General features: G+C 45.2%; 2 protein-coding genes across 2 annotated transcripts; one reads left to right on the forward strand and one right to left on the reverse strand.

Moving 5' to 3' along the window:
* Positions 1–1,731: 1,731 nt before the first annotated feature.
* Positions 1,732–44,374, reverse strand: LOC130068975 (deoxynucleoside triphosphate triphosphohydrolase SAMHD1-like). Its single transcript, XM_056232633.1, has 17 exons — positions 44,263–44,374; positions 39,483–39,556; positions 36,140–36,300; positions 32,338–32,453; positions 31,596–31,652; positions 19,988–20,001; positions 17,947–18,090; positions 17,765–17,865; positions 17,420–17,528; positions 16,408–16,499; positions 16,198–16,295; positions 15,468–15,607; positions 13,847–13,909; positions 4,128–4,202; positions 3,922–4,026; positions 1,887–2,025; positions 1,732–1,745 (listed from the first exon to the last, which is right to left on the reverse strand). The coding sequence occupies exons 1-17, from the start codon at positions 44,372–44,374 to the stop codon at positions 1,732–1,734; spliced, it is 1,614 nt and encodes a 537-aa protein (XP_056088608.1).
* Positions 44,375–59,927: 15,553 nt separating this feature from the next.
* LOC130068976 (uncharacterized) lies at positions 59,928–65,827 on the forward strand. The gene is made up of 2 exons (XM_056232634.1): positions 59,928–60,092; positions 64,866–65,827. The coding sequence occupies exons 1-2, from the start codon at positions 59,928–59,930 to the stop codon at positions 65,610–65,612; spliced, it is 912 nt and encodes a 303-aa protein (XP_056088609.1). The 3' UTR covers positions 65,613–65,827.
* The last annotated feature ends 6,262 nt before the right edge of the window (positions 65,828–72,089 follow it).

Below are 72,089 nucleotides of genomic sequence, written 5' to 3' on the forward strand. Positions count from 1 at the left end.
GACAGGGCATGGTGAAATGAAACGTCACGTTTTAATTTAACATGATACATTTATTCTATATTTAACTTGTGAACGATCGACCTGCTGCTGTACATAGGCCTATAGATGGCTGCCTGGAGTGCCTGCGCCTTATTAGAATATAGCTACGCATCAACCAATAAATCGCCTCCACCCTTCACTCTAAAGTCTAGACTATTTTTTAAAACACAGCGTCATCGTCGACCCCACAAATTTTCGGTAAGTTTGATTATTAACTTGATGGATGTTTGATATTGCTTTTTGTGTTTGATCAAACTCTATATTCGCCTAAAGGGCTGGCGATAATATATCCGGTAGAAATATGTAAATTTTGCTGAGACATCATGATGTAAGTTTATAAATTAAACGCGTTTTTAATCATTGTGGTTTGACTTTGGATACAAATTATTTTAAATGATGGTGAACTTGAGATGGTTTTGCACAGCGCACTTGAGTTCCGACTCTGAGGTCTTAAAGTGACAGTAGCTGCTAATAAAGCTGCTGTCGCCATTTGTGTCCATAATGTTAATCAAACATCAGAAAGAAAGTAATTTACTGCCCTTGAATGAATCACTTTTGTAAAAATTAATAAGAATGAATGTTGAATTTATAGTGAAAACTATGTATTGTATATTTGATTACTTTATACAATATAATATTATTCAGTGCTTTAAGTTTTTCAAGGTCGATTTATTATGTGCCTTTGTTCTATTGTTATTTGTGACTCTTGTCATCGGTAAGCTTGAGATTCTTTTCTTAAGTTACTATTATTTTTTGTGATATTGAAATTAGTCACAAGAATTATGAAATGTTAGTGGCATTAAATTTTGATATGATAAAAAATCGTTTTAAAAGTAATATAACTTAACTGTGAAGTATATCATAGATGGATAAAATGACTCGTATAATGATAGAACATTTAGCTCATGTAGTTGGTGACCTGTAGTGGTGGGGGGCCCTGCAGTAACTCATAGCCCCGGGGCCCAGTGAGCTCTTAATGCGGCCCTGAGCATACACATTTTAAAAAATAGGACTAAAGCATGCCACAGAATACAAATTTAACAGTGAAAAATCCATTTCCAAAACAAATTATTATGAATTGTACAACAAGTTTACCACAGTGAAACGTGATGAATTGTAGTAGTAGTTTGAGTACTTTAAAAAGTCTTCTAATTAATGATTATTAACTTTGTTCAGAGCACCTTTAACATCTTTCTTGATAGAATTTAAATGGGTCACACATTTTATCATCGACGTCACAATAGGAGTGGTTCACGTTAAAACAAGAAGACATCAATAAACATTGAGTTAAGCAAACTGGGCTTCAGTCATGCCGTGCAGATATTCGGTCCCAGTTGCAAGTTTCAGACGGGAATCTTGATGCTTACCATATAAAACCGCAGAATGTGCAACGTAGATATAATTAATTAATCATTCTACATGGGTTTCCAATTCAGTTCTTGAGCTCTATGATGGTGTTTAGTGCCATGAGCAATCATCATGTATAGAGAATAATGTGAAAATAGGCCAAAATGGCACAAGTAAAAAAATAAGCATAATGTTGTAGCATTATGTGATTGAAGTCTTAAGGAAAGCAAAGATGGTTCTAATGAGGCCACAGTGACATCTGGTTGATACTTGATGCTCTTGACAGTTTCGGCTAGTTAGGACAAAAACCTTTAACTTCTATGGATTGATTCTATGATTTATTGCTTATGACATTATGCCTGGTTAAGACACAGCATGAGTCACTGTGGATAAAAACATCTGCTAAATATGAAATTAAATAAAAAGGCAGAAAATAAAAATTGTAGACACAAAGACAACACACAGCACATGACTACAAATGCATATAAATGCTGAGTTACCTGAATCAATGAACTCATTGTTCTTGCACCACTCATGAAAGAACTCCTCTGCTTTCTGCTGGATGTTCTGATAATCAGTGTTTTTGTAGTACACCCTCACAAGCCATTCATGAAACATCTTTGGCTTGAGACTGGACACCTGCAGGGGTGAGATAAACCAAACACATCATGTTGTCTCCAACAAGGAACATCTTTCAATTACCCAGGGATGAATTTGGAGCAATCCGAAAGCCTGAGCTCAAATCCCTTCATTTCATCAAATGTTTTCTGTATAACTAGTAGCAACTTAGTGACCGTTCGGTATTTATGGAAAGGGCCACCGGAGGAAAATAGGGGAGGGTCATGTCTTTTTATTCTTTGTTGAGGGGAGGGTCATCCAATTTTTTTTAGTCTAGGGCGAGGGTCACCCAACTTTTGTATTCATGAAAACAGCTAAATTTCAAAGTGGCTTGTTTGGTGCATATTTTTCCATGTAGCTCTCTCAGTCTCGGCCCCCATCGCTAGCAGATGGGTCAGGTGGGACATGTCAGCACCACTTCTTCTCAGGATTGATATTGTCATCCACCACTTTTTGAAACATTATGAGGCACGGATGTACCTAATACAAATAAATAAAACATCTCCAGTTAACTAGCAGAGCATTAATTTAGTTCGCTATAAAATAAGAGACGATCCAGCGCTAAAATGTGTTGTTTTTGAACTCAAGCTGAGCTCGTTGCCGCTGTGATCAGTGTCATGGATACAGAGTTCTCTTGTGGCTCGCACGCAGTCTTCACTCGGATGCGCTCTTCAATCTATCGCCGTTGCGGAGACTCACTCTTCGTTCCGGTGAGATCACAAAATGCACACAAACGTGTCCCTGCTTGATGTAGACTGTAACCACTGATGAACATATTCGGATTTGATGAGAAAAAATATATATACAATTGCGGATTAGAACCCTGAACCTCTGACACGCTTGGCAAAAGATCTACCTAGACCACTGAAGAATTCAAATGGAAATTTTAGATCTATGCATTTATTGACTTGGAAATTCTTGACACTAACAATATTAGTAGATCTCATTACAAGACTAATTAAACCCAATGTAACGTTACTATAGAATTTCTAGACATCATAATGTTTTTGTTTTTTTTCACACGTCCCACCCACTTTTTAAAACAAACTTACGCCACTGGAATGAACTGTCTCCATATGGATATCCTTCATATCCTTTTCAAATACAAGGTCAGTATTGATTTTCACTAAAGACAAAACAACAAATTATCCGTGAATTGATGGAACTAAGCTTTAAAAGCTTTCCATCTTTACTCTTCTCTCTGTTACGTTGCATTCGGAGATCGACTATTTTTGACTGACAAAATGCCGGCGGCCGGAAACAACAGCAGCTACAGTGAGTTGTTCAAAACCTTTCTTTTTAGTAAACTCTGTGTACACGAACAATGTTCTCAATGCTCGAGTTCATGTGTAGAGCCCCTGATGATACTTACAGCAAATTTTCATGTTGTGTCGAGCCCTCTTAGTGTTTTAAAAATAGCGATTTTGATGCTATCATAGTTGTGCCCCTAGCACTCCCATTCAAAAGGCAATTTGACCGAAAACGAAAATACGGTCAATCTTAAAAGTGGCGTTTCCATCCTAATTATGTTTTTAAACGAAAGTTTGACTCAGGTAGATTCACAAAAAGATCCTAGGTTGTTTTTTGGCAAGAGTTACGCTTTAAGTCATTTGTCATGGTTGTAAAAAAAACAATGGCTATCTGAACATCTTTGCCAAGCACAAACCAGTACAGAAGTAATCAATAAATTATCGGGAAAGGTCATGCCTTTTTTCACAATCATTTTGGAGGGTCATAGAAAAATGTATCGTTGCCGAAGGGAGGGTCAAGTCTATTTTGACTATAGATCTCAAAACTCCTCCGGTAGCCGAATAGTCCCTTAATTAACAGATATTATAGAGATGAATAGTCATGACAATTAATAGATCAGATTCACAACATAATCATGATGGCTCAGTAAATTTTGAGCTTTAGTACCTGGTACTTCTCCATCTTGAAGGCTTTGTTTGGCTCATTCTTGCTGTAAAAATGAACATTTTCTATGGGTTCATTACCCACTTTACCAAATCCCATGTCAAGAACCTGAGTGAGAAGAGATTTCAGACATGATCGAAAGTTAAACTGTGAAAATGAAAATGTAGAAAATGAGATGATTGTCTTATTTTTTTACTGTTGAAACATACATAGATGTCAAAGTCTTCATCCTTCAGAGTCTGATGACCTTTGATCTTTTCCCTCCAGTCTTTCCACAGTTCTTCCTAAAGGTTTGGAACGATAAATCAGTCAAATATTACATTTTTTTTTACATATTCAGTAGTATGTGATGCATGTTATAATCTGACTCTGATAAAAATCACAATTTGTGAGTGAAGCCCATATATACCGTATATATTTATATACATATATATATATATATATATATATATATATATATATATATATATATATATTGATAAATAACAGAAAAACATTTTAAATGTTAATTGAGAAATATAGAAGTACTTGTAAAAAAAAAAAAAAAACTTTCTTTGATGTTGCTTAGTAAAACCCCAAATCAGATTTTTTTGGGGACATTTTGTAAATTGCAATAAAATCAAGAATCCATGATTTGTTAATTTAACTGACTAAAGTACAAAGAAAAGATTTCCAATGTTTTCATTGGCTAACACTGTAAAACCTTACTGTAAAAAAATTTAAATGGCCAAATTCTTACAGTAACAAACCACTTTCCATTAAAATGCCATAGAAAATAAATGTGTCTTACAAACACAGTTACAGCAGCCAGAGAAGATATAATGTTAACAAATGAAGGGTCAAGAGCCCAACTGAAGCAAACGCTGATCACCATGTTGGTGATCTCAAACAAAACAATAAAACATCAATATCTAAACCTCTGTACATTTTCAATAAGCGCTTCTTTAGACATATATGACAGATAAAAAGTCAATCTGGGGTGCGTTTCCCGAAAGCATCGTTAGCCAACTATGGTCGCAAATCCCATTGAACTCTATTGGTAACGACGGAACTTGCGCTGATGACGACACAGCTGTTCCACGATTGGCCGAATCCACGAGCTCTGATGACGACACAGCTGTTCCATGATTGGCCGAATCCACGAGCTCTGATGACGGCACAGCTGTTCCATGATTGGCCGAATCCACGAGCTCTGATGACGACACAGCTGTTCCATGATTGGCCGAATCCACGAGCTCTGATGACGACACAGCTGTTCCACGATTGGCCGAATCCACGAGCTCTGATGACGACACAGCTGTTCCACGATTGGCTGAATCCACAAGCTCTGATGACGACACAGCTGTTCCACGATTGGCCGAATCCACGAGCTCTGATGACGACACAGCTGTTCCATGATTGGCCGAATCCACGAGCTCTGATGACGACACAGCTGTTCCACGATTGGCCGAATACACGAGCTCTGATGACGACACAGCTGTTCCACGATTGGCCGAATACACGAGCTCTGATGACGACACAGCTGTTCCACGATTGGCCGAATCCACGAGCTCTGATGACGACACAGCTGTTCCACGATTGGCCGAATCCACGAGCTCTGATGACGACACAGCTGTTCCACGATTGGCCGAATCCACGAGCTCTGATGACGACACAGCTGTTCCACGATTCGCCGAATCCACGAGCTCTGATGACGGCACAGCTGTTCCATGATTGGCTGAATCCACGAGCTCTGATGACGACACAGCTGTTCCACGATTGGCCGAATCCATGAGCGCTGATGACGACACAGCTGTTCCACGATTGGCTGAATCCACGAGCTCTGATGACGACACAGCTGTTCCACGATTGGCTGAATCCACGAGCTCTGATGACGACACAGCTGTTCCATGATTAGCCGAATCCACGAGCTCTGATGACGACACAGCTGTTCCATGATTGGCTGAATCCACGAGCTCTGATGACGACACAGCTGTTCCACGATTGGCTGAATCCACGAGCTCTGATGACGACACAGCTGTTTCACGATTGGCCGAATCCAGGAGCTCTGATGACAACACAACTGTTCCATGATTAGCCGAATCCACGAGCTCTGATGACGACACAACTGTTCCACGATTGGCCGAATCCACGAGCTCTGATGACGACACAGCTGTTCCACGATTGGCCGAATCCACGAGCTCTGATGACGACACAGCTGTTCCATGATTAGCCGAATCCACGAGCTCTGATGACGACACAACTGTTCCACGATTGGCTGAATCCACGAGCTCTGATGACGACACAGCTGTTCCATGATTGGCTGAATCCACGAGCTCTGATGACGACACAGCTGTTCCACGATTGGCTGAATCCAGGAGCGCTGATGACGACACAGCTGTTCCACGATTGGCTGAATCCACGAGCTCTGATGACGACACAGCTGTTCCATGATTGGCTGAATCCACGAGCTCTGATGACGACACAGCTGTTTCACGATTGGCCGAATCCAGGAGCGCTGATGACGACACAGCTGTTCCACGATTGGCCGAATCCAGGAGCGCTGATGACGACACAGCTGTTCCATGATTAGCCGAATCCACGAGCTCTGATGACGACACAGATGTTCCACGATTGGCCGAATCCACGAGCTCTGATGCCGACACAGCTGTTCCATGATTAGCCGAATCCACGAGCTCTGATGACGACACAACTGTTCCACGATTGGCCGAATCCACGAGCTCTGATGACGACACAGCTGTTCCATGATTGGCTGAATCCACGAGCTCTGATGACGACACAGCTGTTCCATGATTGGCTGAATCCACGAGCTCTGATGACGACACAGCTGTTCCACGATTGGCTGAATCCACGAGCTCTGATGACGACACAGCTGTTCCACGATTGGCTGAATCCACAAGCTCTGATGACGACACAGCTGTTCCATGATTAGCCGAATCCACGAGCTCTGATGACGACACAGCTGTTCCATGATTGGCCGAATCCACGAGCTCTGATGACGACACAGCTGTTCCATGATTGGCTGTATCCACGAGCTCTGATGACGACACATCTGTTCCATGATAGGCTGAATCCACGAGCTCTGATGACGACACAGCTGTTCCACGATTAGCCGAATCCACGAGCTCTGATGACGACACAGCTGTTCCACGATTGGCTGAATCCACGAGCTCTGATGACGACACAGCTGTTCCACGATTGGCTGAATCCACGAGCTCTGATGACGACACAGCTGTTCCACGATTGGCTGAATCCACGAGCTCTGATGACGACACAGCTGTTCCACGATTGGCCGAATCCACGAGCTCTGATGCCGACACAGCTGTTCCACGATTGGCCGAATCCACGAGCTCTGATGACGACACAGCTGTTCCACGATTGGCCGAATCCACGAGCTCTGATGACGACACAGCTGTTCCACGATTGGCCGAATCCACGAGCTCTGATGACGACACAGCTGTTCCACGATTGGCTGAATCCACGAGCTCTGATGACGGCACAGCTGTTCCATGATTGGCTGAATCCACGAGCTCTGATGACGACACAGCTGTTCCATGATTAGCCGAATCCAGGAGCGCTGATGACGACACAGCTGTTCCATGATTAGCCGAATCCAGGAGCGCTGATGACGACACAACTGTTCCACGATTGGCTGAATCCACGAGCTCTGATGACGACACAGCTGTTCCACGATTGGCCGAATCCACGAGCTCTGATGACGACACAACTGTTCCACGATTAGCCGAATCCACGAGCTCTGATGACGGCACAGCTGTTCCATGATTAGCCGAATCCAGGAGCGCTGATGACGACACAACTGTTCCACGATTAGCCGAATCCACGAGCTCTGATGACGGCACAGCTGTTCCATGATTGGCTGAATCCACGAGCTCTGATGACGACACAGCTGTTCCATGATTGGCCGAATCCACGAGCTCTGATGACGACACAGCTGTTCCATGATTAGCCGAATCCACGAGCTCTGATGACGACACAGCTGTTCCACGATTGGCTGAATCCACGAGCTCTGATGACGACACAGCTGTTCCACGATTGGCCGAATCCACGAGCTCTGATGCCGACACAGCTGTTCCACGATTGGCCGAATCCACGAGCTCTGATGACGACACAGCTGTTCCACGATTGGCTGAATCCACGAGCTCTGATGACGACACAGCTGTTCCACGATTGGCCGAATCCACGAGCTCTGATGACGACACAGCTGTTCCACGATTGGCCGAATCCACGAGCTCTGATGACGACACAGCTGTTCCATGATTAGCCGAATCCACGAGCTCTGATGACGGCACAGCTGTTCCATGATTGGCTGAATCCACGAGCTCTGATGACGACACAGCTGTTCCATGATTGGCCGAATCCACGAGCTCTGATGACGACACAGCTGTTCCATGATTAGCCGAATCCACGAGCTCTGATGACGACACAGCTGTTCCACGATTGGCCGAATCCACGAGCTCTGATGCCGACACAGCTGTTCCATGATTAGCCGAATCCACAAGCTCTGATGACGACACAGCTGTTCCATGATTAGCCGAATCCACGAGCTCTGATGACGACACAGCTGTTCCACGATTGGCCGAATCCACGAGCTCTGAAGACGACACAACTGTTCCACGATTGGCCGAATCCACGAGCTCTGATGACGACACAGCTGTTCCATGATTAGCCGAATCCACGAGCTCTGATGACGACACAGCTGTTCCATGATTGGCCGAATCCACGAGCTCTGATGACGACACAGCTGTTCCATGATTGGCCGAATCCACGAGCTCTGATGACGACACAGCTGTTCCACGATTGGCCGAATCCACGAGCTCTGATGACGACACAGCTGTTCCATGATTGGCCGAATCCAGGAGCGCTGATGACGACACAGCTGTTCCACGATTGGCCGAATCCACGAGCTCTGATGCCGACACAGCTGTTCCATGATTAGCCGAATCCACGAGCTCTGATGACGACACAGCTGTTCCATGATTAGCCGAATCCACGAGCTGTGATGCCGACACAGCTGTTCCATGATTAGCCGAATCCACGAGCTCTGATGACGACACAGCTGTTCCACGATTGGCCGAATCCACGAGCTCTGATGACGACACAGCTGTTCCACGATTGGCTGAATCCACGAGCTCTGATGCCGACACAGCTGTTCCATGATTAGCCGAATCCCGGGCTCTGGTGACGACACAGCTGTTCCACGATTGGCCGAATCCACGAGCTCTGATGACGACACAGCTGTTCCACGATTGGCCGAATCCACGACCTCTGATGAAGACACAGCTGTTCCATGATTAGCCGAATCCACGAGCTCTGATGACGACACAGCTGTTCCACGATTGGCCGAATCCACGAGCTCTGATGCCGACACAGCTGTTCCATGATTAGCCGAATCCACGAGCTCTGATGATGACACAGCTGTTCCACGATTGGCCGAATCCACGAGCTCTGATGCCGACACAGCTGTTCCATGATTAGCCGAATCCACGAGCTCTGATGAAGACACAGCTGTTCCACGATTGGCCGAATCCACGAGCTCTGATGCCGACACAGCTGTTCCACGATTGGCTGAATCCACGAGCTCTGATGACGACACAGCTGTTCCATGATTGGCCGAATCCAGGAGCGCTGATGACGACACAGCTGTTCCACGATTGGCTGAATCCACGAGCTCTGATGCCGACACAGCTGTTCCACGATTGGCCGAATCCACGAGCTCTGATGACGGCACAGCTGTTCCATGATTGGCTGAATCCACGAGCTCTGATGACGACACAGCTGTTTCATGATTGGCCGAATCCAGGAGCGCTGATGACGACACAGCTGTTCCACGATTGGCCGAATCCACGAGCTCTGATGACGGCACAGCTGTTCCATGATTGGCTGAATCCACGAGCTCTGATGACGACACATCTGTTCCATGATTAGCCGAATCCACGAGCTCTGATGACGACACAGCTGTTCCATGATTGGCTGAATCCACGAGCTCTGATGACGACACAGCTGTTCCACGATTGGCCGAATCCACGAGCTCTGATGACGACACATCTGTTCCATGATTAGCCGAATCCACGAGCTCTGATGACGACACAGCTGTTCCATGATTGGCTGAATCCACGAGCTCTGATGACGACACAGCTGTTTCATGATTGGCCGAATCCAGGAGCGCTGATGACGACACAGCTGTTCCACGATTGGCCGAATCCACGAGCTCTGATGACGGCACAGCTGTTCCATGATTGGCTGAATCCACGAGCTCTGATGACGACACAGCTGTTTCATGATTGGCCGAATCCAGGAGCGCTGATGACGACACAGCTGTTCCATGATTGGCTGAATCCACGAGCTCTGATGACGACACAGCTGTTCCACGATTGGCTGAATCCACGAGCTCTGATGACGACACAGCTGTTCCATGATTAGCCGAATCCACGAGCTCTGATGACGACACAGCTGTTCCATGATTAGCCGAATCCACGAGCTCTGATGACGGCACAGCTGTTCCACGATTGGCTGAATCCACGAGCTCTGATGACGACACAGCTGTTTCATGATTGGCCGAATCCAGGAGCGCTGATGACGACACAGCTGTTCCACGATTGGCCGAATCCACGAGCTCTGATGACGGCACAGCTGTTCCATGATTGGCTGAATCCACGAGCTCTGATGACGGCACAGCTGTTCCATGATTGGCTGAATCCACGAGCTCTGATGACGACACAGCTGTTCCATGATTAGCCGAATCCACGAGCTCTGATGACGGCACATCTGTTCCATGATTAGCCGAATCCACGAGCTCTGATGACGGCACAGCTGTTCTATGATTGGCTGAATCCACGAGCTCTGATGACGACACATCTGTTCCATGATTAGCCGAATCCACGAGCTCTGATGACGACACAGCTGTTCCACGATTGGCCGAATCCACGAGCTCTGATGACGACACAGCTGTTCCATGATTAGCCGAATCCACGAGCTCTGATGACGACACAGCTGTTCCACGATTGGCCGAATCCACGAGCTCTGATGACGACACAGCTGTTCCACGATTGGCCGAATCCACGAGCTCTGATGCCGACACAGCTGTTCCACGATTGGCTGAATCCACAAGCTCTGATGACGACACAGCTGTTCCACGATTGGCCGAATCCAGGAGCTCTGATGCCGACACAGCTGTTCCACGATTGGCCGAATCCACGAGCTCTGATGCCGACACAGCTGTTCCACGATTGGCTGAATCCACAAGCTCTGATGACGACACAGCTGTTTCATGATTGGCCGAATCCAGGAGCGCTGATGACGACACAGCTGTTCCACGATTGGCTGAATCCACGAGCTCTGATGACGACACAGCTGTTCCACGATTGGCCGAATCCACGAGCTCTGATGACGACACAGCTGTTCCACGATTGGCCGAATCCATGAGCGCTGATGACGACACAGCTGTTCCATGATTAGCCGAATCCACGAGCTCTGATGCCGACACAGCTGTTCCATGATTAGCCGAATCCACAAGCTCTGATGCCGACACAGCTGTTCCACGATTGGCTGAATCCACGAGCTCTGATGACGACACAGCTGTTCCACGATTGGCCGAATCCATGAGCGCTGATGACGACACAGCTGTTCCATGATTAGCCGAATCCACGAGCTCTGATGCCGACACAGCTGTTCCATGATTAGCCGAATCCACAAGCTCTGATGCCGACACAGCTGTTCCACGATTGGCTGAATCCACGAGCTCTGATGACGACACAGCTGTTCCACGATTGGCCGAATCCATGAGCGCTGATGCCGACACAGCTGTTCCACGATTGGCTGAATCCACAAGCTCTGATGACGACACAGCTGTTTCATGATTGGCCGAATCCAGGAGCGCTGATGACGACACAGCTGTTCCACGATTGGCTGAATCCACGAGCTCTGATGACGACACAGCTGTTCCACGATTGGCCGAATCCACGAGCTCTGATGACGACACAGCTGTTCCACGATTGGCCGAATCCATGAGCGCTGATGACGACACAGCTGTTCCACGATTGGCTGAATCCACAAGCTCTGATGACGACACAGCTGTTTCATGATTGGCCGAATCCAGGAGCGCTGATGACGACACAGCTGTTCCACGATTGGCTGAATCCACGAGCTCTGATGACGACACAGCTGTTCCACGATTGGCCGAATCCACGAGCTCTGATGACGACACAGCTGTTCCATGATTAGCCGAATCCACGAGCTCTGATGCCGACACAGCTGTTCCACGATTGGCTGAATCCACGAGCTCTGATGACGACACAGCTGTTCCACGATTGGCCGAATCCACGAGCTCTGATGCCGACACAGCTGTTCCATGATTAGCCGAATCCACGAGCTCTGATGCCGACACAGCTGTTCCACGATTGGCTGAATCCACGAGCTCTGATGACGACACAGCTGTTCCATGATTGGCCGAATCCAGGAGCGCTGATGACGACACAGCTGTTCCACGATTGGCCGAATCCACCGCATGACAAAAACCATGTGTATTTCATGTTTATTCTCACACCTGTAGTTCCACTAATGCTTACAAATCTGTTTTTATAACAGTAAACGCTCTTTTCATGTTGTCGCGATGTTATATTGTGTCATGTTTATCTAAATAAAAATTATTTTAAAAAAACAGACTCCACTTCATTGATAGTAGCTGTAGGCTTATGTTGAACTTTTTTCTTGTACAAACAGACGCTGTTTTAATCAGTACAAAGTATTGAATGAAAATGTTTCTGAAAAGTCTTAGTATTTGACAAATATTGCATTTGTGTCACTTCAGCTGTGGTAACGTATGCAAACGCAGTGCGAGCGTCGCTACGGGAAGCAGAAAGTATTCGACTTCACATCCGTTTTCAGCTCCTCGATCCCGGCTGCACACGCAACTCTCACCGATCGGTTACATCCGATACATCATCCGGTTACATCATAGTATCATCGTATGAGAATGGTGTGATGTCACTGTGATCATCACATGATCTCACGGGTTGACTGGGCTTGTTGTTCTTCTTTCCTTCAGTGATTCTGCTTGTTAACAGCAGGTGTTCATCATTAATGCTAAACAATCACTTACATATTCACTTAATTATCTCACTGCAACACTGCATCAATGTCACTTTTACTCTTTATAGTGTGGACACTACAGGATTTTCCTGTGGGATTGAAAGGGTTAACGGTATAAGATAAAACACCCACGAAATGTATTTTGACAGTAATAAACTGTAAGTTAAAAAACAGTTACTTAGTTTACTGTAAAATTGAGTTTTGTGGGTCACCATTGTGCTGAAGAGTAGAGCCTGTGCTTCAGTCCAGGAGAAGACCAAGAAATATTGAGAATGTTATGCATGTTGCTTTATTTAACTGCCGGTGACTGTGTAGCTGCTCATCCAGTGAAAATCAATTTTTATTTCGACCACTGTCGAAGTGCTGGTTGAGGAGAGAACCCCTGATATGATTGTAAAGCGCTTTGGGTGTACAGTAGTACATATGAAAGCGCTATATAAATGCCTCATTCATTCATTCATTCACTGTCACGGTAAACATGGCTTTGTCACAACTTTTTTGGAGTATGTTGCAGTCATAAAAATCTAAATTTGTTTATATTTAAAAAATATTGTTAAGTCGTCAGTGAAAATATTAGAAATGTTTTCTTTGTTCACTAGTCTGTTAAATAAAGGTTCAAAAGAATGAACAAATTACAGATTCTTGATTTTATTGCATTTTACAAAATGTCCCAACTTTTCTTGATTTGGGGTTGTAAGAACATCTCTGACATGCAAATTAGTACAAAGGCCATTTATTTTTATAATAACAATAAATAGCAATAATTACGATAATTCTGAACTATAAATGTTTGAGAAAATGAATGAGTGAGAATAAATACCTGATAGACTTTACTCCTGGAGACTTTATCAGGCTGTTCTTTCAATCTGGCCTTCACTTTTTCCTAAAAGATTTAGAAAAATAGCTAGTTAATTATAATGGGTGTTAGTTTCAGATACATCTAAACTATAGTCCAGACTCAGCACATATCACAGTGTTAAAACATTTACATTCAATCGTTTAGCAGACGCTTTTATCCAAGGCGACTTACAAATGAGGAGAACAATAGAAGCAATTAAACTAACAATAGGGCAACAATATGGAAGAGATGTGACCCTTCCCAGTTTAGTCTAACGCAGTACACATATTTAATTTTTCTATTTTTTAATAGATATAGAATAGAGCGTCACTACGGGAAGCAGAAAGTGTTCGACTTCACGTCTCAGTTTTCAGCTCCTCCTCGCCTGCACACGCAACTCTTGCCGATCGGTTACATTCAGCCGATGTCCAACACACCTATCGTGTTAGATGCTAGGAGAAATGGGCGGGATTAAAGATCTGAATTACTTTGACATGGACCCATGCCTCTTTCAGCAGGGTAATGCACCCTGCAACACTGCACACATTGTTCAGGAAGCTTTGAGGAACATGATTGTAATGGTTTAGTTTAATTATAAAGACAGGTTGATTTGGTTATATGTCGACCTTTAAGCACCCTCTTGTGGCGAGGATTATGTATGATAGCTTCCGTATGATTTGCGTTGAGTTGAGTTCTTTGTAATGTGTCATGGCTGAAGAGCGGCTCGTTCGGTGAAGTCGTGGCCCGCATAAGGCTGTAAGTCGCTATTATTTGTAATATAAATATAATGTTGAGTAGGTTTAAGATGTTTGTCAGTAAATTCATTAATCTAGAGGCTAGAGAGGCAAATGTTGCTTAAAACGAAACGTAAAGTGACTGTGCAATCCGTGAGCATAGTTAGTGCCGTATACTAGCGATCTTTTGTTATGATTGTTAGGCTAATTTGGATTCCGTGATTACAAGCCATTACTTAAAACAAGGAATATAATTAACAAAAGCACATGACAATGTAATGTTTATGGCTTAATATGTTGATTTCGTGTTTTATTTGAATGCTTTATTTGGGCAGTAAATACTTTTCAGTCAGATATGCACTTTGAATATGTACAATTCTAATTTCTGTATGTTCTATCTCTGTTTACAGTTTTACAATGTTAAAGTTAAGTGAGAAAAGATTCATGAAAACTATTGGAAGATTAAAAAGTCATGAACCAACGTCTCGTCTGTCTAGCTGGATAGAGAAGTGACACGTCTAGTGAGGACAGAACATGATGAAGAGTTCAAGGTGTTCAAGTGTCCTAGCCTCCAAATACTCCAGATCTCAATCCAGTCGAGCATCTGTGGGATGTGCTGGACCAACAAATTCAATCCACAGTGGCTCCACTTCACAAACTACAGGATTGAAGGATCTGCTGCTAACGTCTTAGTGCCAGAAACCAGAGGACACCTTCAGAGGTCTCGTAGAGTCCAGGCCTCGGCGGATCGCCACTGTTTTGGCAGCACGCGTGCCAGGTGGTCATAATATTTCGGCTCATTTTGTATGTGTTAACTTTTACACAAAGTAAATCTGTTATATTGGACAGTTTAACAGACAGTAAGCTACCTTTAAATCTTCTTCTTTGAGTCGGGCCTCTCCAACAAACTTTGGCAGACGTCTCTTGAGGATATCATTTAGAATACCTCTGGCTTCAGTCAGATCAGGCTTTGAGTCTGACTGGTGCAGGATCTGATCAAAGATGTGATCTGTTGAAAGACATTGGAGATGGAAATGGTCCATAGAATTTTTAGTTTTTTAGCATACAAAGAGCCTAAGATTAGTACCTTTAAAAGGATACCACAACTTTTGTACAATTTTTTCTCTGGGAGTGTATTAATTCAGTCAGGTCATGTGAATCAAGCTGATCCGTGCTGTCAATGAGTACAGTTCAGACTGGTTAAATCCTCCATTCATCTGTCCTTCCAGTACATTGATATCAAACTGCTTTAACACCCTACACCGTTTACACCATTACTCTTGTCTTAAGTAAGTATTAACTGGTTAAGCAAGTCTTGTAAGTTTGTGTGTTACAGCGTCTTGATTTGATTTTGTGAAATTAACTATTTCAATGTTCATTTGATATGTAGTTCATAGTCTGCTGGATCTGCTCTGTTACTCCTGCTGGAAAGTGAAGAGTTTTTCTTAGAACAGAAGCAAACCATCAACACTAAAAGGCTCTCTTCATATTTGGATATATTACCCAGATTTGCATGTTTATTTGCAAGGTATTTTCTTGGTGAAATGCTTCTATTTAAGAGAAACATTTCTCTTGATTTCTACCCATGTTTTAGCTGACCTGTGAGTTTGGTGTACTCTGGCATGTCATATATGGCATCTGAGATTTTGCGACCCGGCATGAGCTTGTCATCAGCTAGAACGAGAGCATCCTTAATCCTAATGTACAAAGAGAAACATGCATACATCTGTCAGTAACAGAAAGATCATGATGCATGCAGACAAATGAACTCAGTAAATAAAACCTGAGTGTCTTTCATACAAAACCCACTTGACGTCAATGATGTAGCCGATCTTGTGCTGAAGGGCCTGACGATGAAGTGTGTACCGAGTATGAAACATGCCATAAATATTATCTGCTACCTGAGAGAGAAACACAGAGTAACAGACAACAGTCTGAACTGAGCCAAAGAATCTCATAGAATGCTAACCACAGAATGTTGCATTCATAAACATATAAAAAACAATAGCAATACAGCAAATGTATACAAAAAGAGGCAAAGTGTTGTTTTACAAAAAAAAAAAGATCCATTACGTAAAACAGTTTAAGCTTTATTTACAACACTGCTCCAGAACAGTACAGATCAAATTTTCGACTGTTCCAGAGTCTGGGAGAGTACAAGCTTAAGGTATTCGGGCCAATCACAATGCACTGGAGTGTCGGCCAATCAGAGCACACCGGGCTTTTCAAAACGATGAGCTTTGTAAAAAATCGACGCATTTCAGAAAGGCGGGGCATTGAGAAGAAACAATAATAACAGTGTGTGTAAAATAATGACTTTTTTTAACCTAAAACCGCGAAAACACATTGCATTAAACCAAATACACAAAATAATGTTATTTTTAAAACCATCAAATGACCCCTTTAAAATGAGTCCAAAATACGTTTTCCTACTTTGCCTCATTGGTGTATAAATTGTCCAGTTAATTTAGTTCAGATTTGCCAAAACTTGTTAGAATATCTCTATACTTATTGTGGTCATTATTTTGTGTCTTTTGCATTGTCTGCCGGAATGGATGGTCTGTGTTTTTTTATTTATGATTATTGTTTCTCTGTGATTTTTGAATTGAATAAACTGCTGTGAACGGATCAGCCTTTTTTCTACTGGCATGTTTCATGAGTTCATTAACATATACAGTATGTATATCTATAAAAACGCCACTAATGTGTTGCCAAGTTTACGCAGGGGTAGCATTATTCACCTTGGTGAAGAGTATATGTAGAGTGTTCACTACATCACCAGAACTAAAACCAGTGACGGGTGTAATAACATGTGGTTCACCTTGTCCCTGAAGCAGATGTGATTCCTCCCATCCACCTTACAGACACGAGCAGATTTCAGCAGACGTTGATGGTCAAATCCGTTTGGGATTCCAAGATAATGACAGTCTCTGTTGAATAAGAGGAATTACACTAATGCAACAGGCGACAGAGCAATACATGGGCCATATTTATTGTTTATTTTGTTTATACTTATTTTTATTTCAGAGGCAGAACCCAAAATTGGTCACAGGATACTTCCCAATAACTGTGCCAAATGAAACAACATTTTGACTAAAGGGACTGTCAATGACTGCCACATTGAATAATAAAAAAGAAACACTACTACTACTAAAATACTACTTACCGTGCAAAATAGTCCCATTTATCTACATCAATGCCATTCAGTTTGTTTGCAACAATCTCATACAGGAAAGACTTGTCTTCAGTTCTGCCCTTCATTGACCACTGCAAGGAAAATACCATGATCAACTTAAACACTGTATCATGATTAAAACTGGCTGCACATCCACATTAAACACATTTGACCTGTTTATCTGTTTTGCATCCCTTAATTAATTCCTCAATGAAGGGAATGTCTTCATCTAGATTCAGTCCATATTGTTCCATCTCTTTGCCCAGTCCATTCTTCTTTCTCATGCAGTGAAACATGTGAAGAGACGCATCCTCATGCTTCAGGAGATGAACATAAACATCAGTGTAAATAACCTGAGCACATTCGTCTACTAAACAAGGTTGCAGGTTTTCAAATTACACGTTTATATTTACTTTTTTTTAAAAGAGGCAAGAACCAAATGAAAACAATCAGTGTCTATTGGTATATATTTGTATCTACTGTATCCACCTTATTTTTTAAATGGAGAAAAATCGATCATAACTTCGGCAAGCTATGGAGTGCCGCAGGGATCTGTGTTAGGCCCTTTATTATTCTCAGTATATATGCTGCCACTTGGTAATATTCTAAGGAAACATGGAATTAGTTTCCATTGTTATGCTGATGACACTCAAATATATATTTCATCACGGCCAGATGAATACGCTAAATTATCCAAATTGACAGAATGTGTTAAAGATATAAAAGATTGGATGACGCGTAATTTTCTTTTATTAAATCCAGACAAGACAGAGGTAATACTTATCGGTTCTAAAAACCATCCACAAAACCTTCCACAGCACGACTTTAACATATTAGGATGCCCTGTTACTTTATCCGCTACAGTAAAAGACCTGGGTGTTACATTAGACTGCAACCTGTCTTTTGAAAAGCATATTTCATATGTTACAAAAACAGCCTTTTTCCACCTTAGAAACATTGCTAAGCTACGTAATATGCTATCAGTCTCTGATGCAGAAAAGTTAGTTCATGCATTCATGACCTTGAGACTAGATTACTGTAATGCTTTATTAGCCGGTTGTCCTGTATCTTCAATAAACAAGCTACAGTTAGTGCAAAATGCAGCCGCTAGAGTTCTTACTAGATCAAGAAAATATGATCATATAACACCGATTCTATCATCACTTCATTGGTTACCTATAAAGTTCCGTATTAATTACAAGGTCTTGCTTTTGACTTATAAAGCTCTAAATGGTTTAGCTCCTGTCTATTTAACGGATCTTCTATCGCCCTATAATCCATCGCGCTCTTTAAGATCACTAAATTCGAGGCTTCTGGTCATTCCTAGGATATCCAGATCCACCAAAGGAGGGAGAGCATTTTCACATTTAGCTCCGAAGCTCTGGAATAGCCTTCCTGATATTGTTCGTTGCTCAGACTCGTTCTCCCAGTTTAAACCTGGCCTAAAGACGCATCTATTTAGCCAGGCATTCATATAAAAATGTTTAATCTTACAGTTACTGTAAATTCGGCCTCTACTTCATAAACGCCAGAGGAGAACTGGCCCCGACTGAGCCTGGGTTCTCCCAAGGTTTTTTTTTCTCCATCGGGTCATCTGATGGAGTTTTAGGACACCATCGGGTCTCTTGATGGAGTTTTTCGGTTCCTTGCCACTGTTGCCTTTGGCTTGCTCAGTTGGGGATATTCAAATTAAATGACCCATCATACCACTGATCAGCTCTACCAAACTTGGATGTCTTTTCCAGTAATAAACAAACACTGTTAAGTTGTTTTGATTGATACTGTGAAGCAGCTTTGATACAATCTGTATTGTGAAAAGCTCTATATAAATATATTTGACTTGACTTGACTTATTTTTCATTGAGGAAGTAAACTATTCTCTGTGAATGTGCGAGACTCCAGATTTATTAGCTGCTATAGGGAAATAACTAGAAGAATAGCAAATTGCAATAACAGGTCAAACTATCAGCACTACAAACCAGTGTGTTTTATAATAGAGACAATACATCAAAGTAATATGGTAAGAAAAAACTATTTAGTATAATCAAGCAGCATAACAAGCTCTGTTGTACAGCGAAAATAACTAACACATTCAAGTCACAAATGGCTGCGCCCACTCTTACAATAAAAATAAAGTGGATAATGTAGCTCATTGAATTTTGTATCAGAAAATAGTAACAGTTAATAGTAATAGAATTATAATTATATGCTTACCTCCCATTTGTCACCTATGAAATTAAAAGAGATTTTAGGGATTATGTCATGCCGTTATCAAAACATAATTCATGAATTCACTGATTCTTTTACTGAAGGGGTTTCCCAAACAGGTTAAAAAAACGTCTCGTGTTAACACTGTAACCCTTGTTCCCTGACACTGCGTCCTGAGACACATTGGGGAACGCCTCAGCATGACTGATGACTGAAGTACTGTATAATCATGGCAATCGTTTTGGCCGGCGATAGCCATGACACTAGTGCGACCAGGAAGTATAAGAGGGCGCCTAGAGAACATGTCATCCACTTCTTCGTCTGAAGGGACTGTGCAGGCAGCCCGGGGGCATGGCGACAAGACGCAGTGTCTCAATCCCTGTTCTCAGGGAACAAGGGTTACAGTCGTGACCCGAGACCAGAGGTGGACAAAGTACACAACTTCCCTACTTGTGTGATAGTACAGATACTACTGGTCAAATATTACTCTGTTACAAGTAAAAGTTGAAAAGACCTATTTTTACTTAAGTACTTAAGTATCAAAAGTAAATGTCAATGCATTGTTTTATTATTGTTGCATTGTTGTATGTAATAGTTACAGTACCGTATGCCTCTGAATCTATGCCTGCCCTCATGTCAATATCACATGTATTTCTAGAACACAGTTCCAGTAGTGGGACTGAATGTGAGACTGAATAAGTGCAGTCAATAACGTCCACAATGGTTTCAATTGACACACAAATGGCTGTTCCCTCAAATAGTGCCCTATTTAAAACATTTTGGCTTTTAGTATGAATATGTTAGGCTTACTGTTATCTATAAGCTAGTGTGCTCCAAAACAATGACAAAATTCGCATTTAGAAGACCAAACACAACGTTGAAAATGAAAATCAGGTTGATGTCAGAATCCAACGTCGGGTTGACGTTAATCCAACGTTGGACAGACGTTGTATTGTGGTTGAAAATGAAAATCTAAAATAAAATAAAAATCCAACTTTTATTTGCAACCAAAATGCAACCCCTGCAACCAAAATCATCCACTGACTGACGTTACTACCTTTTACTCAAGGACCTTGACAGAAATGTAGTGTAGTAAAAAATATGATATTTGTCTTTCAAATGTAGTGAAGTTAAAGTAAAAAGTTTCCTCGTAAAGTACAGATACTCAAAAAGTGTACTTAAAGTCCCTGTAAAGGCAATTCTACAAAAAAATTCTAAGCACATTATTTATGTTAGAAATGTATTCCTAAAACATATTACAAAGACTGTGAACTGTGAAGTACTGAATTGTGGAGTTAGACCGTTAAACAGTTCTCTGTGTTCCGGATTTTTTGGGCGGGGCTAAAACGGGGCTCGATGACGCACTGGAGCCCCTTAGCTCCTGGACACGCCCCTACTTGATGTCGCACTGGAGCCCCTGAGCTCCTGGACACGCCCCTACTTGATGACGCACTGGAGCCCCTGAGCTCCTGGACACGCCCCTACTTGATGTCGCACTGGAGCCCCTGAGCTCCTGGACACGCCCCAACTTGATGTCGCACTGGAGCCACTGAGCTCCTGGACACGCCCCTACTTGATGTCGCACTGGAGCCCCTGAGCTCCTGGACACGCCCCTACTTGATGTCGCATTGGAGCCCCTGAGCTCCTGGACACGCCCCTACTTGATGAGGCACTGGAGCCCCTGAGCTCTTGGACACGCCCCTACTTGATGTCGCACTGGAGCCCCTGAGCTCCTGGACACGCCCCTACTTGATGTCGCATAGGAGCCCCTGAGCTCCTGGACACGCCCCTACTTGATGTCGCACTGGAGCCCCTGAGCTCCTGGACACGCCCCTACTTGATGTCGCACTGGAGCCACTGAGCTCCTGGACACGCCCCTGCTTGATGTCGCACTGGAGCCCCTGAGCTCCTGGACACACCCCTACTTGATGACGCACTGGAGTCCCTGAGCTCCTGGCCACGTCCCTACTTGATGACGCACTGGAGCCCCTGAGCTCCTGGACACGCCCCTACTTGATGACGCACTTGAGCCCCTGAGCTCCTGGACACGCCCCTACTTGATGACGCACTGGAGCCCCTGAGCTCCTGGACACGCCCCTACTTGATGTCGCACTGGAGCCACTGAGCTCCTGGACACGCCCCTACTTGATGTCGCACTGGAGCCCCTGAGCTCCTGGACACGCCCCTACTTGATGTCGCACTGGAGCCCCTGAGCTCCTGGACACGCCCCTACTTGATGTCGCACTGGAGCCCCTGAGCTCCTGGACACGCCCCTACTTGATGTCGCACTGGAGCCACTGAGCTCCTGGACACGCCCCTACTTGATGTCGCACTGGAGCCCCTGAGCTCCTGGACACACCCCTACTTGATGACGCACTGGAGTCCCTGAGCTCCTGGCCACGTCCCTACTTGATGACGCACTGGAGCCCCTGAGCTCCTGGACACGCCCCTACTTGATGACGCACTGGAGCCCCTGAGCTCCTGGACACGCCCCTACTTGATGACGCACTGGAGCCCCTGAGCTCCTGGCCACGCCCCTACTTGATGAGGCACTGGAGCCCCTGAGCTCTTGGACACGCCCCTACTTGATGTCGCACTGGAGCCCCTGAGCTCCTGGACACGCCCCTACTTGATGTCGCACTGGAGCCCCTGAGCTCCTGGACACGCCCCTACTTGATGTCGCACTGGAGCCCCTGAGCTCCTGGACACGCCCCTACTTGATGTCGCACTGGAGCCACTGAGCTCCTGGACACGCCCCTACTTGATGTCGCACTGGAGCCCCTGAGCTCCTGGACACGCCCCTACTTGATGATGCACTGGAGCCCCTGAGCTCCTGGCTCCGCCCCTACTCGATGACGCACTGGAGTCCCTGAGCTCCTGGCCACGTCCCTACTTGATGACGCACTGGAGCCCCTGAGCTCCTGGACACGCCCCTACTTGATGACGCACTGGAGCCCCTGAGCTCCTGGACACGCCCCTACTTGATGACGCACTGGAGCCCCTGAGCTCCTGGCTCCGCCCCTACTCGATGACGCACTGGAGCCCCTGAGCTCCTGGACACGCCCCTACTTGATGACTCACTGGAGCCCCTGAGCTCCTGGACACGCCCCTACTTGTTGTCGCACTGGAGCCCCTGAGCTCCTGGACACGCCCCTACTTGATGACGCACTGGAGCCCCTGAGCTCCTGGACAAGCCCCTACTAGATGTCGCACTGAAGCTACTGAGCTCCTGGACACGCCCTTACTTGATGACGCACTGGAGCCCCTGAGCTCCTGGACACATCCCTATTTGATGACGCACTGGAGTCCCTGAGCTCCTGGCTACGCCCCTACTTGATGACGCACTGGAGCCCCTGAGCTCCTGGACACGCCCCTACTTGATGACGCACTGGAGCCCCTGAGCTCCTGGCCACGCCCCTACTTGATGACAAACTGGAGCCCCTGAGCTTTTGGACACGCCCCTACTTGATGTCGCACTGGAGCCCCCTGAGCTCCTGGACACGCCCCTACTTGATGACGCACTGGAGCCCCTGAGCTCCTGGACACGCCCCTACTTGATGACGCACTGGAGCCCCTGAGCTCCTGGACACGCCCTTAATTGATGACGCACTGGAGCCCCAGAGCTCCTGGACACACCCCAATTTGATGTCGCACTGAAGCCCCTGAGCTCCTGTACACGCCCTTAATAGATGACGCACTGGAGCCCCTGAGCTCCTGGACATGTCCCTACTTGATGAAGCACTGGAGTCCCTGAGCTCCTGGACACGCCCTTACTTGATGATGCACTGGAGCCACTGAGCTCCTGGACACCCCCCTACTTGATGACGCACTGGTGCCCCTGAGCTCCTGGACATGCCCCTACTTGATGACGCACTGAAGCCACTGAGCTCCTGGACACGACCCTACTTGATGACGCACTGAAGCCACTGAGCTCCTGGACACGCCCTTACTTAATGACGCACTGGAGCCACTGAGCTCCTGGACACGCCCTTAATTGATGACGCACTAGAGCCCCTGAGCTCCTGGACATGCCCCTACTTGATGACGCACTGGAGCCCCTGAGCTCCTCGACAAGCCCTTACTTGATGACGCACTGGAGCCCCTGAGCTCCTGGACACGCCCTTACTTGATGACGCACTGGAGCCCCAGAGCTCCTGGACACGCCCTTACTTGATGACGCACTGGAGCCCCTGAGCTCCTGGACACGCCCCTACTTGATGACGCACTGGAGCCCCAGAGCTCCTGGACACGCCCCAACTTGATGTCGCACTGGAGCCCCTGAGCTCCTGGACACGCCCTTAATTGATGACGCACTGGAGCCCCTGAGCTCCTGGACACAACCCTACTTGATGACGCACTGGAGCCCCTGAGCTCCTGGACACGCCCCTACTTGATGATGCACTGGAGCCCCAGAGCTCCTGGACACGCCCCAACTTGATGTCGCACTGGAGCCCCTGAGCTCCTGGACATGCCCCTACTTGATGTCGCACTGGAGCCCCTGAGCTCCTGAACACGCCCTTAATTGATGACGCACTGGAGCCACTGAGCTCCTGGACACGCCCCTACTTGATGTCGCACTGGAGCCCCTAAGCTCCTGGACACGCCCCTACTTGACACACTGGAGCCCCTGAGCTCCTGGACACGCCCCTACTTGATGAGGCACTGGAGACCCTGAGCTCCTGGACATGCCCCTACTTGATGAAGCACTGGAGCCCCTGAGCTTCTGGACACGCCCTTAATTGATGATGCACTGGAGCCACTGAGCTCCTGGACACCCCCCTACTTGATGACGCACTGGAGCCCCTGAGCTCCTGGACACGCCCCTACTTGATGAAGCACTGGTGCCCCTGAGCTCCTGGACACGACCCTACTTGATGACGCACTGAAGCCACTGAGCTCCTGGACACGCCCTTACTTGATGACGCACTGGAGCCACTGAGCTCCTGGACACGCCCTTAATTGATGACGCACTAGAGCCCCTGAGCTCCTGGACATGCCCCCACTTGATGACGCACTGGAGCCCCTGAGCTCCTCGACACGCCCTTACTTAATGACGCACTGGAGCCCCTGAGCTCCTGGACACGCCCTTACTTGATGACGCACTGGAGCCCCTGAGCTCCTGGACACGCCCTTACTTGATGACGCACTGGAGCCACTGAGCTCCTGGACACGCCCCTACTTGGTGACGCACTGGAGCCACTGAGCTCCTCGACTCGCCCTTACTTGATGATGCACTGAAGCCACTGAGCTCCTGGACACGCCCTTACTTGATGACGCACTGGAGCCACTGAGCTCCTGGACACGCCCTTAATTGATGACGCACTAGAGCCCCTGAGCTCCTGGACATGCCCCTACTTGATGACGCACTGGAGCCCCTGAGCTCCTCGACACGCCCTTACTTGATGACGCACTGGAGCCCCTGAGCTCCTGGACACGCCCTTACTTGATGATGCACTGGGGCCCCTGAGCTCCTGGACACGCCCTTACTTGATGATGCACTGGAGCCACTGAGCTCCTGGACACGCCCCTACTTGATGACGCACTGGAGCCACTGAGCTCCTGGACACGCCCTTAATTGATGACGCACTAGAGCCCCTGAGCTTCTGGACATGCCCCTACTTGATGACGCACTGGAGCCCCTGAGCTCCTCGACACGCCCTTACTTGATGATGCACTGGAGCCCCTAAAGCTCCTGGACACGCCCTTACTTGATGATGCACTGGAGCCCCTGAGCTCCTGGACACGCCCTTACTTGATGATGCACTGGAGCTACTGAGCTCCTCAAAACGCCCTTACTTGATGACGCACTGGAGCCACTGAGCTCCTGGACACGCCCTTAATTGATGACGCACTAGAGCCCCTGAGCTCCTGGACATGCCCCTACTCGATGACGCACTGGAGCCCCTGAGCTCCTCAAAACGCCCTTAATTGATGACGCACTGGAGCCCCTGAGCTCCTGGACATGCCCCTACTTGATGACGCACTGGAGCCCCTGAGCTCCTGGACAAGCCCCTACTAGATGTCGCACTGAAGCTACTGAGCTCCTGGACACGCCCTTACTTGATGACGCACTGGAGCCCCTGAGCTCCTGGACACATCCCTATTTGATGACGCACTGGAGTCCCTGAGCTCCTGGCTACGCCCCTACTTGATGACGCACTGGAGCCCCTGAGCTCCTGGACACGCCCCTACTTGATGACGCACTGGAGCCCCTGAGCTCCTGGCCACGCCCCTACTTGATGACAAACTGGAGCCCCTGAGCTTTTGGACACGCCCCTACTTGATGTCGCACTGGAGCCCCCTGAGCTCCTGGACACGCCCCTACTTGATGACGCACTGGAGCCCCTGAGCTCCTGGACACGCCCCTACTTGATGACGCACTGGAGCCCCTGAGCTCCTGGACACGCCCTTAATTGATGACGCACTGGAGCCCCAGAGCTCCTGGACACACCCCAATTTGATGTCGCACTGAAGCCCCTGAGCTCCTGTACACGCCCTTAATAGATGACGCACTGGAGCCCCTGAGCTCCTGGACATGCCCCTACTTGATGAAGCACTGGAGTCCCTGAGCTCCTGGACACGCCCTTACTTGATGATGCACTGGAGCCACTGAGCTCCTGGACACCCCCCTACTTGATGACGCACTGGTGCCCCTGAGCTCCTGGACATGCCCCTACTTGATGACGCACTGAAGCCACTGAGCTCCTGGACACGACCCTACTTGATGACGCACTGAAGCCACTGAGCTCCTGGACACGCCCTTACTTAATGACGCACTGGAGCCACTGAGCTCCTGGACACGCCCTTAATTGATGACGCACTAGAGCCCCTGAGCTCCTGGACATGCCCCTACTTGATGACGCACTGGAGCCCCTGAGCTCCTCGACAAGCCCTTACTTGATGACGCACTGGAGCCCCTGAGCTCCTGGACACGCCCTTAATTGATGACGCACTGGAGCCCCAGAGCTCCTGGACACGCCCTTACTTGATGACGCACTGGAGCCCCTGAGCTCCTGGACACGCCCCTACTTGATGACGCACTGGAGCCCCAGAGCTCCTGGACACGCCCCAACTTGATGTCGCACTGGAGCCCCTGAGCTCCTGGACACGCCCTTAATTGATGACGCACTGGAGCCCCTGAGCTCCTGGACACAACCCTACTTGATGACGCACTGGAGCCCCTGAGCTCCTGGACACGCCCCTACTTGATGATGCACTGGAGCCCCAGAGCTCCTGGACACGCCCCAACTTGATGTCGCACTGGAGCCCCTGAGCTCCTGGACATGCCCCTACTTGATGTCGCACTGGAGCCCCTGAGCTCCTGAACACGCCCTTAATTGATGACGCACTGGAGCCACTGAGCTCCTGGACACGCCCCTACTTGATGTCGCACTGGAGCCCCTAAGCTCCTGGACACGCCCCTACTTGACACACTGGAGCCCCTGAGCTCCTGGACACGCCCCTACTTGATGAGGCACTGGAGACCCTGAGCTCCTGGACATGCCCCTACTTGATGAAGCACTGGAGCCCCTGAGCTTCTGGACACGCCCTTAATTGATGATGCACTGGAGCCACTGAGCTCCTGGACACCCCCCTACTTGATGACGCACTGGAGCCCCTGAGCTCCTGGACACGCCCCTACTTGATGAAGCACTGGTGCCCCTGAGCTCCTGGACACGACCCTACTTGATGACGCACTGAAGCCACTGAGCTCCTGGACACGCCCTTACTTGATGACGCACTGGAGCCACTGAGCTCCTGGACACGCCCTTAATTGATGACGCACTAGAGCCCCTGAGCTCCTGGACATGCCCCTACTTGATGACGCACTGGAGCCCCTGAGCTCCTCGACACGCCCTTACTTAATGACGCACTGGAGCCCCTGAGCTCCTGGACACGCCCTTACTTGATGACGCACTGGAGCCCCTGAGCTCCTGGACACGCCCTTACTTGATGACGCACTGGAGCCACTGAGCTCCTGGACACGCCCCTACTTGGTGACGCACTGGAGCCACTGAGCTCCTCGACTCGCCCTTACTTGATGATGCACTGAAGCCACTGAGCTCCTGGACACGCCCTTACTTGATGACGCACTGGAGCCACTGAGCTCCTGGACACGCCCTTAATTGATGACGCACTAGAGCCCCTGAGCTCCTGGACATGCCCCTACTTGATGACGCACTGGAGCCCCTGAGCTCCTCGACACGCCCTTACTTGATGACGCACTGGAGCCCCTGAGCTCCTGGACACGCCCTTACTTGATGATGCACTGGGGCCCCTGAGCTCCTGGACACGCCCTTACTTGATGATGCACTGGAGCCACTGAGCTCCTGGACACGCCCCTACTTGATGACGCACTGGAGCCACTGAGCTCCTGGACACGCCCTTAATTGATGACGCACTAGAGCCCCTGAGCTTCTGGACATGCCCCTACTTGATGACGCACTGGAGCCCCTGAGCTCCTCGACACGCCCTTACTTGATGATGCACTGGAGCCCCTGAGCTCCTGGACACGCCCTTACTTGATGATGCACTGGAGCCCCTGAGCTCCTGGACACGCCCTTACTTGATGATGCACTGGAGCTACTGAGCTCCTCAAAACGCCCTTACTTGATGACGCACTGGAGCCACTGAGCTCCTGGACACGCCCTTAATTGATGACGCACTAGAGCCCCTGAGCTCCTGGACATGCCCCTACTCGATGACGCACTGGAGCCCCTGAGCTCCTCAAAACGCCCTTAATTGATGACGCACTGGAGCCCCTGAGCTCCTGGACATGCCCCTACTTGATGACGCACTGGAGCCCCTGAGCTCCTCAAAACGCCCCTTACTTGATGACGCACTGGAGCCACTGAGCTCCTGGACACGCCCTTAATTGATGACGCACTAGAGCCCCTGAGCTCCTGGACACGCCCCTACTTGATGACGCACTGGAGCCCCTGAGCTCCTGGACACGCGCTTACTTGATGACGCACTGGAGCCCCTGAGGTCCTGGACACGCCCCTACTTGACACACTGGAGCCCCTGAACTCCTTGTCCCGGCCCTACTTGATGACGCTCTGGAGCCCCTGAGCTCCTGGACACGCCCCTACATGACACACTGGAGCCCCTGAACTAAATGAATTGAGAATATCACCTGAAAATCCGACATCAGCAATTTTCATTCAAGCAGCTGATTTCTGTAAATGAATGTAAAACTAAATGTATATTGCAGCACAGGGTGAAGTCAGTATATACATAACGACGATTTGAGACAAATAAATGTAAATTTAATATAAAACTATGTAAATGGCGCTCTGTGGCGCGGCAGGATTTTGAACAAGGTCCTGAGCCGCTGCCGTCGCTGCGGTTCGCTGTGTGTCGTCCGGTATGCGAACCCCCTTTAGACATACGGTAATATAGTAGGCTAATTCTTACATTAACTGATTTGTTAAACACATTTGAATTATAAATTAAACATAATATAATGTGGTAACCTCCGACTGTCATGCTTTCCGTCTATCAGCCTATGCTATTTGGATCGTTATCTCTAGGCCTACACTTAATGAACAACATCTCAACACTAAATTAAAGGCCTGTCTCATATAGACGCCTGTCTCAAATACAAGCCGATGCAGTTCAGCGATTTGGGAAAATAAAAGCCTGGGCAATTATTTGAAGTTTTACGGCAATAAAAATGTAACTGGTTGTGTAAACTTGGCACATAATATCTAAATATCGATAAATCAATCGATATAGCCCTGAATCGATTCGTAATCGCATCGTAGAATTTTTTGAGGTATCGGCAAATATCATATCACTGGCTGAGAGAATCGATATCATATCTTATCGTGATGAACTGTCCGATTTACACCCCTACTAAAAACCAACTCTCTATTATTGAGAGAGAGACCTCTTCTTTATGCTAAGATGAGGCTGTTTGCATAGAGTTCTGGGGGATGGAGGCCTCAGCATGATGACTTTCTGATGGGAGGAAGCGGCTATCTGTGAAACGGGGCTCTCTGTAGAAATACCCTCGTATCCGAGGGGAGTACTATCTATGTTTCATGGAAACAACATCATGGAGGCTCCTGCAGGGCCTCACCACACGATGCTTATAACACAACTCACCACACGATGCTTTTAACACAAAGTTGTTAGAAGATTTTACACCCGCTTGACCTGAGGCGCTTACTGTACAGGAGGCCCAGAGAGGGCCAACAACTCACAAAAGCGCTAACAGCTCTGAAAGGAGGTTCATGAACCGGAATGCTGACATAAAGCACTGGTGACATAGCTAGCTTAGCCCAGGGCGACACAGTTAGCAGCCAGCCGCCTTCTTCAGGGAAGGTGCTGGCATCTGTTTTTAGAGCAGCCCGATTTTCAGGAGGCTCTTCTGTTCAGAGCTAGCATCCAAGGATATCTAGGGCTTGTTAAAGGGGCTCTAGGGAGCAACATACTCTGCAAAATGACTCTCAAGAACGAGAGGAGTAACGTTAGTTCGACCTGAGCATGTCAGTGTCAGCAAGCATGTCGTTCAGCTCTATGAGCACTCTCACCAGAGTGAACCTGACCACAGTCTCTAGCCCAGAGACATATAGCACCTCCACAGGCCTAGGTGGAGCGGAGGCCTCAGCAGGATTACTCTCAAAGAAGATGAGGCCTGCCACACTCACACCGATGTGGTCTTTGCACAACGAATCCATGTGGAAAACAGCTAAGTTTAGATATACCCAACTCTGAGCTCAGGGAGTGAAGGGCCTAAAAAACAACTCTCTGTTATTGAAAGAGGCCTTTTCTCAAACTCTACCTGCAAAGACGAGTCTGTTTGCATAGAGCTCTAACGGATGGAGGCCTCAGCATGATGGCTCTCTAATGAGAGGAGGCCTACAACATCCATGTGGGACTTGCTAAACTATAGTCACTCTATCAAAACTCTAGAGAGCTGAGGCCTTAAAGGATAACTCTCTGGAGTGAGAGGAAGCCTAACCACGCACCTGACTACGAGCCCCCAGGGAGGCTCAGCCTACCACTTGTGCTACTCTAACCACATCTGTAAATGTATATCAATAAATCTGGGGAACCAAAGACTCAAAATACCAACTCTCACTTTTTAATGAGTGGAGACAGCATACAGCCCTGTGTGTAGCTCTGCTGAGACTTGTGAGCCTACAACCTTCTGCTACTATAGCCCATGGGTTAAACTAAAACCATAACAATTACAGAGAGTTTTCTCTCAATCAGAAAAAAACTTACTTTGGCTATCACTAGATATGATGGGACAAAGTAGTGACAGAATCCCTGTAGCAGCTTCACAAATAGTTTATAAACTTTGGACAGAAGGCAACTAACCCTCTGTGTGTATTTTTTATTTTTTTTGGTCACAAATATTGGTCACAAACAAAAGACCCAAGCCAGACCGTCAGCAAATGGAATAATATCATCGGTCCAGCCCGCATTGGGGCCTAATGTTGTGTGAGGGGAAAGAGGAAGAAGATCATGGTAGAAATAATGGAGTTTGTGCAGTATAAACCTTTTTGCAACTTCAACAATGAAAAAAATCAGTATTAATTATTGCTTACTTGTACACACAGCTCAGCACAAACATTAAAATGATTGACGAGAGAAAACTTACCAGGCCGGACCTCAGAAATGAACATGCCATCAAACAAATGAGAGAATGGACCATGACCTGAAAGGACCAAAAAGGTAATGTGTCACTGGTCTTACTCGCACCACCCTCGAACCAGTGTCACCGGCATTGGAGGCGGGCGTGCTAACAAGGACGCTAAAGACCACAGTCTCCAGTTATTATTTGAAACATGTCAAAATGAGGAACCTCATTCTTCTCAATTTAGCTGTAAAAAAACAGCGGTTTAATTATTCACACCGAAACATAACAAATAAAGATAAAGAAAATACTTCTGAAGTGAGAGAAATCTGTAGAGCTGTATTTACAATGTCTTTTTAAAGGGTTTGTTACAGTCCATGACTGATACACTGCCAATCTTTCAAAAAATATGGTTTACCATAAACCCTTAAATGAAGGAGCTGTCATATTCCGTGGCCATATAACTGGCCAGTCTTGAGTATTTAACTATAAGTAGTAGCGCTAAAAGTATAACTACATAACTGGCATTTCAGCTAGCTTTTTTAAAGTAACTATGTTTTCGTATTTTCCATCAAATAGCAGCAGTGGTGATCAAGGGGCCATTCACTCTGAAAGTGGTTTTGCTTCATGAACATAGAAATCTTTGACCACTTCTTTTCTATCATTTGCACGCACACTTGCCGTCTTCACTCCCATTTGAACACTTGGGTCAAATACTAGATATACATCATGTAAGTAGATAAGTGTTCACGTAAGTGCTACTCACCCAAGTCATGACACAGACCAGCAATTTGGACACATAGGAAATCCTGTTTGGTAATGTTGAGCTCTGGCTGATTCTCATGTAGATTCTTGACCATACATCCTGCTAAAAATGCCACACTAACACACACACACACACACACACACAAATCATTTATTAAAGAAATAAAGGTCTAGCCTTTGCATTACTTGTTTCATTGATATACATTAGCTGTTTCATTGGCAAGGGTTCAGCATGTCAAATAACATTCATCCTCCCAGCCAGTTTTATGTATGTGAGAAGCAGAACTCTATTGAAGTTTTAAAGGTGTCATGTTATGCCCCTTTTCACAAGATGTAATATAAATCTAGGGTGTCCTCAGAATGTGTCTGTTAAATTTCAGCTCAAAATACCCCCCAGATTATTTATTATAGCTTGTCAAATTTGCCCCTTTGCCCGGTGTCCCTTTAAATGCAAATGAGCTGCTGCTCCGCCTCCGTTCAAGACGGGCGATCCTTTACACAAGCTTTGGATACAATAACAAAACACGCGAATCTTGATACTCATCCAAAATCTCAGAAATAACCAGTAGCGGAGTGCAGCCTCAGGCCTCGGTTACACTCCAGTTTGGACGCATACACGGACAGCTGCGGACAGCACGGACGCGGACTACTTGTATTTATACTACTAAAAAGTGTATGCTGGGGTCCGCTCGACGGACGTGTTCTGCACATGAGCAGTAGATCGGCGTGTACACTTTTGCAGCCTAGTGACCGCGCGGACAAAACAGGAGGCACGCAGATGTCCACAAAGAGCCTCTGCGAACACCCTCCGATGACGATTTTTAGGTCACGTGGACCCTAGCGGACCCTCGTGGAAAGTATAACAGTAGCATTAGACTCTCCGTAAAGCTAGTGTTATACTTTCCACGTCCGAGTAAAAAATACAAGTAGTCCACGTCTGTGCTGTCCGCAGCTGCACGTGCGTGCGTCCAAACTGGAGTAAAGCCGAGGCTTCAGGAAGAGGTTGCAACTTTTAGACTGAACCTGGACTTTTCTAAATGGTTACTGAAGACATTTCTATAGTTGTTGTGGAGTTACACTGATCATCTCCTCATCATGTTGAACTCTTCCACAAGTGTCCACAGTTCCTGAGGTGTTTATAAGACAGCGGTGACATGTCAATAGTGTTCAGTGTCGTCTGTGCTCGACCACAGAACAGTTTCAGGCTTTGCTGGATCTTCTCCAGTGCGTTAGAACTGGTCTCTGTTGGCGCTCGCCGAACCCAATGTCGCTGGTGTGTGTAAGCGTGCAGATTAAGGGCCGGGAATATTATAATAAGATCCTCTTCATACGGCAGAAGGAGCGAAATCTAATCGGCTTATTTTAGACATGCTCTCAGAGAAAGACTCACCAGAACACAGTTACTGGGTTGGTAGAAGCACCGGGGACCCGATTATAGCACTTAAACACGGAAAAAGTCAGATTTTCATAGTATGTCTCCTTTAAGAAAGCCAATAGAAGGCTTCTCCACAATGCAGGCAAATCTTTCACACAACCCACTGGACAGCTCAAAACCTGTCTTATAAATAGGAAGATAATTTTACCTACACTGTAAAATCTAATTAGTTAGTCTTACTTAAAAGAGCATGCAAACTGATTGCCTTAAAAAACATAAGTGAAATAGGAATGGTTTGTTGAACTGACAAATGATTAGTTATTATAATTCACTTACACAAGAGTTCTAGTAACTAAAAATAACTGAGAGTACTTGATATTTTACTTTAGATTTACTCTTGACTTATTATAGCTACCATTGTTGTCACCACTGTTGTGGTTTGCATGCTGAATGTTGAAGTCTGTGTGTGACTCAAGCATGATCAATTGCAAGATATTGTCAAATATAGAGGGATTATATCAACCCAATTAAAAGTTTCACAAGGTGTCTATGACATAAGCGTTGCCAATTTTTTATTTTTTTTAAAGATCATTATTCAATATGAAAAAAAATGGCTAGTTACTGATTTAGTTAGAAATCAGGTCACCTTTTAAAAGCAACCTATTTATTACTTCGCTTCCTTTGAAAACAAATAACTGTGATTTTTGCTGCATCAACAGGAAGAGACGTTCTTGTGTTTCTGCTAGTCTCATCTCTTTTTTCTGTTCTTGTTGTTCTTCTTTCCTTCAGTGATTCTGCTTGTTAACAGCAGGTGTTCATCATTAATGCTCAACAATCACTTACGTATTCACTTAATTATCTCACTGCGTTCGTAGTTTCCAGTTTGGTATCCTGCCTCTCACGGGGATTTCGGATGCCTCAACGCCTGTGATGAGAAGACCAACGCCTGTGAAGAGACGACTCAACGCCTGCGAAGAGACGACTCAACGCCGGCGATATGTTATCCCCTAAATATTACATGATTAACTAAATGTATTTTTTCCAGGTACTCTCTGATATGCACTTACTGTAAAGCTTCTTTAAAACCCTATGATTGTTAGCCAGAGGAGAACTGGCCCCTGACTAGCCTGGGTTCTCCCAAGGTTTTTTTCTCCATCCAATCTGATGGAGTTTTGGTTCCTTGCCACTGTCGCCTTGCTTTTGGCTTGCTTAGTTGGGGATATTTAATATTCAACAATATTATTGAACTGTGTTGTACTACTTTCATGTTATCACTGTGAAGCTGCTTTGATGCAATCTGTATTGTGAAAAGTGCTATATAAATAAATGTGACTTGACTTGACTGCAACACTGCAGCAATGTCACTTTTACTCTTTATAGTGTGGACACTACAGGATTTTCCTGTGGGGTTGAAAGGGTTAACGGTATAATATAAAAAAGACACACCTATGAAATGTATTTTAACAGCAATAAACTGTAAGTTAAAAAACAGTTTTGCAGGTCACCATTGTGCTGAAGAGTAGAGCCTGTGCTTCAGTCCACGAGAAGACCAAGAAACATTGATGATATTCTGCATGTTGCTTTATTTAACTGGCGGTGACTGTGTAGTTGCTGATCCAGTGAACATCCTTAGTCTACCTAAATTAAATAACTTCACAGTAATAACATACTCACATTATTAGCAAATTATAAATATTAGTTTATAAATTTAAATGGCAGCCGGTCAGTTTAAGGCAGTCGATTTTCTCAAATGAAATGAGTTACCTCGTGTTTTAATTTAGTGCATAATATTTATGCCATTAATTTGTTTGCGGGACAATGTTTTACAGAGAAAAAAAAAAAACCCAAACACGCTGGTGACCACAACTCACATTTACATATTTGTATTGTTAAAAAAAGCAAGAAAAAAAAGCATGATTTAATTACAATACTTATCATTAAATACAATTATTTTAAACTTTTGGCATTCATTTAATAAATAAAAAAACGTATTTATCAGTACATGACACAACTCAAAAAGGAACAATATATTGATGGCACCTACCTCACAAAGGTTGTCAGGCCTGATCTAGGCTGTGATTGGCTAAATGTCAGTCAAAACGTTTTTTTTATATATATTATTACTTCAGCTTGCATTATCGAATTGCCTAATTTTTCAGCACAAGCCCCACATGACTAAATCTTTCTATAAATCTTGAATAAACACTACACAGCAAACAAGTAACTTAACACTGGGGCTTTTCCTGTCTAAGGAAGCTTTTTTTCTTTTTTTATATTACAATCAGGCCTACACAGACACACACATAATGAACTAAGAGAGTAACTTTAATTTTTTCTTTTTTCTTTTTAGTTTACAAGTTGCATTCTGGGATTCAGTGATTCTTGTTTGGGGACAAGATGAGAAAAGAACATTTCAAAATTAAATTACCCAAGTGAGTGTTCGAAGCGCGTGTGAGTGGCGCCTGGATACACCAGATATTTTGTTCCGAGCTGTTTGAGGTGTCGGAGTCTCTGAAACTGAGGAGTGTCAATGATCTTCACCAGCAGGGGGTGCAGCTCAATGTGGCCATGAATGGGGTCGTTGAAAATCTACAATGAAACAAAAATATTTTTACACTCTCATAATATAAAAGACATCTAACATTGTGAATGCGCTATTGCTTTGACAAAGCATGTCAATCGAACGAACTAAATATGAAATGGTTATTATAAAATTGCAAAAGACTGCAATTTAAAGGTGCAGTAAGCGATTTCTGAGAAACGCAGTTGAAAGTGGAATGGACCGAGCAGCACAACACACTTGTAGTCAGTCAGCAGTAGGGGGCGTGTCCACTCATGATGGGGAAGAGAAAGCGATCCAATCAGCAGTAGGGGCGTGTCCACACATGATGGGGGAGAGAGAGTGATCCAATCAGCGGTAGGGGGCGTGTCCACACATGATGGGGGAGAGAGAGTGATCCAATCAGCAGTAGGGGGCGTGTCCACTCATGATGGGGAAGAGAAAGCGATCCAATCAGCAGTAGGGGGCGTGTCCACTCATGATGGGGAAGAGAAAGCGATCCAATCAGCAGTAGGGGGCGTGTCCACTCATGATGGGGGAGAGAGAGTGATCCAATCAGCAGTAGGGGGCGTGTCCACTCATGATGGGGAAGAGAAAGTGATCCAATCAGCGGTAGGGGGCGTGTCCACACATGATGGGGGAGAGAAAGAGATCCAATCAGCAGTAGGGGGCGTGTCCACACATGACGGGGGAGGAGAGAGAGCCAATCAGCAGTAGGAGGCGTGTCCACTCATGATGGGGGAGAGAGAGTGATCCAATCAGCAGTAGGGGGCGTGTCCACTCATGATGGGGGAGGAGAGTGATCCAATCAGCAGTAGGGGGCGTGTCCACACATGATGTGGCAGAGAAAAAGATCCAATCAGCAGTAGGGGGCGTATCCACACATGACGGGGGAGGAGAGAGAGCCAATCAGCAGTAGGAGGCGTGTCCACTCATGATGGGGGAGAGAGAGTGATCCAATCAGCAGTAGGGGGCGTGTCCACTCATGATGGGGGAGGAGAGAGAGAGAGACAATCAGCAGTAGGGGGCGTGTCCACTCATGATGGGAGAGAGAGTGATCCAATCAGCAGTAGGGGGCGTGTCCACTCATGATGGGGGAGGAGAGAGAGAGACAATCAGCAGTAGGGGGCGTGTCCACTCATGATGGGGGAGGAGAGACAGTGAGCCAATCAGCAGTAGTAGGCGTGTCCACTCATGATGGGGGAGGAGAGAGAGTGATCCAATCAGCAGTAGGAGGCGTGTCCACTCATGATGGGGGAGGAGAGAGAGTGATCCAATCAGCAGTAGGGGGCATGTCCACTCATGATGGGGGAGGAGAGTGATTCAATCATCAGCAGGGGGCGTGTCCACTCATGATGGGGGAGAAGAGAGAGTGATCCAATCAGCAGTAGGGGGTGTGTCCACTAATGATGGGGGAGGAGAGTGATCCAATCATCAGCAGGGGGCATGTCCACTCATGATGGGGGAGGAGAGTGATCCAATCAGCAGAAGGGGGCGTGTCCACTCATGATGGGGGAGGAGAGTGATCCAATCATCAGCAGGGGGCGTGTCCACTCATGATGGGGGAGGAGAGAGAGTGAGCCAATCAGCAGTAGGGGGCGTGTCCACTCATGATGGGGGAGGAGAGTGATCCAATCATCAGCAGGGGGCGTGTCCACTCATGATGGGGTAGGAGAGAGAGTGAGCAACGATTTTGCATCCAAAATAGTATATTTCCTTATACTGTAAAAATGTCAAATTAAGTAAAGTAAAATTTTGTCATTTAAAAAACTTTTACAGAAATTTCCCCTAATTATTATGATCAAACAATTTCACTAGGAAATGTGCATGTCTTGCAGTAGGTGTTATCTCTGTATAGTGTGAGTTTCCCAAAACCATCCTTAGCCAACTATAGTAACCTGTTGAATTGTGTTGGTAACAACGGCGCTGGTTGGCTTTGGGAAACGCCTCTCAGGTCACGTATTGTTTAAGAGAAACCTGGCAATACTTATCTCAAATGAGTCTATTGTTGAACCAACATGGCTCGAATGAGTGAGGCGTCATGTCACTATGGTTTCAGGAAAAGTTTGTAATAGTAGTTGGTTAGTGTTTTCCTATAATTGTATACCTATGTCTCCTGCTTATTCTCAGTGAGTTAACCCGTGTTGCCTTTGGGGGATTCATTTGGTAATGATAGTGTGGTGTAGATGCTAAGCTTTCAATCTCTAAGCTCTCCATGCTCTCCACACATTTATGTGATGACTTTATACAGTTTTCAAGGAGCGAAAACTCCTTTTCCTATTTAAGAATAAAAAGTAATTAATAAAGTTATTGTAAACATTTATAAACACCACTTCTGTTCATAAATTGCTTTAATTGCCCACATAATGCATGAGAGAAAGAGTGTATCTGTTGTTATGTGCGCATGCCCCACTCCACGAAACATCAACTTACAGTATTTTGGGCTTGCTTTTTCAGACCCAGTGTGAGTTTCCCAAAACCATCCTTAGCCAACTATAGTAACCAGTTCTGTTGAATTGTGTTGGTAACAACGGCGCTGGTTGGCTTTGGGAAACGCCTCTCAGGTCACGTATTGTTTAAGAGAAACCTGGCAATACTTATCTCAAATGAGTCTATTGTTGAACCAATATGGCTCGATCGAGTGAGTTGTCACTATGGTTTCAGGAAAAGTTTGTAATAGTAGTTGGTTAGTTTCTCCAACAATGCATCATAGCTGTGGTATTAATCTGTGAGGTAATGGATGAAACGCACGCAGCCCTGAATAGTACAGCAAGCTAGAACATGGAAAGCTGAGATTATTTATCAATGATGATGTTTAATGATAGTATTTTGTTAATGAAATGGTGTTTTACGTGTAAGGCCATTCATCAATTACATATAACCTATAATTAATTGTATAGTCTTAATTATTAAGATTGGTGTGGAATGGAATTGGTAAAATGTTCTTGTAAAAAAATTCCCGAACAAATATGCACACACTTTAGGTCATGTTCAACATTTCTGGTGAGTTTAAATGTTGATCAAATAAAATAAATATTGATTTTAAAAAAACTGGGGGAAAAAAATCATGTTAGTTAATAGTGATGGCAATCAGTAATGTAGAACCAGTTATTTAGAAGACTGTGACAAATTATCCAGAATTCTGATGACTGGGATGTCATCTATGTGTGTGTGTGTGTGTGTGTGTTTAGCCCTTTAATGCTTCACTTGCCTTCATGATATCCTTTGACATTTTCGAGGAGTGTTTCTGCATGATAATTCTCCGGGATTTTTCGCCTCTTTTCTCTGTAGAGAAAGTAAGCTATTTTACATAATTTCATATTTTGTTAGAGCTTTAAAACAGAAATCTGCATTCAGTCAAATATTAATGAAGCTTCAGAATTGATCAGTTTGAATAGATCTCAATATATCGCTAAATCAGAAAGTGATTTATTAAACTGTTAAAGACAAATATATAATATACAATTAAATGTACTTAAATCTAGTTTAAGCGATAATCTGTAACTTTGTAAAAAAAAATTTTTTTTTAATTATATCGTACTAAATTGCATCTTCCGGTTTATACAGATCAGGTTTTTAAAACATAAATACATTTTATGAATTATCTAATAATTTCACACTTAATTAACCCTTGACTGCATAAAGCCTTACCTTCACTTTTCTTAAACTTTTTTACATCATAAAGAATTGTCTCTCCATATTTTGAGTTGTCAGGTCCAGATATCTTCTCTTTTTCTCAACGATCTGCCGTCGTCTTGCTCATGTGTCGAGGAGGACAGTGATGAAGACTCGGAGAGATTCGCCACTCGGTTATCATGTGTCACCCAATCCTCATGCTGATTCGTCCTGCAGTCATGGTTACAGATACAACAGGGACACGCACATCACTGTACTCTATGTCCACAGAATGTAAAACAAAAGGTGAAAAGCATGGCAGGACACTTATTACCGGCTTCACTTATTACTAGGGCTGGGAATCTTTGGGTAGACAGTGTATTGATTCGATTCACGATTAATGGGTTTTCAAATCGATTCAAGAACAATTTGATTCAAGAAGATTCACATTAAAATTCGATGTGACTCGATTAATTCGATTCGATTTTGCATTTTTTTTAAATGCATTCATATGATTATTGCAATGCTTCCCCTAATGTGTCTTAGGGTGTGAATTACACAGCGGCCTTCAGGGGTCAGAGAGTGGGGACAAACAACAACAACAACATTTTGTCCATTGTTAATGTTAGTTCATTTTAGTTTTTAATGATGCTATTAATATTTACTTTATTTTAATAGCATATACACATTTTTTTCATACATTTACATAAGCCAAGATTTAAAAAAGGCTTTAAAAGTATTGTTAGTTCATGCTAACTATAGTGTAGGACAGGGTTAATGGATACACAACCTTATTAAAGTGTTCCTGGTACATTAAACATGCTTCCATGGAGAGACTACCTACAAATATCATGCACTTTCCCCACTACCCCTAAACTATCTTGTCCTCATGGAATAGTAAGAAAAGCCCTCTTTGTTCTCTTTATACGGAACATTTTCCTAATGATTCTCAAAGAAACCCCGCCGGGTGTCTACTTTTGCTATAGTAACAAATGCAACTTTAATGCTCATCTGATTGATAGATAGATAAACCATGCGCTCTTATTTCAGTTTATTAATGTTGTAGTTATTTCAGCAGTTTCCTTCGTACATTCAGTTTAACGACATTAAGTTAAATTTCATTTATCATTCATGATTCATCGGAACTGTACACATGCATTTTAGACCCCGTTTATGCGTTTGCTCTTTCCATGCAATAAATGTGCGCCCTTGAAAAAGTGTGGTTTTACTTCAACTGCTCAGGGGTGTGTTTCCCGTACAACGACATAACTCGCTGCTTAAAGCAGCACTAAGTAGGAATTCCGTTTTTGTCAAACAGCGACCCCTAGAGTCGCTGTGGGGTACTTGTACTGTCGTGAATAGCACTCACGCAGAGATGGCTCGCACTCACGGCCGGATCCCCTCCCCCTGTACACCGGTACCTGTTCAGTAGGATGGACGCTGTAACGAGTGGAAATAAGGTGTGGCCCCTTTAAGAGCTGCGCGCGCCCTGTTTATCTGTCGGCAGTCTGTAGTGTATGTGCGCCTCAAACACCACATGTATACTGCGCTGGGTTATTTCTGTCTGATGCTCATTTTATCAGAATTTTATCAGATCTGTTTTTTGCCGTAAAGCAATTCGTTACCTCGCGAGACCTGATATCACACGATACTTCCTAACACTGAGCGGCTCGCCGGCCCAAAGTTGCAAGGGTGGTTTTGCGGCTCACAGGCACCAGGGGGGTGCGAGACGACCACCATTCAACACGAAATCAGTAATATAAACATTACAATGACTCCAAAGCTGTTCGGTTAAGGTACCTAAACCTTCCGCATCCCGTCCAGGACCCACACGTCCAGGTTCCACAGATCGGGACACGGGTGCCAAAGGGTACCCCCTCTCTGAGAAAGGAGGTCCTTTTTCAGGATCGCATAGCCGAGCCTGATCGTTCAGTGAGTCAGCGTGACGGGCTGGGAAGCTCTAGTTAGGCTCCCAGGAACCGAACCAGCGGGGTCAGTCAGCGGGGTCAGGCGTAGTCGTCCTCCCTGATCTTGCACAAAGTCTGTGCAAGTAGGCTCACTGGGGGAAATGCATACTTGCGAAGGCCCCGTGGCCAGCTGTGCACCAGGGCATCCGTGCCGAGGGTCCCATTGCTCATTGCTCAGGGAATAAAACCACTGGCAGTGGGAAGTGTTTGGAAAGGTCCAAATCAGCTGAACCGACTGGAGATGGAGCTCGTCGGCTGCACGATTCAGCTCGCCTAGGATATGAATGGCACGAAGCGACCTCAGATGCTTCTGGCTCCATAAGGAGATGGCGGGCGAGTTGCGACATGCAGAGGGAGCGTAGACCACCCTGACGGTTGATGTACGCTACGGTCGCAGTGTTGTCTGTCCGGAGCAGTACATGCTTGCCCCTCAGCAGGGCCCTGAAGCGGTGCAGAGCAAAGCGTACTGCTAGCTACTCGAGGCAATTGACATGCCACTGAAGTTGGGGTCCTGTCCAGGAGCCCGACGCAGCATGTCAGTTGCACATGGCACCCCAGCCCGTGGCGGAGGCATCTGTTGAGACAACAACATGCCTGGACACTCGTTCTAGGGGAACTCCTGCCCGTAGAAAGGAGAGGTCGGACCAAGGGGAGAAGGTCTGACGGCAGGCCGAAGTGATTGCCACTTTGAGCGTGCCCTGTTGCCATGCCTATCTCGGGACTCGATCATGAAGTCAGTGCTGAAGCGGTCTCATATGAAGTAATCCAAGCGGCATGACTGTCGCTGCGGATGCCATATGCCCAGGAGCCTTTGAAAGAGTTTCAGTGGAACCGCCATCTTGCTCTTGATTTGACTCAGGCAATTCAGCATTGACTAACCGAGTCTATCTCCATACCGAGAAAAGAGATCCTCTGCATGGGGGAGAGATTGCTTTTTTCCCAGTTGACCCGAAGGCTCAGATGGCAGAGGTGCCCGAGCACCAGGTTAGAATCAGCTAGTCGTCGAGGTAGTTGAGAATACGAAAACCTTGTTCCCTGAGAGGTATTTCCTCCATGGTATTTCTTTCCATTGTTATGCAGACGACTGCCAGATTTATCTACCCTTAAAGCGACATGACACCTGTTCTATTACACCTCTTTTAGCATGTCTGGAGGATATTAAAGCATGGATGGCCTTAAACTTTTAAAATTTTAATGAAAAGAAAACAGAGGTGATAATGTTTGGACCTGGTGGCTCATATGAGACCCCCCTGTTGAGCTGGGTCCTCTAGCCTCGTATCTTAAACCGACAGTTTTAAATCTTGGTTTTAGACTGGACAGTGATTTTAAACTGGATAGCCAAATCAATGCCACAGTCAAATTAAGTTTTTTTCATCTAAGGAAGCTGGTAAAGGTGAAACCTTTCCTTTCCAGGCAGCAGTTAGAAACCGTAATCCATGCCTTTATTTCTTTACGGTTGGATTACTGTAATTCCCTTTATTTTGGACTCAGTCAATCCCTACTCGCACGTCTGCAGCTAGTCCAGAATGCTGCTGCACGGGTTTTGACTGGAACCCGGAAGAGAGAACACATCACTCCCGTCCTGGCTTCACTTCACTGGCTGCCTGTGCATTTTAGAGTCCATTTTAAAATCCTCTTGTTTACATTTAAAGTTTTAAATGGTCTTGCCCCGTCTTATTTAACTCAGCTACTCAACCGCTACACTCCCTCCCGGTCACTCCGGTCGGCTGACCAGTTGCTCCTGGTCGTCCCCGGTTCCAAGCGGAAGCTCAGAGGAGACAGGGCCTTCTCTGTTTGTGCTCCTAAATTATGGAATGCCTTACCTTTGACCATTCGTCAGGCTTCCTCAATACCGATTTTTCAAACTCTTCTTAAAACTCACTTCTACACTTTGGCCTTCAACCCAAATTGAGACTTGATCCTATCTGCTAGTATTTGCTCTTAACTGTTTTATTTTGATATAGTTTTATAGATTTTCAACCCCAGTTTATTATTTTATGATATTGTGACTGTTATTTTTGTCTAGGTTGATGTTTTGCTGCCTTTATGTACAGCACTTTGTTCAGCTGCTGCTGATGTGAAAGCGCTTTATAAATAAAGTGATGATGATGATGATGATGAGAGGAGCAAGAGCCGCCTCCACGACCTTGGTAAAAACGCTGGGCGACAGGGACAACCCGAATGGAAGGACCGTGTACTGGTATGCCCGCCCCTTGAAAGCAAAGCGTAGAAACGGTCTGTGTCGAGGGAGAATGGAGACATGAAAGTACGCGTCCTTGCGGTCGATCGCTGCAAACCAATCCAGAGGACGAAAACATTCGAAAATGTGTTTGGACGTCAACATCTTGAACGGGAGCCTGAGAAGGGCCCGGTTTAAGGAACGCAAGTCCAGGATTGGTTGTAACCCACCGCTTTTCTTGGGTACAATGAAGTAGTGGCTGTAGAACCCGCACTTCATCTCGGCTGGAGGGACCAGCTCGATTGCACCCTTCACCAGTAGGGCTGCGACTTCTGCTCGCATAACGGCAGCCCACCATCGTGCCCACCATTGTGAAGAGAACTCCCCGAAGGGCAAGGGCGAGGGAGTCAAGTCAAGTCAAGTCATCTTCATTTATTTAGTGCTTTTAACAATGGATTGTTTCAAAGCAGCTTTACAGAGATAAACATATAATTTAAGGTAACAGAGATTGTTTTGGCTTTATAGCGGTTATTGAATAATGTTATTTCCAGCTAAAGTTAATTTTGATTGATTCACCTCCGTCGAAATGATCAGACTTTAAACGCGAACCTGTGATTAACGCTGACGGCGTTCACATGCACATTCAGAATTGATTCTATAGTTATGTGCTTTTGAAAATATGTGCGCAGGTTTGTAATTCCATACAACGTTTTGGATTATGGAGTCCCTCAGGGCTCCATTCTGTCGCCAGCTCTGTTCTCGTTGTATTTGCTTCCTTTGGGGACTATCTTCTCTAAACATGGGGTGTCATTCCATTTTTATGCTGATGACACCCAGATTTATCTGCCTCTAAAGAAAAATGATGAAAAGGGCCTAAGCTTATTATCAGCGTGTGTGTCTGATGTTAAGTCCTGGTTTTCCTCAAATTTTCTGCATCTAAACGAGAGCAAAACTGAAGTTATCGTTTTTGGTACCTCAGGTGTTTCTATTACTCCCGATGGTGACCTGGGAGATTTGGCCCCCTATGTAAAACACTCAGTGACAAACTTGGGTGTTATTTTTGATTCTGCTCTTAAATTTGACAAACAGATAAGTGCCGTAGTCAAATCTAGTTTCTTCCAATTAAGACTATTATCTAAGGCTAAGAGTTTTTTAACATTTGCAGAGTTCGAGAGAGTGAATCATTTGTTCATTTCATCTAGACTCGACTATTGTAATTCTCTTTATATTGGAATGAGTCAATCCAATATTAGTCGTCTTCAGATGGTTCAGAATGCAGCGGCCAGACTTTTGACTGGCACGAGGAAGTTTGATCATGTTACCCCAATACTGCGTTCGTTGCACTGGCTGCCAGTTTGTTATAGAGTTGATTTTAAAATTCTGCTTTTTGTTTTTAAAGCCATAAACAAATTAGCTCCAAACTATCTCTCTGATCTTTTGAAATTAAACGACTGTTCTAGATCATTGAGGTCATCTCAACAAAGATTGTTGCTGGTTCCAAGATCAAGACTGAAGACGAGAGGTGACCGTGCATTTTCTGTTGTTGGTCCAAAACTATGGAATAGTCTACCTGTATCTTTAAGACTAATATCCACAGAGTCTGTGTTTAAATCTAAGTTAAAAACTTACCTGTTCCCTTTCGAGGGAACTCGCGATGCGTCATCGACGCTTTGGGAACGCCCCCAGCGTGAATGCGTCTGAGCATCAATGTCAACTAGTCCAATGGAAAGAATGAGCGTCACGGGCGGGTGACGTCATGACCAGGAAGGCATAAGAGCACATCCGGTGAAACGCGGCATTAGCTTCTGTGTCTCAGCAAGCGATCTGTGTCATTTTGTCTCTGTCTATTTACTGTTGTACTACTTTCATGTTATCACTGTGAAGCTGCTTTGATGCAATCTGTATTGTGAAAAGCGCTATATAAATAAATGTGACTTGACTTGACTTGACTGTTGTCTGTTGCGGAAAAGGATGGAAACTAAACAAGTGTACAAACAGTGTGCTTCTCCCTGCCCGCGTTATTTAACGGGTGGGGACACACACGAGCTTTGTGTCATTTGTTTGGGAGTGGAGCATGCGGTCTCAGCCTTCGAGGGGGCTGAGTGCCAGCATTGTGAGATGCTACCGCTTCGCATGCTCCGCTCTCGCCTGTCACTCTTTGATAAAGAGAGTAGGCAGGCTCGCGATCCGCAGGGATCAGGATCAAGAGGTAAAGGCCCTGTTAGCAAAGGAAGCTATAGAACAGGTGTTCTCACCCGACAGAGAGTCGGGTTTTTACAGCCGTTATTTCATTGTTCCAAAAAAGGATGGGGGGTTGCGTCCCATTTTAGATCTTCGTCTGTTGAATCGTTCAGTACAGAAACTCAAGTTCAAGATGCTGACACTCAAACAGATCGTGACTCAAATCAGATCCGAGGACTGGTTTGTCACGATAGATCTGAAGGACGCCTACTTCCATATCTCCATCCTCCCTCAGCACAGGAAGTTCCTAAGGTTTTCTTTCGGGGGCAAAGAATACCAATATCGGGTTCTTCCTTTCGGTCTAGCTTTATCACCCCGCACGTTCACGAAATGCGTGGATGCAGCTCTAGCCCCTCTCAGGCTTCAGGGCATACGTATTCTGAACTACATCGACGACTGGCTGATTCTGGCGGAATCAGAGCAGTTGGCGGTTCGGCACCGAGGTGTCGTTCTCGCTCATGTGCAGATGTTGGGGTTGAGGCTCAATGCCAAGAAGAGTGTTCTTTCTCCAGTACAGAGAACCACTTTCCTTGGTGTGGTATGGGATTCAGTGACGATGCGGGCCACTCTATCGCCCGTTCGTGTAGCTGCTATCCTGACAGCCACCAAAGAGCTAAAGCTAGGCCAGTCACGCACTGTGAAACAGTTTGAGAGACTGTTGGGTCTCTTGGCGGCAGCGTCCAACGTGATACCTTTTGGCCTCCTGTACATGAGACCTTTACAGTGGTGGCTAAGGACCAGAGGGTTCTCCCCGAGGGGAAACCCACTTCGCATGATCAAGGTCACGCGGCGGTGCCTTCGTGCCTTAATTATATGGAGGAAACATTGGTTCTTAACCCAGGGTCCGGTATTGGGAGCTCTTTGCCATCGTGTTACGATCTCGACAGATGCTTCCCTCACCGGCTGGGGAGCGGTAATGGAAGGCCGCTCGGTTCAGGGTCTGTGGAAAAGTCATCATCTTTCGTGGCACATCAATTGCCTGGAGATGATGGCTGTCTTCAATGCGTTGAGACAGTTTCTCCCAGACCTGAGGGGCCATCATGTGCTTGTACGAACAGACAACACATCAGTGGTCTCTTATCTGAACCGTCAGGGGGGTCTGCGGTCGCGTCCGCTTTGCAAACTGGCGCACCAGATCCTCCTGTGGTCTCTGGGGAAAGTACTCTCCCTGAGGGCAGTGTATATTCCTGGGGACCAGAATATGGGGGCAGACATCCTGTCGAGGCAGGGGCTGAGGCCAGGGGACTGGAGACTCCACCCCGAGGCGGTGGAGAAAATTTGGGAGTTTTACGGCCAAGCAGAGGTGGATCTGTTTGCGTCTCAGCATACGACGCACTGTCCACTTTGGTTCTCCCTTACTCACCCAGCCCCCCTGGGGCTGGATGCTATGGTGCAGACGTGGCCGAGGCTACGTCTGTACGCATTTCCCCCTGTTGCTCTGCTCCCAGGAGTTCTGGAGCGAGTCCGCCAGTACGGAATAAGCCTACTGCTTGTAGCACCACGCTGGCCGAGTCGGATCTGGTTTGCGGACCTGATCCATCTCTTAGACGGTCCTCCCTTGGAGATCCCGATCAGGAGAGACCTTCTGTCTCAGGCCGGGGGCACAATATTTCACCCTCGACCAGAGATTTGGAACCTGTGGGTTTGGCCTCTGAGGGGGCCCAACTCATAGAGAGTGGTCTCTCAGCTGAGGCTGCTGAGACCATCCTAAGCTCCAGAGCTCCAGCTACTAGGAAACTTTATGCGCTTAAATGGAGAGTTTTTTCTGTATGGTGTCACCGACATCAGTGGGATCCGGTTAACTGTTCTGTGAACACAGTACTCGAGTTCCTGCAGGAGCGCTTTACGTAAGGTCTATGTCCTTCCACGCTCAAGGTCTACGTGGCGGCCATTGCGGCTTACCACGCCCTGGTGGGGGGTACATCGTTGGGTCGAGACCCCCTGATTACACGTTTCCTTCGTGGCACATTGAGGCTGAGGCCTGCAACTCGCACTAAGGTGCCAGCTTGGGATCTTGCTATAGTACTAGAAGGCCTGTCTAGGGCTCCGTTCGAGCCCTTAGATTCGGTTTCAGAGAAATTTCTTACCCTCAAGACTATCTTTCTGCTAGCTATTTCTTCCCTTAAGAGAGTTGGAGACCTTCAGGCCCTTTCGGTTTCCCCCACCTGCCTTGAGTTTGCACCGGGGATGGTCAAGGCATTCTTATATCCGAAACAGGGATACGTCCCTAAGGTGCCGACCTTGATTCCGAGGCCTATTGTGCTGCAGGCTTTCTGTCCTCCTCCTTTTACATCTGCGGACCAGGAAAGGCTGAGCCTCTTGTGTCCAGTGTGAGCACTGGATACTTATGTTCATCGGACATCTTCAATGAGGAAGTCCGACCAGTTATTTATTTGCTTTGGATCACCTAAGAAGGGTCTTCCTGCTTCTAAACAGACGGTTAGTAAGTGGATAGTCGAGGCTATTTCACTTGCATACGAGTACTCTGACCATCCGTGTCCCTTGGTGGTCAGAGCTCACTCTACGAGGGGTATGGCGGCCTCTAAAGCCTTGTTATTTGGGGTTTCTCTCCAAGACGTTTGTGATGCGGCAGGCTGGTCCTCACCGCTCACATTCGTCAGGTTTTACAGTTTGGACCTGGATGCTGCCCCAGGTTCTCAGGTGCTTAGTGCTTAGTTCCAACAGACTGACACTCAGGTACTTGGAATTCTGGCGTTTTGGGTATTCTCGTTCCCAAAGCGTCGATGACGCATCGCGAGTTCCCTCGAAAGGGAACGTCTCAGGTTACTACTGTAACCATAGTTCCCTGAGAAAGGGAACGAGATGATGCGTCACCCTGCCATACTTCCTGCATCCCTGTGATCGGCTTGCTTCGACTTTTGAAGCTAATGCCGCATTTCACCGGATGTGCTCTTATGCCTTCCTGGTCATGACGTCACCCGCCCGTGACGCTCATTCTTTCCATTGGACTAGTTGACATTGATGCTCAGACGCATTCACGCTGGGGGCGTTCCCAAAGCGTCGATGACGCATCGTCTCGTTCCCTTTCTCAGGGAACTATGGTTACAGTAGTAACCTGAGACGATTTCACTGGCTTACAATTGTCCTTGATTTTGATGTTAAATTGTTGAATTGGTGTTTCTGATGTAAACTCCATTTATCATTCACTTTTGCGGTCGGTCTTGTTTTTAAGATATTTATTCTGTTGTACAGCACAATGGCCAACTACTGTTGCTTTTATTGTGCTATATAAATAAAAGTTGATTGATTGATTGATTGAACCCATGCCTAAACAGTCGGAGGGCAAATTGGATCGCATAGCCGAGCCTGATGGTTTACTGAGCCAGCGTGACGGACTGGGAAGCTTTAGTTAGGCTCCCAGGCCCCGAACCAGCGGGGTCAGAGTCAGCGGGGTCAGGCGTGCCGGCTGTGGGGCAGCAAGGTGGAACAGACGGCCCTGACATGGCGGGGTCTTGTTCCACAGCCTGGCAGAGAATGCGTGAGAGGGCAAAGCGTTCTCTTGGGGCCGGCTCTGCCAGGGAGCTGGCGACAGAGGAAGATGAGAGGGGTGAGGCATAGTGTCACACAATGTCATCCGCGCCCTCTTGGGGCCCGGAGTCAGAGATTGTGTCAGTTATTTCTTTAACAGAGTTTGGGGTACCAAAAAGAAAAGGAGAACAAAAGATTCTCCCCCGGCCCTCCTCCGGGGGAAGGAGTGGTCCTGCTACCATCTCCTGAAGAGCTGATGTCTCTGACTCTGGGCTGCCGGTCTCAGGAACGCTACTTTGCCTGGCGCTTGGCAGGCTAAGGGCCGGACACGTGCTGTGCCACCCTCCTGCGACTGACTCCGCACTGCGGCCTGGGTGGAGGATGCTGATGTGGCCGAGCAAGAGCAGAGAGCGGAGGAGGTCGCAGATCAGCCGCCTCGGCAGCGAGGCACCCTTGCCATACATTTACAAACATTTATTTTATAGAAACATTAAACCTTAATGGAGCATTACTAGATTTTGGATAAATAGATTCAATAAACAGTATTAAACTGAATTTATAATTCTAAACTCAATTACATTTAGTTTTTATGTTGAGCAATTAAAGAAATGAATCTTATTCTGTTTAACATTTTAACATTTCTGAATGTGACTTTGTATGAAAACTGAATTGACTTGCTCTCATGTGACATCTTGCTTTCTTTTTCAGATTTCAGAGAAAGGAAAAGAGGCAGTAGTTTGATGTGAGCCAGGTTTTTACATTTACATTTATCAGACACTTTTATCCGAAGCCAATGGTTAAAGTTTTAAAAAAGTTAGATCACTTGCAGACATAATAACATGCTAATTTAAACAGACTTTAAAAGGATTTCCCCAAACCAGTGCTCCCACTTGTACGCAGTACTGACACTTCTGTGGTTGCTGGGGAGTACCAAAAGATAAATAAAAAATGAACATACATATAAAGCCCAGTTAAGCATTTCTATTTAAAAGATTGATTTCTGGAAATAATGTAGGCAATACTGTGGTAAAAAGGGCATCATTAGGTATGCTCAACATGAATGCATATAGAGCTGCATATAATAAAACATAACATTTTAGTGTTATCTGCTAAGTTTCTTTAAAAAATCTACTTCTAAAACCTAAACTGTCTAAATTACTGCACAGTACAACATGGATAATTTACATTTTGTGTCTTTGTGTTTGTTTCTTATAAATACCATCACTGTCCACATTTACTTTTAAGAATTTTATTAGCATAGCAACATACAGCAAATAAATTGGGGAACTAATAGACTACAGAAAATATGAAAATCAAAATGGGCGTTTCCAAATCAAAGAGACTTTTCTAATCACGATGGGAGTTTTTCAACAGCTTTACCGGACTTGCTAAATCATCATGAAAGCCTTTTAACCTTAACGTGTGCCGCACAAGTCCTGAAAAGGGAAGCCACAGTATTTCGATCGATGCTGCAGGTCATAAACCCAGCCTTTTCCTTATAACTGAATGAGACGCGAGCCTAGCTAAAAAAATACAACTACATTTCACATTAAAAAAAAACATTTCTACAGTGGAAGCGAAGACGTGTTGTCCGACCTTTTTCTTCTTCTTTTTTTTACAGTCGAGAGCGAAAGTGAAAGGGATAATAAGTGAGCGTGCATTCGACTGGCATATGTTCAATTCAATTCAATTCAAATCACTTTATTCATCCCCAAGGCGCAATTTAAATGACACAAGGAATAGCATATATTCAACTACACACAGTACATCATTAATAAAAAATAAATAGATAGATAAAAAATAAAAATAAAAGTGGATAGGATGAGTACATCAGTCTATGGCATGTTTAGCGCAGTTCAAAGATTTGGGGGGCGGATGGTGACTTGGAGTTTAGTAGCAGGACAGCCCTGGGGTCAAAGGTCACCTTCCTCCTCTGGGTCCTACACACTTGACAGCGAAGTCTGCGCCACTCAAACGTAGAATACATAGCATGTGATGGATCACGAATGATCCTACAGGCAGTCTTCAAGGTTCGCTGTTCACATAAGATGGGCAGAGCTCTCTGTGTCACCAATTTTGTGCTTTCGTTGATGAATTACGCTGGAACGTATAATTAGAATAAGCCTAAAATAAGCTTGTGTGGATATTTTGTATATCAAATTAAACAACTGCATTTGCTGTGTTTTCATTATTATTATTAGTAGTAGTATTTTATTACTAGTAGTATTAGTATTATTTTATCTTTTAATGATATCACCCCTGCAGTGTATTTCTAGTTAAGCGGAGGCCGGGAAGACACCTGTGGGGGAAAACAATCCGTCCCCTCAGTTTATAAACCGTAGCCTACTCACGAATCCTTAAACTGTTCCCTCGGTTTAACACATCGTGCCCACGAGTTCCTAACCCGCGCTTTCAGTTCGGTAACCCGTGCCCACGCTTTCGCAATGCGTCCCCACGGGTTTGTAAACTGTACGCACGGATTTGCTCTTCCATGAAGAACTAGTTTTCCTCAACGTAGCCTAATGCTAGTTTGCTCTGAGTTCCTCAAGGCTTGCATGATAGGCTAACAATATCTGGATTATTAAAACTCACAAGAAGAACTAATAAAAAAAAAGATATAGACAATATATTAAGACAGATCTGTCTATAATTACACGATAGGATAAATCATTATTTTTGAATAGTTGGTCACTTACTGGGTTAAAAACTACATTTGTTGAGCATTCTTCCAGTTTATTTCCTCCAGCTTGGATGGCGCTGGATCACCAAGGTCGACCTCCAGCACTGTGTCTGGTCTCTGCAGTGCGTCTATGCACTGGGAGGATGGGCTCTGCTCACTAATATATAATTTAGAGTGCTACATAATTAATGACATAATGGTAGAGGCCGGTGGGCTGGTGGGATGCTTTCCAGGCAGGGCTGTGCCACATCCAACAACAGCAAACATCCCATGATTTACTGATAACAGTCTATAGAGATATTATCATCAGTCAAAAGATGAAATCAGAAAGTCTCTGGAAAGATCATACATTACTCACTCCATTTACTGTCTTCCTTTTATATTCTAGAGAAACAGAGGTAGTTGCATTAATTCAGAAAAGGATGAAAAGATGAGTAATAAATGTATATAAAATGACTGGAAAGGAGGGATACAAAAATATACAGAAAAACAGCCATCTTATTTTTCTGCTGAAAGTGAGCAGTTTTCTGTGAATGATTAAGAAGGGAACATCACAACATGTGCAGCGATTACCCTAACGGCGTCATCCATCCCCACGCTACCCTTGGCCATCAGATCACAGCCCGGGACGTACCCTACACACACTCACTGCGCCGGGTCAGACGGCCCAGAGCTCAGCTGCGCTCACGTTTGGCACAACGCAAGCTTCCACCGGCTGCTCTGGTTCGAAACTGGTCCACTGCCCCCCCACGCTTTAGTTGTTTATCTCCCTCCATATTCTCCATTCCTCAATCCTATTGACTGCCTGGAGATGGAAAGGGTATGACCGAAATCCACAAACGCGTAAACCCCTTCTCCAAGCTATGTGGAGATATAGCAGGTGAGGCTTTTCATGGCTGGAATCGCCACACTAGGCGGTATGCCATAAAGCCAAAACAATCTGTTACCCCTCTGGGGTCCTTCATTTCAGAGTCACACTCAGGACCTTCGGGTCCAAATGGGCCGGAAGGGTGGGATTAATATTTATTAAAAAAAAATCATCTTTTTTTTTTTTACTTGTTTTTTATAATATTTTTTCTTTTCTTTTTTGGTGTTTTGAGATAATTTCAAAAATAAAGATGATTTATAATTAATATTAATGCAATAATTATGACCCATTTTTTCCCCATTGAATATAATAGAAATGTAAAAAAAAAAAAGTTTTTTTTTTTTTTTTTTTAAAGCTGTATTTCATTTTAGAGTCAAGCCTAGGCCTCATGAAAGCAATTTTTGAAATGAGATGGATGCCATCTGGTGGACAAACTGAGCATTTTAAAAATTCAAAACCCATATGTAATCTGAATTTATTAGTGTGTATGTGTATAAAAGTGTGTTTGTGTGTGTGTGTGTGTGTGTGTGTGTGTGTGGATGTGTCTGTTTTGCACTCTTGATGTTTTATAGATTCACCCCTTCACTGTTGTGTGCTTTTTTTCTGGATCGTGGCTGATTTGTAGTTTGTACGCACAAAATAACTCTGTATTTTCACATTTTTGCCAATTTCCCATTCATTTCCTATGCGGGTCCATTTGGATCCGAAGGTCCTGAGTGTGACTATTTTTTTTACAACCACTTAGACTATTCAAATCCTGTCCCCAATTTTTTGGGGTGTTCATATGCTAAGTACCAACAAAGTCACCAAATTTCGGACCATTCCGATAAAGCAATGATTTAAAAAAAAAAAAAAAATTTAAATGCTTCGGGTCCATTTGGGCCGAAGGACCCCAGAGGGTTATTGTAATTTCCTATTATCACTGTAAAGCCGCTTTGAAACAATCTACATTGTTAAAGCGATATATAAATGAAGATGACTTGAAGAACCGTTTCCGTCTTTTCCCCTTTATTCTGCAACTCTTAGGAATGCATGTTGATAATCATAGATGTTATCGTTGCTGTACATTTATCAACATCACCCTCCATTGATAATCTTTCAGAACTTTCAATACAGTAATCTTTATCCGCTTTATCCAAACACTATCTTTCTATTACATATTGATCCTGAATATACACATCACAATTCAAAGAGCATAATATTGGAAATGATCACTACCTATATTAGTATCATTCATAACATTCCATTCACAAATATTAATATTAATATTAAATTATTCCAGGAGCTAACGTGATTTTTAAACATGAAACTGTATTTCTTGTAACAGCCTGGTTGCGTTATCAAGACACACGAGTGATCTCTCCTCTATTAGTTCATTAGTGTCAGTTTAATCACTTCCCCATAGAGTAATGTGTGCATTAAAGTCGCCACACCAAACTTCTCTTTATATTAGACACAGTCCATGTAATAATACCTCCGGTTTTGCTGTTCGGCAGCTGTTTTCAAAGCGGTTTTATGTTTTTATTCAGTTATTGCCATAATTGACACAAAAACACGATATGCTCTCGAACATGTGAACGTCTGATTGGCTGGAACTCCCTGAGGTGTATATTCATTATACATTATATACATTTATATTCATAGAAATCTGGAATCAACACCTCTGGTGCGGGAGATCTTCAGCTTTCTGTCGTAACTCCAGTTGGCCCGGTGAGGGCGCTATATCCCTGACAGAGGGTTTCAAGGAAAGATTATACAGACGCCTCCTTCAGTGGATTATCTCAGTTAATATGCATGATCTTTATAGTAAAAACTATGCTTACCCTTTGAATTTATTAAAGTCTTCTGGGACTCTCTGAAGCATCTTCTTCACGAAGCCCTGAGTGAGTGTGCAATGAAAGATGAGTTAATGAAACAAGGTCTCATCTCTCTTATACACAAGCCTAATAAGATCACAGATGTTTATATAATTGGCGCCCGATCACGTTTTAAACTCTGTTATAAGTTTATATAAGTTATATAATTATAAAATATTGGCTTCTGTACGCTGAAAAGCTCTACACAATTTCTCATTTCTAACACTCAATCTGGGATTTTAAAAGGTAGACATATCTCTAACAATTTTATATTAATTATAGATAATCTAGATTATTTCTGTAATTTAGTTCAACCTCCCTAAAGCACGATCTGTTATCCAAACTAATTCAACAACTTATGGTATCTTTTTCCTCCCAAACTTTATATCCCTAGTAAATTACAGAAACTGTTCATATAGTTCCCTTTCGTTAGGGAACTCCTACGTCTCGTCGGAGGAGTTTCCAACGAATTGGGATCACGCTAGGGAGACCAATTGCCTTCGAGTGAATTAAAACGAGCCAATGAACATTGGCATGCAAGACTTGCATTCCGCGCCCCGCCTGCCAGTGCGGGTATAAAGCGGAAGCAAGCGCATAGACAAATGCTTTTAGACGGGCCCAGCTGAACGGGTGCAGACATGGGACGGGCCCAGCTGAACGGGTGCGGACATGGGACGGGCCCAGCTGAACGGGTGCAGACATGGGACGGGCCCAGCTGAACGGGTGCAGACATGGGACGGGCCCTACTGAACGGTTGCGGACATGAGACGGGCCCAGCTGAACGGGTGCAGACATGGGACGGGCCCTACTGAACGGGTGCGGACATGGGACGGGCCCTACTGAACGGGTGCGGACATGGGACGGGCCCAGCTGAACGGGTGCGGACATGGGACGGGCCCAGCTGAACGGGTGCGGACATGGGACGGGCCCAGCTGAACGGGTGCGGACATGGGACGGGCCCTACTGAACGGGTGCGGACATGGGACGGGCCCAGCTGAACGGGTGCGGACATGGGACGGGCCCTACTGAACGGGTGCGGACATGGGACGGGCCCAGCTGAACGGGTGCTGACATGGGACGGGCCCTACTGAACGGGTGCGGACATGGGACGGGCCCTACTGAACGTGTGCAGACATGGGACGGGCCCTACTGAACGTGTGCAGACATGGGACGGGCCCTACTGAACGTGTGCAGACATGGGACGGGCCCTACTGAACGTGTGCGGACATGGGACGGGCCCTACTGAACGGGTGCGGACATGGGACGGGCCCTACTGAACGTGTGCAGACATGGGACGGGCCCTACTGAACGGGTGCGGACATGGGACGGGCCCTACTGAACGTGTGCAGACATGGGACGGGCCCTACTGAACGTGTGCAGACATGGGACGGGCCCTACTGAACGTGTGCAGACATGGGACGGGCCCTACTGAACGGGTGCAGACATGGGACGGGCCCTACTGAACGGGTGCGGACATGGGACGGGCCCTACTGAACGTGTGCAGACATGGGACGGGCCCTACTGAACGTGTGCAGACATGGGACGGGCCCTACTGAACGTGTGCAGACATGGGACGGGCCCTACTGAACGGGTGCAGACATGGGACGGGCCCTACTGAACAGGTGCAGACATGGGACGGGCCCTACTGAACGGGTGCAGACATGGGACGGGCCCAGCTGAACGGTTGCGGATATGAGACGCGCCCTACTGAATGGGTGCGGACATGGGACGGGCCCAGCTGAACGGTTGCGGACATGGGACGGGCCCAGCTGAACGGGTGCAGACATGGGACGGGCCCAGCTGAACGGTTGCGGATATGAGACGCGCCCTACTGAATGGGTGCGGACATGGGACGGGCCCAGCTGAACGGTTGCGGACATGGGACGGGCCCTACTGAACGGGTGCAGACATGAGACGGGCCCTACTGAACGGCTGCGGACATGAGACGGGCCCAGCTGAACGGGTGCAGACATGAGACGGGCCCAGCTGAACAGGTGCGGACATGGGACGGGCCCAGCTGAACGGTTGCGGACATGAGACGGGCCCTACTGAACGGGTGCGGACATGAGACGGGCCCAGCTGAACAGTTGCGGACATGAGACGGGCCCTACTGAACGGGTGCGGACATGAGACGGGCGCAGCTGAACGGGTGCAGACATGGGACGGGCCCTACTGAACGGGTGCGGACATGAGACGGGCCCAGCTGAACAGTTGCGGACATGAGACGGGCCCTACTGAACGGGTGCGGACATGAGACGGGCGCAGCTGAATGGGTGCGGACATGAGACGGGCCCAGCTGAACGGGTGCAGACATGGGACGGGCCCTACTGAACGGGTGCGGACATGAGACGGGCGCAGCTGAACGGTTGCGGACATGAGACGGGCCCAGCTGAACGGGTGCGGACATGAGACGGGCCCAGCTGAACGGGTGCGGACATGGGACGGGCGCAGCTGAATGGGTGCGGACATGAGACGGGCCCAGCTGAACGGGTGCAGACATGGGACGGGCCCTACTGAACGGGTGCGGACATGAGACGGGCGCAGCTGAACGGTTGCGGACATGAGACGGGCCCTACTGAACGGGTGCGGACATGAGACGGGCCCAGCTGAACGGTTGCGGACATGAGACGGGCCCAGCTGAACAGTTGCGGACATGAGACGGGCCCTACTGAACGGGTGCGGACATGAGACGGGCGCAGCTGAATGGGTGCGGACATGAGACGGGCCCAGCTGAACGGGTGCAGACATGGGACGGGCCCTACTGAACGGGTGCGGACATGAGACGGGCGCAGCTGAACGGTTGCGGACATGAGACGGGCCCAGCTGAACGGGTGCGGACATGAGACGGGCCCAGCTGAACGGGTGCGGACATGGGACGGGCGCAGCTGAATGGGTGCGGACATGAGACGGGCCCAGCTGAACGGGTGCAGACATGGGACGGGCCCTACTGAACGGGTGCGGACATGAGACGGGCGCAGCTGAACGGTTGCGGACATGAGACGGGCGCAGCTGAACGGTTGCGGACATGAGACGGGCCCAGCTGAACGGTTGCGGACATGAGACGGGCCCAGCTGAACGGGTGCGGACATGGGACGGGCCCAGCTGAACGGTTGCGGACATGAGACGGGCCCTACTGAACGGGTGCGGACATGAGACGGGCCCTACTGAACGGGTGCGGACATGAGACGGGCCCAGCTGAACGGGTGCAGACATGGGACGGGCCCAGCTGAATGGGTGCGGACATGAGACGGGCCCTACTGAACGGGTGCGGACATGGGACGTGCCCAGCTGAACGGGTGCAGACATGGGACGTGCCCAGCTGAACAGGTGCGGACATGAGACGGGCGCAGCTGAACGGTTGCGGACATGAGACGGGCCCAGCTGAACGGGTGCGGACATGGGACGGGCCCAGCTGAACGGTTGCGGACATGAGACGGGCCCTACTGAACGGGTGCGGACATGAGACGGGCCCTACTGAACGGGTGCGGACATGAGACGGGCCCTACTGAACGGGTGCGGACATGAGACGGGCCCTACTGAACGGGTGCGGACATGGGACGTGCCCAGCTGAACGGGTGCAGACATGGGACGTGCCCAGCTGAACAGGTGCGGACATGAGACGGGCCCAGCTGAACGGGTGCAGACATGGGACGGGCCCAGCTGAACAGGTGCGGACATGAGACGGGCCCAGCTGAACGGGTGCAGACATGAGACGGGCCCAGCTGAACAGGTGCGGACATGGGACGGGCCCAGCTGAACGGGTGCAGACATGGGACGGGCCCAGCTGAACGGGTGCAGACATGGGACGTGCCCAGCTGAACGGGTGCAGACATGGGACGGGCCCAGCTGAACGGGTGCGGACATGAGACGGGCCCAGCTGAACAGGTGCGGACATGGGACGTGCCCAGCTGAACGGGTGCAGACATGGGACGTGCCCAGCTGAACGGGTGCAGACATGGGACGGGCCCAGCTGAACGGGTGCAGACATGGGACGGGCCCAGCTGAACGGGTGCAGACATGGGACGGGCCCAGCTGAACGGGTGCAGACATGGGACGGGCCCAGCTGAACGGGTGCAGACATGAGACGGGCCCAGCTGAACGGGTGCAGACATGAGACGGGCCCTACTGAACGGGTGCAGACATGGGACGGGCCCAGCTGAACGGGTGCAGACATGAGACGGGCCCAGCTGAACGGGTGCAGACATGAGACGGGCCCTACTGAACGGGTGCGGACATGGGACGGGCCCTACTGAACGGTTGCGGACATGAGACGGGCCCTACTGAACGGTTGCGGACATGAGACGGGCCCAGCTGAACGGTTGCGGACATGAGACGGGCCCTACTGAACGGGTGCGGACATGAGACGGGCCCTACTGAACGGGTGCAGACATGAGACGGGCCCTACTGAACGGGTGCGGACATGGGACGGGCCCAGCTGAACGGTTGCGGACATGAGACGGGCCCAGCTGAACGGTTGCGGACATGAGACGGGCCCTACTGAACGTGTGCAGACATGGGACGGGCCCTACTGAACGGGTGCGGACATGGGACGGGCCCAGCTGAACGGGTGCGGACATGGGACGGGCCCTACTGAACGGGTGCGGACATGGGACGGGCCCAGCTGAACGGGTGCGGACATGGGACGGGCCCTACTGAACAGGTGCGGACATGAGACGGGCCCAGCTGAACGGGTGCAGACATGGGACGGGCCCTACTGAACAGGTGCGGACATGAGACGGGCCCAGCTGAACGTGTGCAGACATGGGACGTGCCCAGCTGAACGGGTGCAGACATGAGACGGGCCCAGCTGATGGAGCGGGTGCAGCTGTTCAGCGCCAGGCAGACCCGCGTGTGGCCAAGGGCTCCGGCCTTCACACTGCAGAAGTGTTGCTGGAACAACTGCTTAAACAGCCATCGACTGCCAAGGTAATGTACATCACTGAGGGGGAATTTAGATTGTCTCTAAGAGCGGGGAGATTCCTTGGCGAGTTCTCAGCTGCTTCTGTGCAGATCCCCATCCTCGCCAGTGTTCTGGTCTCAAACATGGCGACACACTGGGAGCCCAGAACGTGGAGACTGCATTGGGATCACCAAGTGCAAACACTTCCCAGCCCCATCTGAACCCATCATAGACCAGCCTGAGGGACTGGCTGGGAGTGGGTGTGCGGGACGGTATGATGGGGATCCTAACCCTGGCACTATACGGATGTGGACCCTGAGGGCTGTGCTCTGGTGGGAACCATGAGTCATATTGGCAAAAAAAAGTTCTTCTGGCCAATGAGAGACGATGTCATTTGGTACCGGCCAGAAGATGTGATCAGGCTGGTCCCAGAGCCTCAACCAGTAACAAAGAGGCATGTGATAATAAGAAATATGCTCTGTCCTTGACCATGGAACATAACTGAGCCTCTTGCCCATATGCAAGATTACAGAAACAGTATTTAGCAAAAACAATGTCTACTTAGTCAGATTCAAGTTGTTATTCCACATGATTACGTTTGACAGTACATGGATTAACGACATTACACACATGTCAGTAACGTTTAAGTACAGAGTGTTTGCTCTGGTTCAGCATTAGGCATAAAGCATATAAGTTCTTGAGTTCAAAATATTGCCTATTTTTTCTGTTATTCAACTGGTTATATTAAGGTTACATTAAGGTAATGATGACATAAAGGGTTTGCTCTAGTGTGTCCTAGTTCAGCATGTAGAAATCAGTGAAGTAATGATTTGCTGATTTTGAACACATGTTTTTTCATTTTTTGAATTGTTTTTCATTAAAAAATATTGATTATATGTTTTTGTTCACAAATGCTGTTGCTTATTGGCTTGCTCTGGTTCACCACATAGAGCAGTAGAAAAACAGTTTTAACTGGAAGTTGCCTATCTATGTTTTGCTATGTGATGGAAATGACCGTTTTCTTGGACTGTCAGTTCACGAGTTCACACTTACAAATAAGTCAGATAAACTAAATGTGTATTTGGCGTGCTGTCCGAGGAGAGGGCTCCGGGCTCGGTATTCGGCCCGAACCCAGAGTACTCCCCCCGTATTGCTGGTTAAGAAGTAATGTGAGGAGACGGGGTGGTGGAGGGATGCTGAAAAACTGTAGAGGAACATTGGTGAGTCAAATAGGCTTTATGCCGAGCGTCACGTGACCAAGCCGGAAAACAGATCACATCGCTTCCGATTCAGGTCTTTGGTATGTGCTTCATGAATTTTTTTGCGGTTTTACTCAAGATAACTTAAAATGAGCATAACCAATGTCCCTCGCATGTGCAGATTGATATTGATAAGTTTTTTAATTTTTCTTCTTCACACTAACGTTTAGATATTTAAATAGCATAAAACACCAATAACAAAGTGAACTTAGTAGGTTAGCTGATTACCTTAAAAATCCATAGATATCGTAGTTAGTTCTTACGGCCGTTAACACTTTCTCTGACAAGCGGATGCAGTGAGACCTGTTTTCCGGTTTGGTCACGTGACGCTCGGCATAAAGCCTAATGAGTGTATATATAGGTCTCCAACTCAAGCTGATTGGATAGACATGTTGATTGCTGATTGTCGACAGCTGGTTGGTATGATGTGATAATTGGATCAATTATCTGAACGTGCTCCTCCCGAACTTTGTTTGTAAAACATCATATAAAAATGGCTAAATGTATATATATATTAATCAATACACATCATCACAGCCAACTTAAGGGAAGGTTTCCAGACAGATTGAGAAACCAACTGATACTAAAAAACTGTTTGTAGAAATGTTTTTATTTTCTGAAACTGTCTATAGCTCAAAGAGTACCACAGCTGAAGAATTACCCTTGTATTATTACGTTAATAAATATTATTAAGTAAATGTCATCTTCACAAAGGCAGAACCATTCACTGTATTTGAGCATTAAACATTTTTTGGTGTGGCAGAGTGCATGTAAGAGTTTGTTGCTGGTGTGCAATGTGTTATTAATTGTGAGTTATTTGAGCAGTTGCAGGTATTTATGGTAGCATTTATGAATTATTTGAAAAGAAATCTCTTTTACTTTATTGGTTGAATAAAGAGAGATGTGGAAGCATCCACACTTTTTTCCAACAGATATTACCAACTAAATGACTCCAATAAGCGGTCACAGGCGGTAAAGTAACCATGTCTTGCTGAAATAGTGAACGGACTGATCTATTAGTGTTTTTATTGTGAGAAGCAAAGCACAATTTGCCAACGGGAGTATTGACCAAACTCAGAGAGACCGGAAGAAGAGAATGAGTTCCTCTCAGTAAAGCAAGAGCACCTGATGGGATCGAACCCTAACTATCGAACATGCTTTGGGAGAAACAGGACATTGAAAATGATCTAGAAGTTCCTCATATGAAAACAACAGCCCTTGAGAATTGATTAATTGACTGACTAACAAGATATCTTTATCAAACCAATTCTGAAAAAATATAGATTTATTCTTGTATAAAATATTACAGTTATTCCAAATAAAATATTTATGAGGTGAAAAGTTGTGCTTAAATATCAAAGACCAAGCCAAAAGTGACTGCTTATGAAAAGCAGATAATATTGCTGGTAATTTTTCAATTTTGTAGTTACATAACAGAAGAAAATCCAGACCACCAAACTGAGAGAAAAAAAAACATAATTAGTAATAAAGTTCCATAAAGACACTGGGCTCTTTTTAAACTGTTTTATCCAGTTAATTTTAAAGGTAGTAGTAGTACTTTATTGGTCAGCCTTGGCTGAAAATTGGTCTTTGGTCTCGCCATACAATCACAAAACAATTAACAATACACAATACACAATATACATACATAAGAATGAAAATATTCACATTACTTCCTCTTATTCAAAAGACTTATTGCATTTGGTACAAATCGCTTTAATCGCTTTTGGTGTTCTATGGTGACGACGTGATGGCAATATTTCAAAAACATGATTCAGTGTGTGTGTGTGTGTAGTGTCTCTCGCTATAGTCACAGCGTTCCTCTGAACAGCGATGTGATATCACTGTGCCACCGATGTTTGTTTAGATCCTACAATTTCCCTGCAACTCTTGTAATTCTGTCTAATTTTACTTTATTCACAGATGTAACTCGTCCAAACCACACAGTTATATTATACCCTAAAACACTCTCAATTAAACTTATATAAACTCTTTGCAGAACATCCTGACTTACAGAACATTCTCTCAACTTCCTTAGCAGGGCTAACCTTTGAGACACACACGGCTTTGCTTTGCTGATCGCTGATCGATTGCTCCTGTCTGCCTCGCTGCCTGCTGTGTGTTTGTTTGCTTCGAGGCTGTAAGCTCCGCCTGAGCCTCGTATTTCTTTATGTTTTGAGCCATCATTACTATCTAGTTGTTTATACTACTAAATACAGTTTACCCAACATCTCAGATTAACCTTACATCTCTAGCTTCCGTTATTGTTAACACAGCACGCTAGTAACTCGCTAACGTTAGCCTGCTAACGCGCCACCCGTGCGCTCATTTATATATTTATTTTCTCTCGCGCGCCCGCGCCTTTGAGTTTATAAAGTCCAGGTAAGTAAGAACTAAGAAATCAGTCAACAAACACGGTGAGTAATGTCTTCTTGTCCTGTTATTGTCACCTGTGTCACATGTCATATGTTTAGTATAGCCTTCTCCGATGGCAATATAGGATTTATATGTGATAAATGCAAGGAGACAGTCAGGCTGACAGAGAAGATTTCAGAACTAGAGACACGCATCCAAACTTTAATTGAGGATGGTAAGAATGCTAGATCTTTAGATAGTGTTTTGGATGCGCCTAGCATAGTGAACTCTTTACATGATACGGTTCCGGCTGAAGTAGAGCCCGTGCAGCAGGGCAGATGGGTGACTGTGAGAGATCACCGCTCTAGTCGCGGATCAAAGAACCACTCTTCCGTTCCGATTCCCATAACAAATCGATTTGCCCCACTCAGTGAAACACCCACTGAGAATCCTGTTGATTGTGCCCTGGTAATTGGTGATTCGATCACACGGAACGTGAAAATAGAGACACCAGCCACCATAGTCACATGTTTGCCGGGAGCCAGAGCGCCTGACATCAAAGCAAATTTAAAAGTGCTGGCTAATGCTAATCGTAAATTCTCTAAGATTATTATTCATGTCGGCACTAATGATGTTCGACTCCACCAGTCGGAGATCACCAAAATTAATATTAAAGAGGTGTGTGAACTCGCAAGTACGATGTCAGGCACTGTAATTTGCTCTGGCCCCCTTCCTGTACGCAGGAGTGATGAGATAGTTAGCCGATTGGCCTCACTGAATGGTTGGCTGTCGAAGTGGTGTCCGCAGAATAATATAAAATTCATAGACAATTGGAAAAGTTTTTGGGGCAAGCCTGACCTGTTGAAAAGAGATGGTATCCATCCCTCCTGGGCTGGTGCTGCTCTTCTCTCTAGTAATTTGGCTCATAGTCTTAGAGCTAAAACATGACAATCTGGGGCTCAGGTCAGGAAGCAGACAGACTGGCTAAACCGACCGTCTGCTAGCGGCCTCACGTCACCAAGGTCAGATAAATCCCATCACATAGAGCCTCTTTCACCTAGATATCATCATATAGAGACTGTGTCTGTTCCCCGAATTTGGAAATCCAAAAAACGTCAGGTTAAAAATTTAATTGATGTTCAACAAATAAAAAACAGATATAATACAGATGAGCAAATGATAAAGCTTGGGTTGCTGAATATTCGATCCCTTACTTCAAAATCTCTTATAGTTAATGATATGATTTCAGATAATAATCTAGATGTGCTGTGTTTGACAGAAACCTGGCTAAAACCAAACGATTACATTATTTTAAATGAGTCAACCCCACAAGATTACAGTTATAAACATGAACCTCGTCTGAAAGGCAAAGGGGGAGGTGTTGCTGTAATTTATAGTAATATTTTCAAAACCACTAAGAAATGTAGCTTTAAATATACTTCTTTTGAAGTATTGGTGCTTAATGTAAAAATATATAGTGTAAACGATAAATCACATTTGAGAATTCTGCTGGCTACTGTATACAGGCCACCAGGGCACCATAAAGATTTTATCAAAGAATTTGCGGACTTTCTATCAGATTTAGTATTGGCTGCAGATAAAGTACTAATTGTTGGTGATTTTAATATACATGTAGATAATGAAAAAGATGCATTGGGATTGGCATTTAAAGATATTGTAAACTCAATTGGAGTTAAACACGTGTCGGGACCTACTCATTGTCGTAATCATACTCTAGATCTAATATTATCACATGGAATAGATGTTGATGCTGTTGAAATTCTGCAGCAGAGCGATGACATCTCAGATCATTATCTAGTCTCATGTAAATTACATTTAGCCAAGGCTGCAAAGCCGACTCCGTGTTATAAATACGTTAGACCTATAACTTCTGCCACTAAAGATTGCTTTATCAATAATCTTCCTAATTAGTTTCATCATCTCAGCATCCCGGATAGCTTAGAAGAACTCGATATTGCAACAGAAACGTTTAACTCTCTCTTTTCCAGCACTTTAGACGCAGTTGCTCCGTTGCGCTTAAAGAAGATTAAAGAAAATAGTCCAACGCTGTGGTACAACGAGCACACACACACACACACACACACACACAGGCCCTTAAGAGAGCAGCCAGAAAAATGGAGCGCAACTGGAAGAAAACTAAACTAGAGGTATTTCGGATTTCATGGAAAGAGAGCTCGATTGCTTACAGAGAGGCTTTAAAAGCTGCTAGATCTGCTTATTTTTCAACCCTATTAGAAGAAAATAAACATAATCCTAGGTATTTATTTGAAACAGTGGCTAAACTAACGAAAAAGAAAGCTTCAAGCTCAGAGTCAAAGCAACACGGCAGTGATGACTTTATGAACTTCTTGACTTATAAGATTGATAATATCAGGGACAAAATTATAACTATGCAACCGTCTACCACAGTATCGCATCAGGAAGTGCATTGTAGTCTCCATGAGGAAAAGTTTGATTTATTTGTTGCTATAGGAGAGGAAGAATTCTGCAAACTCGTTAAATCATCTAAATCGACAACTTGTATGTTAGATCCTATACCGACTAAGCTACTGAAAGAGATGCTTCCAGAGGTCATATATCCTCTTCTTACTATCATTAATTCGTCTTTGTCTCTAGGATACGTACCAAAAACCTTTAAACTGGCTATGATAAAACCGCTTGTTAAAAAACCACAACTTGATCCTACAGAATTAGTCAATTACAGGCCGATCTCGAATCTGCCTTTTCTGTCAAAGATATTAGAAAAAGCAGTATCTTCACAACTATGTTCCTTTCTAGAAAGAAATGATATCTGCGAGGATTTTCAGTCAGGATTTAGACCGTACCATAGCACTGAGACCGCTCTCATCAGAGTCACAAATGATTTGCTCTTATCATCCGATCGTGGTTGTATCTCTCTATTAGTGTTACTTGATCTTAGTGCTGCATTTGACACCATTGACCACAATATTCTTTCAAATAGACTAGAAAACTATGTTGGCATTAGTGGAATTGCATTAGCATGGTTTAAATCATACTTATCTGACCGTTATCAGTTTGTAGCAGTAAATGAAGAGATGTCTTATCGATCACAAGTTCAGTATGGCGTACCACAAGGCTCAGTACTAGGACCGCTGCTGTTCACTCTGTACATGCTACCCTTAGGAGATATCATTAGGAAACATGGAGTTAGCTTTCACTGTTATGCCGATGATACTCAGCTGTATATTTCTTCAAAACCCAACGAAACTTACCAATTCACAAAATTAACGGAATGCATAGCTGATATAAAAAATTGGATGACTAGTAATTTCCTACTACTAAATTCTGAAAAGACAGAGATTCTAATTATTGGACAAAAAACTTCCACACGTAATAACCCAGAATACTGTCTAACACTTAATGGCTGCTCTGTCAAGTCTTCGTCGTCGGTTAGGAACCTGGGTGTGCTATTTGATACCAACCTTTATTTTGAAAGCCACGTGTCTAGTATCTGTAAAACCGCATTTTTCCATCTTAAAAATATATCTAAATTACGCCATATGCTCTCATTGGGAAATGCGGAACAATTAGTCCATGCGTTCATGACCTCAAGGCTAGATTATTGTAATGCTCTATTGGGTGGTTGCCCTGCACGCTTAATAAACAAACTACAGCTAGTTCAAAACGCCGCAGCTCGAGTTCTTACCAGAACCAGGAAATATGACCATATTAGCCCGGTTCTGTCAACACTGCATTGGCTCCCTATTAAACATCGTATACATTTTAAAATAGTTGATTACCTACAAAGCACTAAATGGCTTAGCTCCGCAGTACTTGAGCGAGCTCTTAACGCATTATAGTCCTTCACGTCTATTGCGATCTCAAAATTACGGCCAGTTGATAATACCTAGAATATCTAAATCGACTGCTGGCGGGAGATCCTTTTCCCTTTTAGCACCAAAACTCTGGAACAGTCTTCCTACCATTGTCCGGGAAGCAGACACACTCTGTCAGTTCAAAGCTAGACTAAAAACACATCTCTTTGACCTAGCATACACATAATACATTATAGACTTCTATAAATTCAATGTTAGGCTGCATAGATTAGGTCAGCCGGAACTGGGAACACTTCCCTTAAATCTTGATGTACTCGCTACATCATAAGAAGAATGGCATCTACGCTAATATTAGTGTCTTTGTTTATCCCGAGGTTTTCCCGCAGCCTGCCGGATCCAGGCCGTGTCCAGATCTGACGAAGGAGATTCGCCTGGACCCGATGACAATGCAGTGCTGAAGTATCCACTATCCTCTCCCTATGGAGGATCCCTTTCCCACTCTACAGATAAAGCGCTGTGAATTCCGGCTCGCGTACCCCGAAGTGATAAAATAAAACAAAATTCTGTATCAAAATTTATAGGCAAGAAAAGTAGTTTGTTTAGGCTGGGTTGTATGAATTACAAACCTGCGCACATATTTTAAAAAGCACATAACTATAGAATTCTGAATGAGCATGTGAACGCCGTCTGCGTTAATCACAGGTTCCCGTTTAAAGTCTGATCATTTCGACAGAGGTGAATCAATCAAAGTTAACTTTAGCTGGAAGTAACATTATTCAAGAACCGCTATAACGCCAAAACAATCTGTTACCTTAAATTATATGTTTATCTCTGTAAAGCTGCTTTGAAACAATTCATTGTTAAAAGCGCTATATAAATGAAGATGACTTGACTTGACTTGACTTGACTTGACTTGACTTGACTTGACTTGACTTTGATTTGCTTTCTTACAAATAAGATTAACATTATCAGAGAAATTCAATTACAGTCAATCATGGTTCCCAAATACTTGAAAGTCTTCACAATTTCAACTGTTTGATGACGTAACATTAAGGTACGCACCATGAAAAAAGCAAAGGAAAAATTATTTCTTTGCATTTTTTATTCAATTATGATAACAATAACAACAATCCAAAAAAAAAATTAATTAGACCTTACAGTATTTTAGATACAATCCTCTACCAAACGGTTGAGACGTCTGTTCATAATAAAAGAACAACATTCAGAACAAGTAATATTAAGTGCATTTTCTTGACCAATAAGAAAATCTGATGGCTGCTATTGATGGCTCTTACAATGCTAGTCATATAGTAATACACAAACATAGTCAATTTTAAATTATGAAATTAATAGTAACACCAGAATTGGTATTAATTCTTCAAATGTATTCTTGATATTTACCATAATACAGTACAGAAATGCTGAAAAAATGATATTGATCAAATATTTTTGATCAAATATGTAATTGAATAATATTAAAATTAATCATTTTAACAACACTAACCCTTTTGTTCATTGTAAATAGCTAATTTTACCAACATTAGCTAATTTTATTAGCTAATTTTTACTACCTTAAAAGGACAATTCAACTGTTTGGTAGAGCATGTTTAAAAAAAATTATTTGACCCTTATAAGACTTATTTTTGTTTAATTAAGTTACATAATTCTGTTTAACAACTCCTCTGAAACGATAATATGTCAACCAAATAGTCTTACCTTTAAAAGTCCCGCCGATATGCGTCATCAAAGGAGGTGTCATGTGCTGTTTGAAGGAACACTGAAATGGCATGCTGCTCACAGACACAGTGCCATCTAGTGGATTTTTTTTAGCATTGCACAACTACACCAAACGGTAGAGATGGCTCATTCAGGTTGAGTTAAGCTTGATGCATTTTTCAATAAAATATAGTGACTTTAAGTGTGGTCTACCAAATGGTTGAGTAGTACCTTAAAGGGTTAATTCTGTTAGAGGCTCTGAATGATTTGAATTCAACTCTTTTGTTTTACTTACATTTATCAATAAGGAACTTGCCTTGCAGCATTTGTCTAGTTCCAGGACCTGCTCCTCGTACTCACTGTGCACAGTCTTTCCATTAAAGTGCCACAAGTGCCATATCATCTGCATATTTTATTATTTTATATTTATAATTCTCTTACACCACCTGTATAAACAGAAAATAAAAGAGGTGACAGGACACATCCGTATTTAAAAACATGTGGTAACACTTTATAATAACTACACACTATTAATCATTAGTTAAGCATGAGTAAACTGTTAACTCATCATTTATAAAGCATTAATAGACATTAATAAGCAGTTTATAAATACAGCTATAAATGCTTTCTTCTTGATTTACAAGCATATCCATAATGTGTTTAATAATTGTATTTTCATCCTTTATTAATGATCAATTTATAATTTCTAAATGAAGTATAGCATTTTTTATAAACCAGTTATTTAGGAGTTGTCAGTGATTCATAAGATTACTTAGAAAGTGTGAGTAAATGATTAATAAACTATTGAAATGTACATTCATACATCTTATTATTCAGACATATAGTAATAGTTACTTAGTGTGTTAATAAATGCTTTATTAACATGTATTTCTACTGTAATTCAGGGTTAATTCGGGTAGTTATAAAGCATTTAGTAGTGGTCAGTTAACTATGTTTGTGAGCTCATCTAAAGTGAGGACTATTCATGCCTTGTAAAGCATTTATAAAGGAGATTTAAAGGCTGTCAAATATTTCTATGATCTGTATCACTGTGCTGTGTTTGTTTCATTTTTCAGTTTAGAAGATAACTGAGACTTTAAATCTCCTTTATAAATGTTTTACAAGGCATGATTAGTCCACTCCTCACTTTAGATGAGCTCACACAAATAGTTAACTGACCACTACTAAATGCTTTATAACTACCTGAATTTACTACATTTACTTACACTTTCTAAGTGATCTTATGAATCACTGACAACTCTTAAATAACTGGTTTGTAAATAATGCTATACTTCATTTAGAAATTATTAATTGATCATTAACAAAGTATGAAAATACAATTATTAAACACATTATAGATATGCTTTTAAATCAAGAAAAAAGCTATTATAGCTGTATTTACAAACTGCTTATTAATGTCTATTAATGCTTTATAAATGATGCATTAACTGTTTACTCATGCTTAACTAATGATTAATAGCGTGCAGTTATTATAAAGTGTTACCAAAAACATGATATCTGATTTGAAGCTCCTAACACACACTTGCTGTGGTCTATTAGTTAGGAAGTTCTGTATCCGGTGAACTATTCCTCCATCACACCAACACCAGGAGACGCTCCAGGAGCAGATGGTGTTAGAGGCAGAGGTGTAGTCAGGGAAGAACATGCACAAGCCTTTGCTCGCTGTGGATGGCCGTGGAGAGCATGGCATCCTCTGTCCCTCTCTGTGGTTGTGTGCAGATTGCAGTCCATCTCGTTGCTCTGAGATGTGTGGTTTAAGGTGGTCTCTGGCTACTCTCTCCGTGCTTCAGCGAGTATAGACGTCAGAGCCACAGGACCAAAGTCCTCTACATGTTTTGCTCTCACTTTTTTCGGAAGAGGTCGTGTAAATGATAACTTCCGTGTATTTGGTACGATCTGTAAGTCTAATAAAAACTGGAATAATTTTGTTAGGGGGTCGGTTAATTCATTTGCACATGTGTTTTAAAACCCTTCCTCTGAGGCCATCTGGACCTGGTGCTCTATAGGGCTCAAAGGGACCTTCGGATTGGCTCGCCGGTCAGCCAAACCGCTGGAATCCCATTTCTTCAATCTTATTGTAATTGTCAGCCACGTCATATCTTCCATAAAACAGATTCAGATCATTTACCCATTTAAAACCATCTGTCCCTATAGGAATATCATTATTTACATCTCTCGGGTCACGCCCCATCATCTCATTCAAGCCTTGCATTGATTCGCTAACCGATCCTCTACCTTGCATTTAAAGTCAATGTTTGCTTTTTCTATCAGCTCTCAGTTCCTTCCTTTTCATTTTAAAACCCTCATAATTATTTTCACGAAATGCCCAATTCTTTTCATTAAGGAGTTTCTTTGAATCTTTAGAGAGCCATGGCTTATTATTTGAGAAGACTTTAACCACTTTAGTATCAATAACGGTTCCTTCACAGAAGTGAATATGGAGGTAATGCAGTCGGCCAGTTCGTGAGGGTCTCGGCATGAAGCAACAAAGACATCCCAGTTTGTACAGTCCTTTAACATGTCTTCTTTATCCTTACTCCAAACCTGAATTCTCTTTTCCACTGGCTTGTCTCTTCTGACACATTGTCTATATGTTGGCAGAAGAGACAAAGAGTGTTTCAAAGAGTTTGAGTTTTTCCACAAAAACTTAAAGAGTATCTGGTCAATAATTGCAACGCTGCAGATTGGGGTGGGAGAAGGAAGGATTACAATAGATTTTTATTGAGAAACAAAAAAGTTTCAAGTGTGTTGGGGTTTAGACGATTCCTCTTTTTGGACAAAACCTCTCCAGCCTTGGAAAAGATCCATTCACAAGGAACAGAGGATGCAGGGGAACATGAAAACGCCAGTTCCT

Source organism: Rhinichthys klamathensis, unplaced genomic scaffold (assembly GCF_029890125.1).
Source record: "Rhinichthys klamathensis goyatoka isolate OS25496 unplaced genomic scaffold, OSU_Roscu_1.1 h1tg000350l_1, whole genome shotgun sequence".
Classification (NCBI taxonomy): domain Eukaryota; kingdom Metazoa; phylum Chordata; class Actinopteri; order Cypriniformes; family Leuciscidae; genus Rhinichthys; species Rhinichthys klamathensis.

Excerpts from the sequence above, each read along its gene's own strand:
- LOC130068975 (XM_056232633.1), bottom strand. The coding sequence starts at position 44,374 with ATGCGAGCAGAAGTCGCAGCCCTACTGGTGAAGGGTGCAATCGAGCTG. Across the intron at positions 39,557-44,262 it reads CATTGTACCCAAGAAAAGCG|AGAAAAGAGGCGAAAAATCC; the intron begins GTGGGTTACAAC and ends CTTTCTCTACAG. Across the intron at positions 4,027-4,127 it reads ATGAAGACTTTGACATCTAT|GTTCTTGACATGGGATTTGG; the intron begins GTATGTTTCAAC and ends CTTCTCACTCAG.
- LOC130068976 (XM_056232634.1), top strand. The coding sequence starts at position 59,928 with ATGGGACGTGCCCAGCTGAACGGGTGCAGACATGAGACGGGCCCAGCT. Across the intron at positions 60,093-64,865 it reads AACAGCCATCGACTGCCAAG|CTTGGGTTGCTGAATATTCG; the intron begins GTAATGTACATC and ends CAAATGATAAAG.